General features: G+C 43.2%; 1 protein-coding gene across 2 annotated transcripts; it reads right to left on the reverse strand.

Moving 5' to 3' along the window:
- Positions 1 to 20395: 20395 nt before the first annotated feature.
- Positions 20396 to 38780, reverse strand: LOC141131393 (uncharacterized). Of its 2 annotated transcripts, XM_073618735.1 has the most exons (3): positions 38699 to 38780; positions 27338 to 27480; positions 20396 to 21790 (listed from the first exon to the last, which is right to left on the reverse strand). In XM_073618735.1, exons 1-3 carry the CDS (start codon positions 38727 to 38729, stop codon positions 21362 to 21364), a joined length of 603 nt encoding a protein of 200 aa, XP_073474836.1. In that variant the 5' UTR covers positions 38730 to 38780; the 3' UTR covers positions 20396 to 21361. The 2 variants fall into 2 exon arrangements, with proteins under 2 accessions (XP_073474836.1, XP_073474746.1); XM_073618645.1 differs by lacking the exon at positions 38699 to 38780 and having other exon boundaries at positions 27338 to 27541.
- Between the last annotated feature and the right edge of the window lie 33309 nt (positions 38781 to 72089).

Consider the following 72089-nt stretch of genomic DNA (forward strand, 5'->3'; position numbering starts at 1 on the left):
TCACTTACTACTGCCCCCTGAACTCTGAGTCACTTACTACTGACCCTTGAACTCTGAGTCATTTACTACTGACCTCTGAACCCTGCATCACTTACTATTGACCCCTGAACTCTTCATCACCTTTTGCTGACCCCTGAACTCTGCATCACATACTTCTGACCCCTGAACTCCTCATCACTTACTAATGACCCTTGAACTTCGTATTACAAAGTACTGACCCCTGAACTCTGAATCACTTACTACTGACCCCTGAACTCTGCGCTGACTTACTACTGACCCCTGAACTCTGCATTACTTGCTACTGACCTTTGTGTCACTTATTACTGACCCCTGAACTCTCCGTCACTACTGACCTTTGAACTCTGCATCACTTACTACGGCCCCTGCATCACTATTGACCTCTGCATCACTTACTACAGAGTTCAGGGGTCAAAAGTAAGTGTTGCAAAGTTCAGAGGTCAGTAGTGACACAGAGTACAAAGTGCAGAAGTAAGTGGCCCTCTGTCTCACAGTGCAAACAGCCTTCTTCTGCATTGCTTGCTTCTGTTCTCCTTTTCCCCTTCTGTGTGCTCTCCTTCTAGACTCTTCACAATACTTAGAGTACTGCAGCTTGAGTTCTTGTCCCTGTAGCGGTACCCCAGTAGGGGCTGCTGAGTGTTGTGGCCCACCTGTCACCCTGTCCAGCCCGGCGTTCACCTCTCAGACACTCTAAGACAGAAAACAGTCCATGTGCTCGTTATTATGTTTTATTGAGGGATTTGAACTTGGATGGGGTATAGGAAGTATCGGATGTCCATTGGAATTTTGCAGATCTTGCTGGGACAACTATATACACATGGATATATACACTCCATTTCTCCTCCTGCACATCACTTCCTCTCTAATGTTCCAGGTACAACTAGCACAAAATAGTTAGGCCTGACACTGGCTCAGCCAGGCCTTAGAAAGTGCCTTTTGCAAGCAGGAACCGCGGGCCCCTATAGTGTAGCAGATAGAAAGTTCTGGTGTTAGCTGTCCTACATTTGGTTATTAAGCCCAGTAACCCATCTTCAGGCCCTGCCAGCCTTCCTAGCTGCAGCTGATCACCTCCACTGCCCATGACACCACAGTCCACTGGCTCTGCACTCATCCCAGAACGCATGCTCCTAGTCCTCCCAGGCATGCCTCCCCAGTCCTCCTGACTGTGCATGTCACTCACAGGCCCTCTCCTGGCTGCGACCAGTTGTTCCTCTCTCTGGAGACTTGCCTGGCAATGCTCTCTCATGCTGTCCTCTCCTGCTCCTCCTGTGCCTCCTATCCAGGACACCTCCACGATTTTTGACTGGCCCCGCCCGCACCTGAGCCCAGGCCCAAGGTCACCCCCCCAGACTGGGGGGCTCCCTCAAAGGCCCCAACAGCCTAGCATTCCATCTCCAAGCTCTGAACAACTCCAACTCCTCCCCAGCTTGGATGACCCTGGGTATTTAAGGAGGCCTGGCCCCTGCTAATCCAAGTTTGGGATTGGTCAGGGCTCCTTAGAACACCCCAGGCAGCTCCACCTCTCTCTCCTCCTCTCTTTCTAGAACCTTCTAGAAAGAAGAGGGAGGTCTCAGTGATGCTGCCTGTGAGTCATCAGCTGCTACTCTGAGCCACTCTCAGCCCAGAACAAATCAAACTGACTAAATTTACCTAACCTACAAAAAAAATCCTAATCTAGCACTTATCTACCTAGAAGGTGCTACATCCCTTCTTTCTATTGCCTGTTCCAGTAGATGGGGCTAAATTACAGCAAATCCTAGCCCCTGACTACTGGACTTAGAAATAAGAGGGGGTGAAAGGCCGTGTGGGGAGAAGGAAAGGGCTATGATTGGTTGTAATTCACATCCAGTCATAGCCCCGCCCCCCTACTCCCCACACTTATAGGCCCCATCCTGTCCCCGCATAAACAAACTGTGTGTGAGGGACCTGCTGGCCATAGCACAGCCGAAACTCCTAGGCAAAGGCCAATGTGCATGCGCAGGTGCAGTCCTGCAGGTGTCGGGCAAAGGCACACGAATATTCGCACGAAGAGGTAAACGCATGCCCGTGTTAGCCATTAACACTGGCGCCAAATGGCCTATATAAGTACACTAGTACTTTGCTGCCTGATGTGCAGCTTTACCCGTTTACCTGTTCCTGCGATCTGTGCTTGATTTCTGTGTTTGACCCGGCTTATCCTGGCCATGCTTGCTCTCCACCTGTCCTGACCTCGGCTTGCCTTAGACTGCGTTTATCTCTGCTCATCTGCCTGATATCCTGTTGCCCACCTCTGCCTGCATCTTGATTTTTCTCTGCTTGCCGTTTATGTTTCTACCTGACTGTCTGTTGCTGACCAGGCTTGTCTGACTCTGCATCCAGTCATCCATCTGTCCTGTTCTGCATTGTGCCTGGTGATGCTGATCTTCCATCTGCTGTGTTCTGCCAGCCTTCCTGCATCTGCTACCAGCTTCTGCCTACCAAGCCTGGGGTCTGCTGTTCCTGCTGCAACCCACTGCTTCAGCTATCCAGCGCAACCCTGGTGACGCACCTGCCACGCACCTCGACAACCAATGGAAGATCTTATAGGCACTCTTACCTCACCGCGCTCTCACAGCCACTGCCACAACATAAGTGGTCCTTGAGCCAGGGCTGTAAGAGAGGTCTCCTTTTACATGTCAGGCTCTGCCACAAGGTATGTGACACAGTGTTTCTCCTGCAGCTGCCTGTGACAAGCACCGCTGCAGTGGAGACATTTGTTCCCCACATTTGTTGTGCAATGTGTGAGGGCACCTGGGGCCCATGTGCGTTGCATACATGGATGATATGCCACTGAGTAAGGGATTGTTTAAAGATAGAGTGGAGAGGGGTTAGAACACATGTCAGGTATTATTGCTGTCTGTGCACTGTTAGGGAGATTAACCCTCTCTATTTGTCCTGCTTACCGTCATCATCAAAAGTGAAAGTAAAAAAAAAATCCCAAATGTTGGGTTGACATCAGAACACTAATAGAGGAAATTTTCCAGTGGAGACACTAGTTCTGGTGACCCTGGTTACATCCCTGGATTCCCTCACTTTATATTGATTTCCTCTCACTTCCTGTTGTGGCTATGGGACAGAAAGCGAATATAAATCACCCCAATGAGACACAGATGGCAAAAAAAAAAAAAATGACAGGGTTATGACCCTCCCTTACACTATCCAAAAAAAAAAAAAAAACTTAACAGGGATAATAATTGTCCCTTTCTCTATCCAAAATGGAAAAAGAAAAGTTTTGTCTTTAGTTACACTTTAACCGCTTGCCGACCAGCCGCCACAGTTGTACTGTGGCAACATGGCTCGGCTGTGCGAATCGCTGTCATGTTATGGCACTTCCCGTATTGTCAACTAGGGGCGCGCGCACTGCTCGCCCACGGAGCCGATGCGAGTGCCCGGCGGTCGCGATCACTGCAAAATTGAAGGTCCGTGACAGAGCTCTGTGTGATCAGGCTGCATTTAATTGGCACTGGTAAGGCTGCATTTAAGTGGCACTGGTAAGGCTGCATTTCATTGGTACTGATCAGGCTGCATTTCATTGGCACTGGTAAGGCTTCATTTCATTGGCACTGATCAGGCTGCATTTAATTGGTACTGGTAAGGCTGCATTTAATTGCCACTGGTGAGGCTGAATAACATTGGCACTGGTAAGGCTGCATTTCATTGGCACTGATCAGGCTGCGTTTTATTTTGGCACTGGTAAGGCTGCATTACATTGGCACTGATCAGGCTGCATTTCATTGGCAATGGTAAGACTGCATTTCATTGGCACTGGTAAGGCTGCATTTCATGGGCACTGATCAGGCTGCATTTCACATACTGACTCCTACCGCCATGACCACTTCAAATCACTGAAGTGGTCATGGTGGTTAGAGTGTTCCTTTAATTTCTCTCAGAAGACGTAAACCTCTGTATACGGATTCCACTAGAGCAGTGGTCCCCAACCTTTTTGGCACCGGGGATCGGCTGCATGGAAGAAAATTGTGCCAATGACCAGGGGGGTCTCACGCGGGCGATTTTTCGCGAGCAATGGCTGGTGTTAGGTCTTCAATCATCACGGCACCATGCTTGATATGGTGTCAGGGTGATTGAAGCGCATTATTTCTATTATTACATTGTAGTAATAAATGAAATAGTTCAACTCACCATAATGCAGAATCAGTGGGAGCCCTGAGTGTGTCACTTGCCACTGTCGCCTGCCACCAGATGCAGAATGTCACTTGCCACGCTGCCTGCCACCAGATGCGGAATGTCACTTGCCATGCTGCCTGCCACCAGATGGGGATTGTCACTTAACACGTTGTCTGTCACCAGATGTAGATTGTCACTTGCCACGCTACCTGCCACCAGATAAGGATTGTCACTTGCCATGCTGCCTGCCACAAGATATGGATTGTCACTTGCCACGCTGCCTGCCACAAGGTATGGATTGTCACTTGCCATGCCACCTGCCACGTTGCCTGTCACAGATGCGGAATGTCACTTCCCACATCACCTGCCACGCTGCCTGCCACAAGATGTGGATTGTCACTTGCCACGTTGCCTGTCACCAGATGTGGAATGTCACTTGCCAGGCCACCTGCCAGGTTGCCTGTCACCAGATGTGGAATGTCACTTGCCACGCCACCTGCCACACTGCCTGTCACCAGATGTGAAATGTCACTTGCCACGCTGCCTGCCACCACTTCATTGGTGGCAGCACTGGTCCATTTAGCACAGAGGCAGGCCTCTGTGCAGTGGTGGGTGTCCGAATGAAGGCAGGAGAGCGGTGATGCAGGGTGGGCAGTGAGAGATGATGTCATCTCTCTGCTCTCTGCTGCACCTCCGACACTGAGGCTGACAGGACACCGGCTGTGAGGATGGAAGAGCGGTGATGGGGGGGGGGAGAGGGATGATGTCACCTCTGCTTACCCGGTTGCTTCTTCCATCCACCCAGCTCTCATATGCTAGCCACTCGGCTGTCTCATGCCGCCCGCCTGGCTCTCTTGTGCCGGCCGCCCGGCTTTTTCATGCTGCCCACCCGCCCAGGTGTCTCCTGCCGGCCGCCTGCACCCGTGGCCTGGCTGCAGAAATGGGCCGCCGCCTGGGGGTTGATGACCCCTGCACTAGAGGATTCGATCATCCTCTAGTGTTAAATCGGTGGGGGGGGGGGGTCGGCACGAAGCGCCACCTCCCTGAAATGAGTTTTTGCAGGTTGGGATGTCTGTTTTAGGGATTTATAGAACACTTCATTAAGAGTTACATCAGAGCTGTCAAGGATACAGTCCATGTAAGGAAGTATTTCAGTCTATTTAACCACTTCAGCTCTGGAAGATTTACCCCCTCTTCATGACCAGGTCATTTTTTGCGATACGGCACTACGTTACTTCAACTGACAATTGCACGGTCATGCAACACTCTACCCAAATAAAATGTATGTCCTTTTTTCCCCAAAAATTTAGCTTTCTTTTGGTAGTATTTGATTACCTCTGCATTTTTTATATTTTTTTATATTTTGTACGTTCTGCTATAAAACATATCCAATAATTTTTTTTTAAAATATCTAATTTATTTATCAATTTAGGCCAATATGTATTCTGCTAGTATTTTTGGTAAACAAAAACCCAATAAGCATATACTGATTGTTTTGCGCAAAAGTTATGGCGTCTTCAAACTATAGGATATATTTATGGATTATTTATTTATTTTTTACTAGTAACGGTGGCGATCAGCGACTTATAGCGGGACTGCAATAATGCAGTGAACAAATCGGACACTAACTGACACTTTTGACATTTTTGGGGGGAACCAGTGACATTAATATAGTGATCAGTGCTAAAAATATGCATTGTCACTGTACTAATGACACTGGCTGGGAAGGGGTTAACATCAGGGGCGATCAAAGGTATAACTGTGTGCCTAGCTGGTGTTTTCTTACTGTGGGGGAGGTGCTTTCAATAGGGGAAGGCATGGATCCATGATCCTGATTTGCAGGAACACATAATCGATGCCTTCCCTACTGACAGAATGGTAATCTGCCTTGTTTACACAGGCAGACTGCTGTTCTTCCTGTGTACTGAATGATCAGTTCAGTGCACCATCACGGCGGGCGCGACCCAGAAGTGGGGGATCACGTATATATACGAGATCCTGCGCACAGCGGCTGCCCTGTAATAGTAAAGCTACAATAGGGCGGTCGGAAAGTGGTTAAAATAGTTCCTGGCTAATATGAATAAAACTATTATGCCCCGTACACACGGTTGGATTTTCCGATGGAAAATGTCCGATCGGAGCGTGTTGTCGGACATTCCGACCGTGTGTGGGCTCCATCGGACATTTTCCATCGGATTTTCTGACACACAAAGTTTGAGAGCAGGCTATAAAATTTTCCGACAACAAAATCCGCGTTAATTCCGACCGTGTGTGGCCAGTTCCGACGCACAAAGTGCCACGCACGCTCAGAAGAAATTCCGAGACGGAACAGCTCGGTCTGTAAAATTAGCGTTCGCAATGGATACAGCACTTTCGTCACGCTGCAATGTAGAAAATGGTTTAATACAGCGCACTCTCTTCTTCTTTATAATGTGAGAAGAATGAAGTAGTTTTGCTGCTCATATTCACACAGACTTCTCACAAACTTCTTTCTTTATTCTTTATCGTGATTCCCTCAATATATTTTGATTTGTCACATCTGACAAAATTTATTTTTTGTTGTTTTATTTTATTTTTTTTCTTTTTCAAGGCTGTTTTTTTTTTTTGGGGGGGGGGGGGGGGTTGTATTTTTTTCAAGGCTGATCTTTGTTTTATTTTATTTTTAGTTTGACTCCATATTATTTTTGTGTGTGTTTTGTGTGTCAAGTTACCACAACACCATTATTATCTTGTATTATTTAATTCCAAGAAGGTTGCTTGGTGTTGGTGTCCCTTGTTAATATCACATTGTATTTTTGAAATGTACCTGCCTCCTCACAAACAAACTGTCCTTTTTGAAGGAAAACACACATAGGTGAGTATAATTGAAACAAAAAATACTTTATTTAGGGCTCAGAACCAAACAAAGAGGGAGGCAACGCTGGAGAAACATCATAAATTGGCGAAGCCTTGGACCCCCAGGGCAGACATCAAATCTTTTCCTGCAAAATTGGTGGCCTGAGGAGTCCATATCTAAGGGAGTGCAGTCTGGTCCAGAAGTCCCAGAGATCCAGAAAGCAGCAGATGACATCTGTGTCCCCAGGCTGTGGTACTACAAGAGGCTGCATCTTTTGCCAGACCAGACTGGACCCAGGGTCATCACTCTCTGGTCTTCTTTCCACGCTTCCTTCCTAGCTGTGGCTCTGGTGTTGGAGATGTGGCAGGAGGAAGTGTAGGACCTGGAGGAGGAGGAGGAGGAGGAGTAGTAGGACCTGGAGGAGGAGGAGGAGGAGTAGTAGGACCTGGAGGAGGAGGAGGACTATGTGTGAGGTTACAAATGCGGGTAGCACATGTTATTTGGCCCCTCAACCCCTTATTGAGAGCTTCCAAAATTAAGGACTCACACAGGAGTCGTTGGCCCTTCTCCATCTGCAGCATTTTGCAGGCAGTTAGGCCAGCAAAGTCCTCCTCCACACTGTGTGGGCTTCTCAGGGCCTCTGTAGCCTTCCAAAAGAGGCCTATGGCAGCCTCCTCCAGGTAACTCATCTTCCTGCCACTTTGTCTTTGAAGGTGTAGGGGAGGGACCTGGATATCCTGGCTGAGACTTCCCTGTGTATGAAAAAGGGACATGGTTGTAGTTTTTGCATCATCAATCACAATCATAAATTAGTACTCCAAACAAACATCTAGTTAACATCATTGATGGGACAACCAGAAATATTTAGAGGAATGCTATACCTGGCTCAAGCTGGGCTCCTCCACATGTTGCTGTCAGGAAGGCCCAGGTTGGGCTTCAGAAGCCTCAGCTGGGGTGGAAGGAAGCGTGGAAGAAAGAGTGGAGAGTGCTGGCCTGGGTTCAGTCTGACCTGCCAGAAAATGCAGCCTGTCATAGTACCACAGTCTGGGGAGATAGATGTCATCTGCAGCTCCTGATCTCTGGGAATCCTGGACCGTCTTTTGCTCCCTTAGATAAGTGCTCCTCAGGCCACCAATTAGGATCTTCAAATAGGTGATGTCTGCCGTGGGGATCACCGTCTTCACAAATTCCAACAAATTATCCAGCGCTGCCTTCCTCTTTGTTTGGTTCTTAAATTCAGGGTGGTTTATCTGCCACAGACAGGGCAGCTCCCTGAACATATCAATGAAGATTGCCATAAAGTCCTCATCTTTCAAGATATCCATTTTCACTGCAAGACACAACACAAGACAAACCCTAATGTCAGCCTAAAGTCTTCTAAACTTGTGCAAATACAGGCCTCAATCTAGAAGCAGTATAGTCCCAATGTTAAATCTTACCTTCATTATCATGATCAGCGCCTTCGTTACTCCTTCCTCTGCTCACAGATCGTACGTACTACGCACACGTGTTACGCTTTATAGACACTGAAACTCTGCCCGCCCCTGACGTTCTTTCTAGTCTATTCCCTGCCCCTTCTCGTTCGGCGCAGTGGGGAAGAGCACATGGCGGAGTCAGAGCAGGTTTATGATATTTACACCAACGAGGAGGAGGAAAGCCCGGAGCCAGAAACGTCCTGATCCAGAAGGAGACGATATAAGGCATCAAATATGTCCTTTGGGGAGATGTTGGAGATGGTCGACATAATGAAGAAGGCCGACTATGATGGAAAGTATGGACCTTACCCCAACCCCAATGTCAGAAAGGCCAAGATCATGGCGAAAGTGGTCAAGAGTCTGCACCGGAATTTCGGGGTACGACAATCGAAAGATCAGCTCAGGAAGCGGTGGTCGGACCTAAAATTAAGAGAGCATGAGCAGTACAGAAAGATCCGGAGAGTGCTGCAAAAAAGTAAGTAGTTGTGCTGTGTTCCTATTCTTTTTGTGTTTATTATGTTCGTGCTGCTCCATGTGCTTTTCTTAACTGTTATCCAGTTTAAAATGTCAACTTTCATGTTCATGGGCACATTATTCGTTCATATCAAACATTTTTCTTTCGGCCTATAAAACACCATTGCTTGGGCCATATGCATTTGCCCACATTTTTTAGGGCCTACTTGTCTGAAAATAATTTGGTTGTGTAGATGGGTTTGTTACTAGAATGAAATGCAAACTAGATTCTGTGTAAGGAGAGGACACTCAGCAGCTGTTTAGACATCTGGACGCTGGAGCATAGTGTGGGACACAAGAACACCCTTTTTATTAGGGGGTCCACACAGGTGCTCCAGCGTATACTATAGGGGTGTCTCCATCTGTGAAGCTTGTACAAAACAGGTAAATTATTGAAGCTTGACAAAGGACACTAAAAATTCAACATCTTGGAACTCAGCCAAAATAGACAATTGTACCCCACTTCCAAGCAATGTTTCATATTTATAGTTCTTCCCTCAAATATCTGTGTGCTAAGTATACCATTTTTTTTTTACATAGGGGAGAAAAGACTTCGAGGACACCCCTCATCCGAGGAGACCAGAGACCCCCCACCTCTGGAAGAAGGGGAAATCCAACCAAGACAAGAAGAGCAGGAGGAGGAAGACGTGGTGGAAATTGGCACCACAACAGGTGAGTGTCTGCGACCACAGGCTCAGGTAAGAGATGGATGCCGGCATATTTATAATACATGTTTTTTTTTGGTTTCTATCTTTTTACGAGATCGTGATGTTGTGGATCCAGATCCTTTCACCTCGGAAAGTGCACAGATCCTGATCGGGGAGATCATGGGGAGTAATAGGGACTTGGAAAACATCAAGAAAAACATCAATGATGTTCTTCAAAAAAATAAGAACATCATTGATGTTTTGGGGAGAGTTTAAAACCCCTCCAAATCCCTTTGTTTTTTGGTGTGCTACAATTTTAACATTTTTTGTCAAATAGTAGAAAAGCCAAATTTTGAAGATGCACACAGTGTGTCAACATGTGCTATCTGCCATCACAGGAGATCAATGGACGCGTTTTGGGGGTGCAACTCCTTCCTCAATAATAAAGTAGCTGAGAGGAAGGGGTTGCTCCCCAAAAACACGTCCCTTGATCCCCCATGATGGCAGCTAGCACATGTTGATATTCGGCTATTTGTGTGCATCTTCAAAATTTGGCTTTTCTGGGGGTGACTTCACCCCATCTGAACGCAATATCAAACACAGTTTCTAAATACTCATGTCTGATATTGCCTTCAAGCTCCACCAAATGTGAACTTTGTAAGTTCAAGATTTGTGTCTTTCTTGTTGGTTTTAAACTGCCTGTTTTATCTTAAATGGACATTTCTACTTTTTCTAATGTGACCCCAAAAATTGTTATTCAACAAACATGTTGGTTTGTTTTAAAAAACTTTTCTAAATGCACATGTGATTGTGCAGGTATTAAAAAGATTGTTAATCAAGAATGTGTGGCTTATTGTCTCAACGCTCCAACACTTTTGTGGTGCTCTAATTGCTGCTTTCTGTGAAATGGGGGTTATTTCCTAAGGGCAAATCCACTTTGCACTACAAGTGCAGTTTCAACTGCACTTGTAGTGCAAAGTGTCTTTGCCTTTAGTAAATAACACCCAACAGTGCTTTGTAAGGTTACACAATCACGCCATTTTCAGGACTCAACACATTTCTGTCAGGGTCAGCTAAAACAAACACAAGCAGTAAATGTCACCAAAGATTTGCTTTTTTTTTTTATTTGAAAAAGGTTTCACACATTGTCTGGCATATTGATAGCCCCCCTACCCGCAAAGAATTCAAGGTATCTTAGCCGGACATCACTGGCACTCAGGGAGGGCAGGCCAGGATGGCCACTTTCAAGCGCCGTCAGGGTTGTTTCATTTTGAATTCCGGCCTCAGGCCCAACTGAGCCAGCATAGTTGGCAGAATGTTTCCGTAAAAAGTTGTGTAGAACACAGCACGCCAGGATAATATGATTCAGTTTATACTCCGCCATATCTATGGGTGTAAGAAATAGGCGGAACCGGCTGGCCATGATTCCAAACGTGTTCTCCACCACTCTTCTGGCTCTGGTCAGCCGGTAATTAAAAACCCTCTGGTCCAGGGTGAGGGTCCTCATCGGGAATGGCCGCATAAGATGGTCCCCCAGCGCAAAGGCTTCATCCGCAACGAAGACGAATGGGAGTCCTTCCACATTGTCTTCTGGAGGTGGCAAGTCCAAGCTGCCATTCTGGAGACGCCTGTAGAACTCCGTCTGGGCGATGACTCCACCATCGGACATCCGGCCATTCTTCCCCACGTCCACATACAGAAATTCATAAGTAGCCGACACCACCGCCAACATCACAATACTATTGAACCCCTTATAATTATAATAGTACGACCCCGAGTTGGGTGGTGGGATGATGTGGACATGTTTCCCATCAATTGCCCCTCCGCAGTTAGGAATGTCCCACCGCTGGGCAAAGTGGGAGGCCACAGTCTGCCATTCCTGTGGCGTGCAAGGAAACTGGAGTAAAACCAAAAAAAATTTGTCTTTTTGCACATAAACATGGAAAGCAGATTAGACACAAACATTCTTGGCCAACATCAAGATAACATTTATTTATGGGTATTTTCAAAGACCAAAGTATAAGGTACACCAATCATATTCCCCCACCCCCCCTCTCATGGGCCATTTCTAACATTATAGGGGGGGACTCTTGGACAGGTAACCCTCTCCACTTCATTGAGAGATGAATGCCTAAATAATGGGTATTACTTTGAACAGCCCCTCCTTAGTTACACTATTGGCAGCCCACTAGACAGGTAAGAAGTGTCATAATACAAAGATATAAATACACACTGTACACATTTGAGCACATTTGGACATTCTGCTATTACCTATCAAGATAATAATAGGATACAAAAACTTTAAACATTACCATTTGAAAGTATACAGGCAGGCCCTTGCACTACATGCTTTGGGGAATTCATCCATACATCTGACCACAAAAGAGATGGGTATAGTGTGTATGGGTTTGGCAAAGTCAGCAGATAGATGATTGAGGATAGATAGAGAATTGGTATCAGCTGACTTAGCAGTTGGGGTAAGGGAGGGTTCCAAATGATTTGAGGACCCCCCAAAAAAAGCCTCTGGCACTCTGCCTGAATTTAAAGCACAAATCACATTTCAAAACATTTTAGGGGTGTTCGGGGTAAAGCACTACTACGGAGCTGATAAAATACATTGTTAAGTGACTACATGAGGTGAATATAGCGTCAGGAGAGCATGCTGGGGAGGTAAGTGAAGACAAATATGTATGAAGGACAACAAAAATAATTACAAAAATATCAAGCATGCATGAGGACAAAGGGGACATTCACAGCATATTACAATCATGGTAATTAGGGAATGAGGAAAGAAAAATAATATATTATCAAACATTAAATACAAGAAAATTAAAGGATAAAAATCTTACCTTCTGCAGGACCTGTATGATGGCAGAACAGGTCTCTGGGATAATGATACCCAGAGCCTGGGGGGAGATGCCTGTCAAGAACTTCAAGTCCTGCAGGCTTCTCCCCGTCGCCAAGTACCGCATGGTGGCGACGAGCCTCTGCTCCGGAGTGATGGCTTGCCTCATGCAGGTATCCTGCCTGCTGATATAGGGGGTCAGCAAAGCCAACAAATGGTGAAATACGGGGTCCGTCATGCGGAGAAAGTTCCTGAAATTATCAGGATTATTCTCACGGATCTCACGGAGCAAAGGCATGTGACAGAACTGGTCACGCTGGAGCAACCAATTCTTGGTCCATGAACTCCTCCCTCATGGACTGGACTTGTGTCAAGGTCAGGACCCCAACACCAAGCCCCCGCACAGCACGAACTCTACGAGGAGTACGTATACGCAACATGGCTAGAAAACGGTCGGCTGCTCAGAACAAAGTAAAAGAATGCACTGAAGAACAGCAAGGCCTGTGAAGAGCGACCTGAAAAACAGTAACGAACGAACAAGAACACAATGACAAGTCAATGGTACTCGCTGCACGCACTGAAGAGCAGATACAAACCCACAAGCACAAACTGAACAGCAGAAAATGATCTGAAAACCACGAGTCTGAAAAAGCGCTAATCGTCTCTCACCAAACTTTTACTAACACGAGATTAGCAAAAGGAGCCCAAAGGGTGCCGCGCTTGGTTCTGAACTGGCCTTTTCTAGTCTCGTCGTACGTGGTGTACGTCACCGCGTTCTTGGCGATTGGAAATTCCGACAACTTTGTGCGACCGTATGTATGCAAAACAAGTTTGAGCCAACATCCGTCGGAAAAAATCCATGGATTTTGTTGTCAGAATGTCCGATCAATGTCCGATCGTGTGTACGGGGCATTACTGTTAAAGAAATGTAGGCCCTATCATATAAACATCCCAGTATAAGAGCTTGCTGATTGTATGATGCTGCTGTAAACTTTACCAGACTTCCTTCATACAGTTTCCTTAGATTCCATAAGTAAAACAAAAATATTCTATACGTTGTTTTTATCCAGGTACAAAGATTCCCTGTACAGATCATAAAACTAAGATGGCATAGTCTTAGGCCGGTCATACACGGTGCAAATTTCTTTCCTGCAACGATGGGTTACAGGAAAGAAATTCTCACAATTCCCCCATCAACACAGGCAGTGCTGACAGGGGGGAATCAGCAGTTGTCTTCTCCTGGGGGAGAGGGGAGAAGAAAGGTCCAGAAAGCAGATCAGAATTCTCTTGTTAACATCAGATGGCAGTTTTCGTTTGTAAAATGAGTCTACGGTTTTAGCACTGAATGATGTTCACATACACCAAATTTTTGGGGCGTGGTTGTGGTCAAATCATCTCCTTTGCAATTCTTCAATAATATGGGCTGTGGCATAAATTATTTATCAGTCAAATCACTGATTAAAGTGGTTGCAAACCTTGTTACACCACTTTTACCTACAGGTAAGCCTATAACAAGGCTTACCTGTAGGTATCTTAAATATCTCCTAAACTTGCACAGTTTAGGATATATTCAGTATATGCGCTGCTGCTGACGTCATCGGTGCATGCGCACTGAAGAAACAGGCTGCTGGGGCCGTTTCTTCAGGAGTCGTGACGTGACCGGCGGCTCCTGCGCGCATGCACAGGAGTGACGTCACCGCAGCTCCGGCCAATCACAGCGCTGGAACTGCGAACCCGGAAGTAACTCCGGTGAAAGATGTCCACGATGTACTTGGAGGGCTGGCGCCGATCCAGGGCATCGTTTTAAGGTAAGTATTTCATAATCAGCTAGTATGCGATGCATACTAGCTGATTATGCCTTTGTCTTGCAAGGTTTGTTGGGTTTTTTTTTGTTTGTTTTCTGAGGTTTACAACCTCTTTAGGTATTGTGTATGGATATTTATTCACGTGAAGCCAGTGACTGCATATTATAATAGGGTTCGCTTTAAATCCAAAGGTAGGGACATGCAATGATCCCCACTAACCAACTGGAAGTGTAGCTAGGAATGGCAACAGTAATTTATGAGAGCTGGATTTTCATTGGCTGTGGCCAGTTATTGTGTATATTATGGATACGTTATAATATACATCCATATGAACTTACTGAAAGTCTACAGAAAGTTCTTCCTTTCCTTTTCTCCTTTCTTTCCGTCCTTATTTTCTTTCCTTCATTCTTTTCTTTCCTCCTTTCTTTCCTTCTTTTTTTCTTCCTTTTTCTTTCTTTCTTTCTTTCTTTCTTTCTTTCTTTCTTTCTTTCTTTCTTTCTTTCTTTCTTTCTTTCTTTCTTTCTTTCTTTCTTTCTTTCTTTCTTTCTTTCTTTCTTTTTCTTTCTTCCTTTTCTTCCCTGCTCTCTGCCCATCTTTTTATCCTTCTCTCTGTCCTTCTTCCTGTCCTGCTTTCCTTTTTTCTTTCCTTCCTTTCTTTCCTTCTTTTCTTCCCTGTTTTTCTTTCCTCCTTTTTTTAATTCTTTCATTCCTATTTTCCCCTTTTTTCTTTTTTCCTTTCCTTTTTCTTTTCCCCTTTTCCTTTTCCTTTTCCCTTTCTTGTCCTTGGGAATCTGCAGGTAGGTATAACAAAGGCATGCTGATTGCTCAGGAGGAGACACAGGCACTGCAGCCTATTTTACTCTAAATTGTGTTGAATTTATCCTATGTATCCTATGGATTTTGGACATGTACCATTGTTGCACTTTCTTTAATGTAAGTTTATTTTTTTTCTTAACTTATTAAATATTTATTTTGAACATAGTGTAGAGTGTAGTGTAGAGTAGTGCAATATGTAGGTGGGGCTTTGTGTGGGGGTGGCTTGAGTGTGGATAGGGACACAGGGGGGCCCATGATCTCCTATTGCATGGGGGCCCCATAAATTGTCAGTCCGCCCCGTCAGTGACTTTTAATTAACTAGCACTTTTGTACATAAGCCGTGCAATGCTCAGAAGTATATAATATAAAGAGTGACACGGTCAGGAGTAGATCATTTGCAGCCTGACATTCAGAATACAGTGGTCAGGAGCATGTCATATACATGGGAAGGGGAAGGGGGTTGAACTCCCATACTCCCTCCTTATCTATGCCCCTGTCTTTTGGTGATACAGTTGTGTGAAAAAGTATTTCCCCTTTCCTGATTTTTTATTTTTATGCATATTTCTCACACTTAAATGATTCAAATCATCAAACAAATTTTAATATTACACAAAGATAACCCAAGTAAATCCAAGATGCAGTTTTTAAAATATTATTTCATTTATTAAGGGAAAAAACTTGTTCACACTTGCCTGGCCCTATGTGAAAAAGTAATTGCCCCCTCCCATGCTGAATTATGAATGAACTGTGATTAACCACAATTTTTTGGAAAGCTAAATTAAATTTCACTTGCCTCACCCAGGCCTGATTACTGCCAGACCTATTGAATCAAGAATTAACATAAATAGAAGCTGTCTGACAAAGTGAAGCATACTAACAGATCACAAAAAGCCACACATCATGCCACAATCTAAAAAAAATCAAGAATAGATTAGAAACAAAGTCATGTACATGTATCGGTATAGGAAGGCTTTCAAAGCCATTTCTAAGGCTTTGCAACTCCAGTGAACCACAGAGAGAACCATTATCCACAAATGGAGATAACTTGGAACAGTGGTGAACCTTCCCAGGAGTGGCCGACTGATGAGACAAAAATGTTACTTTTTGGAAGGTGTGCATCCGTTACATCTGGCATAAAACTAATACAGCATTTCATAACAAGAACATCATACCAACAGTCAGACATGGTGCTGGTAGCGTGATGGTCTGGGGCTGTTTTGCAGCTTCAGGACCTGGACGACTTACCATAATTAATGGTACCATGAATTCTGTTCTCTATCAGAATGTCCTAAAGGAGAATGTCCGGCAAACAGTTTGTGACCCCAAGCTCAAGTGCACTTGGGTTATGCAGCAGGACAATGATCCGAAAAAACACAAGAGCAAGTCCACCTCCAAATGGTTCAAACAAAGCAAAATTTAGGTTTTGGAGTGGCCTAGTCAAAGCCCAGATTTAAATCCAATTGAGATGCTGTATCATGACCTTATACAGGCCGTCATGCTGTAAAACCCTCCAATGTGGCTGAATTAAAACAATTCTGCAAAGAAGAGTGGGCCAAAATTGGTCGACAGCAATATGAAAGACTCATTGCTAGTGATCGCAAACACTTGATTGCAGTTGTTGCCGCCAAGGGTGGCACAACCAGTTATTAGGTTTAGGGGGCAATTACTTTTTCATATAAAGCCAGGCAGGTTTGGACAGTTTTTTTGGCTTAATAAATGAAACCATAATTTAAAAACTGTATTTTGTATTTACTCGGGTTATCTTTGTGTAATAATACAATTTCTTTGATGATCTGAATCATTTAAGTGTGACACATATGCACAAAAAATTAAAAATCTGTAAGGGGCAAATGCTTTTTCACCCAACTGTATATTGTAATGAAGTTTGTAGGGCTCTATGTCTATTGTGGGTATTTTTAGGATTACTGACTTTCTCTTAGCTTTATATTATGAATAATATGTTCTATATTATGAAGAGGTGCTGGAACATGCAAAGTAGAGTAGAAACACCAAAAGCTCCCAAGTGTATAGGAACAAAGCCTGGAAATGGAATTACTACTGTGGGAGTATCCAAGACATTTAAGAAGCCATTGGTTGACTCTCCTCACCAGACTTCACCTATACCTATTATGTTGTTAATGTCTGTACTGAGCCTTAAAATAATTTACCATTGCATTAGTAATAGATATAAACTGACAGTAAACCAAGAAAAAAAATATGCCTCGACTGAGGTTTCAATTCACCCTGCTAAAGTGTTGACTGTTCAATGCCATATGTTCAACTTCTAATATGCCTGTCTACTGTATGTAGTTATGGTATTGTATCTTAGTGAAACAGGCCAAAATTGAGACATCACTTATATATACATAAAGTTACTGTATATGCACTACTTTTAGCTTAACAAATTGAAAACAGAAAAACATGTGACCCATTGCACTTCTTCCGGAAAATATTAACAGTAACCACCGGTTACTTCAAATACATTTTTTCTCTGATTTGTTACACAATAAATGTATATTTTATCAGGGTGCTTTAGTTACAATAAAAAAGTCTGGAAATGTCAACGCACAATAAAATGTTTGCCAACTAACCACCCCTCAACCCAAAATGATTAAGTGTCAATAAAACATAAAAAGCATTGTTTGTTTAATGATTAAACTTTACTTTCATTAGATATTTTATATTATTTAAGTTAAATTAAATACAATAAATAATTTATATGAATATAATAGATTTATCAAATATAAACACACATAATACATAAATAATATCAATTATTCTAAATTTTTAAACTTTGATCTTTGATAAATAGACCTATATGCCTTAAATATATTTTTCTGTTAAAAACAAAATAAAAATAAATAATATATGTATGCACTGTTTTGAAAAGTATTGTTCTACGAAACTGATAAGATTAACCGGTTACCTTATCACATTTGTCAGTTGTGCCAGCAACACATTTAATAAAATACAGCTACAAAAAGACTTATCTTCATGTCAGTGCCAAGGCAAGAGCGTAACTGTAGCTGGCAGACCCCTTAGTGGATTTCTAACATCCCATCCCCTAAATAGCCACTGCGATATCAATGTTTTGTCCATAATTCCCAAGTTCTTTGAATATTATTCATTATGGACAGCGCCTTTATAGGTATGGGGATTTCTATAGTACTTTATGAAGTTCCCCTTTTCTCAGGTAGTATGGGGTGCTTTGGGGATAGTTAAAGCCAAACTCCTGGCACACAGTTAAGTTTGCTCTTGAAACACATATTTGGGAACTGACCCATCAAAGGCTTTGTATTACTGTCCATTCATTCCTGAAATATATACAGCCTATTCAGACAGACCTGATTGTCCTATGTTGCAGCTAAGCAACACAGCTAGGTCATCTCCCTGCCCACAGCCTGTGATTTGATAGTGAAGCAGCAACAACAGACTTCACTCACATATTTTTGGTATCGCTCTGAGGTCCTGTACCTCTCTTCCTCCAGCTATGGGTGCTAGCAACCCACAGGCTCCATTACTTTCCTCTATTGTCTGCATACAAAAGTTGTGAAGTCGCACATCGCTGATTCTTTGCATACAAAAAGAAAAATATTTTTCCAGCAGTAATAGAGACACTTCAGATACGTCCACCACCAGAGGCATTTTACCCCCTACTAAGGGCTTAAGGCATGAATTGACTTGGGTTCAATCAGCCTGCCCATAGATGGATCGAATCTCAGCTGGTCCCTGCTGAACCGGCTGAGATTCGAACCATCTATGGCTGGCTTAAGCCCCAGTAGATGACATGACGCATCAAGACTTATTCTCTCTGGAGAAGAGACGCTTGAGAGGGGATATGATTGCAATTTACAAATACCATACTGGTAACCCCACAATAGGGATACAACTTTTCTGAGGAAGGGAGTTTAATAAGACATGTGGCCACTCATTAAAATTAGAAGAAAAGAGGTTTAACCTTAAACTGCGTAGAGGGTTCTTTACTGTAAGAGCGGCAAGGATGTGGAATTCCCTTCCACAGGTGGTGGTCTCAGCGGGGAGCATCGATAGTTTCAAAAAACTATTAGATAAGCACCTGAACGACCACAACATACAGGGATATACAATGTAATATTGACATAAACTCACACACATAGGTTGGACTTGATGGACTTGTGTTTTTTTTCAACCTCACCTACTATATAATTATGTAAAGAAGTGTGAGGAGTTATTTTCTCTGTTACTGTTGGAAGATTAAAGTTTTTGTACGCAAGGGATCAGCGATGTCCAGCTTCACTACTTTTGTATGCAAGCAGCAACATACTAATGAGGTCATTTCATAATTTTGCAATAAATACATAACTGCCTGAAATTCAGGTTTGACGCCCTATGTCCTTCCTTGATCACATCTTCACAGGAAAATGGTTTACATAGACAATATTTTGTTAAACTGTCATCATCAAAGTGCAGAAATAAACTTCTGGATACCAGAAGTAAATTGTTCTGTTTTTGCTAAGCAGAGTGCTAGTAAAACGGTAAATACAATTGCAAAAACAACAAAGTAGGTCCAAAGAGGTGTTAAAGTGCACAGGATTCATTGTTCTTTTGCTTGGTCGGATGCTGAAGACATGCCCTATTACTGAAATATCATTTTGTTTCTGTCTTTTTCAAATGTATTTAATTTGATTTAATTTGAAACAAATAAGTAACTAAGCTGTGATATTGTAAATAGACTCCATCATTCTGCCCTGTAGCCAAAACCAGGAATCAGACAGATTGAGCTTCTTCCTTCCTGCTATAAACTTTAAATATCTAATATGCTAAAACTATGGTAATAAATACAAATAAAATGCATATTATTTCTACAATTTTAACACAGTTTTGCTCTAATATACTTTCCATGTAACAAAGGCCTATTAAAATAACTGAAATGTAATATATTTCATGGAAATGGTGCTTGTCTGTATGTACTCTCTGACATTGTTAAGAAAATTGAATAATAGGAAAAATGGACTTTGACAGCACGTGTAACAAAAATATAACAACGTTTTAATAGTTCACATAAATTACATATGTATACAGTACACGTTTAATAAAACACAGAAAGATATAAAGAGGACCCATTAGTTAGCCCAAGTAAAGTACCAAGTATACACTTCCTGTGGGGCTATACTATTTGTGTCAGAAAAAGCCCACTCTGAGATGTGGTATTTTTTCTTGGGTGTTCCAAAGGTCCTTGAAGAATTAAAAAGTGCTCTACATGTTTCGCGACTTTTGGAACACCCAAGAGAAAATACTACATCTCAGTGTGGGCTTTTTCTAACACAAATAGTATAGCCCCACAGGAAGTGTGTACTCTGTGCTTCCCTTGGGCTAACCAATGGGTCCTCTTTATATTTTTCTGTGTTTTTTTTAAACGTGTACTGTATACATATGCAATTTATATGAACTATTAAAACTTTGTTCTTGTTATTTTTCTTACACGTGCCGTCAAAGTCCAATTTTCCTATTATTCAATTTTCTCAGCTTGTTTGGATGTGGCATATGTGTACTAGGGGGGGTTTGATTGCCACCCCAGGGCATTGCAATCAATTTAATCTCTGACATTGTTAGACAGTTCCTAAGGAAGAACCAGTGGGTTGGGTAGATATCTCCCAGGCAATCTCTATTGTTTTCTCCCTCTAGATAAGCTGGTGCTGTAGGTTTCTGAACAGTGCCCTCTTCAACAGTCTCCATGTGTGTGAAAGGCTGGATCATGTCTGCTTGCCACCAAATGCCTGTAGATATATTAAAGACCAACTCCAGCCAAACCTTCTTTGTTGCTGTCCATGCCCCATTGAAGACTCCCCATCCTTCTCTCCTCCTGTCTGGACATGAGGGAAAATTTCTCCAAAAGGGATACAAGGAGCAATAAAAAAAAAACTTCCCTAGGTTAAAAAAGTATATTGTAGTTTAAAGTGTTCTGTGCTATTCTCTTTGTGGATTATATTATAGTTGAAATGATCCGCGAAAAAAAAAAAAAAACAAGGCTCCACAAGTGTTTAACCTTTGTGCAACAAAACCATTTGCTACAGTGGTAAACTTGTGCAAAAGTATGGCAAAAAGAGTGCCTTTGAATCTTACACATTCAATTTCCGGTAGTAAGTTAAAAACATCTTATGTCCATTGTTTTCACTGGCTAAAATTCTGAGTCTTCAAGGCCTTTAAAAAGCAGCAATCTTCCAAACAAAAATAAAGATTGTATGGAAGGAACTGAAAAACTTAGTTTGACATTGAATTTAGTGTTAGTAAACCAGAACAGCCCTATTTCTTTTCTTCCTTCTCTGATCATGCTTCTTTAACTCTTTGTTGACATCTCTTAGGAACTCCATGTAGTTATTGGATAGTAAGCAGCAATCAAGCTTTTTTTGATAAAAATCTCTATCGGGTATTGCAAGTCCACTTTCATTTACACCATTTTCTCTTTTTAGATAGTTTTGAACATTTTTTCGCTGTGCTTCAATGCTCGACAGAGCCAATGTGATCATTTCCTTATGTGTATATTCATCTGTATGTTCATTCTTCGGGTCCTTAAAGGCTTTGTGGAAACGATTCAGGTTCCTGTCTATCTCTTTTAGTAGCTTTTCAGTACCATTTAGATTAGAGATACTTGGTTTTGTAAACCATTCCAGGGACTGGTTACACTCTTCCTCAGAAATCCCATGTTCTGTGAACTAAAAACATATAGAAAACGTTAACACTTCAAATATTTTTTTATCCTGAGATAATCTCTACTCAGATGAATCATTACTGATAGCAGCTTTGAGTATAAAAGGGTCATTAGTAAGAACTCAATTTCTTCACAGACACAAATCATTCAAACCTGCTCTGCACAATCACTGTTGGATTCTGAACATTTATAGCCTAATGGCAGCTAAACAACGAGAATGATAGATCTAACTACTGACACTTTGATACATAAACTTTGTACATGTTTGAGGTGCCTTCACTGTTGACAACACAAATAATAGGGGACATATACAGTTCAATTGATCTCCACTGATTAAAAAATAAATAAATACAGTCACTTTGTCTATAGTTGAACATACAGAGATCGAAATTCAGTGTGAGTGGGAACCAAGAGAACGTGTGAAAACATTTTTATTGGTTAGCAGCTGCAGCCAATGAACAATGTATTATGACTGCAGCAAATGCTATTATCAAAATACAATGCTCTAGCAGGGAAGATTCCTCCATCCACCTCGCTTGTGTTTAATAGCTGAATGAAAAACACTGTATGGACAGCTTAAAAGAGTTATTACATTTTTTAAGGACCCATTTAATCAGAAAGCAAACAGTAATAAAAGTGAACTCTTGGAAAAGTACCAAAGTGTTGTTTCATTAACCAATTTCTGGCCTAAGGGTAAAACAAATGTTAATGCCTAAGCACAATTTTGCAACTTTGATATGTGTTAGTAAAACTATACATAATGTCACAACTAATTTGTGTATCTAGGTAGATTTTACCCTGTTTTTAATAGGACAAATTGGGCTTTCTTTTGATGGTAAATGGTAAAGGATATCGTAGCTGTATATTTCTTGATATAACCATAATTTACCGCCAAAGAACAACCCAAAATAAATTCTCCTGCTCCTGACGATCACAGCGATACCACATGTGTATGTTAGTTGTTGTTTGTACCCGTAGTAGGGCTAAGAAATAATAGCACACATTTTTGCATTTTTTTAATTCTGCCTAAAACACTGACACTAACTGACACTGATACTAATTACATTTTTTATTTTTATTTTTAATTCTACCCAAAATTTGGGGTGACCTTTGACCCCGACCTTGACCCTAACAAACCTTGATCTTGTCCTTTCTTTGTTTATTTTTTATTCTTTATTTTTTATTTATTTCTTTATTTATTTTTACACACGCTCCCAGCACAAATACGCATATGTGTGGCCCTCCGGGAAAAGACCGGATATATGCTTACGGTTGGCAAAAAGGGTTAAAGACGCATTGTCATATGTTGATGTGCACTGCCATTGCCATCAATAGGCCTTTTACAGAGTGTTAAAGCATTTATTAACCCCCCAAAAAATCAGATCCTGTTCCCTTAAAGCATGTTTTACAGCACAGCGCTTGTTCTGTGTCATTTGGTCTCCTGTATCACCTGTTATACCTGTCTGATCCTGCCTGGCTATGCCCTTCCCCTGTACTTTGACCATGACATATCAGGACTGCTGAGCCTGACACCATTGTAAGCATACGTGCCTCCGTCAGCTGCAGCCCTGCTCTCTGTCTCCTGTGTCCTCTTCTCCATCCTCTCCCCCCGCCCCTCTCTGACTGTCTGCTCGTGTCAGTGCCCCCCCCCCCCTCCTGCTGCTCTCATACCTAACATCCACTCTATATTGGATCAATAAGTTCCCCTGTGCCTGTGGTATATCATAAATATGCTTATCTGTACTGATAACTTAGTGTCTTCCTGCGATCATGTGACTCCTCAGCTCTGTCTCTGCTCTCTCCTCTCCTCCTCGACTGATGTCATTGGCAGTGCTCGGCCCCACCCACTGGAACTGTCAGCCGGGCAGAGGAGAGAGAAGGCAACTGATCGCAGGAAGACAGTGTGTTACCAGTACAGATAAGCATATTTATGATATAACACAGATACAGGGGAATTATTGTTCTAAAACAGAGGGGATGGGAGCTTTTTATACAAGTGGCTTAACAACCACTTTAATGCATCAAAGAATGGACCTGAATGTCTTTGTGGCAACATATATTAACACATCACACAAATGTGAACTAGCACATTACAAGCAATGGCAAACCTATGCATATACAGTTACATGTTTAAAAGAAACTATATCCATAACAACTTGATACAAAATTATTTTCTTTAGCAAGGAACATACATGCAATTATGCTACCAAAATAAGTGTGTGCTGTAAATTGCTTCTAGCATTGCACCTGTTTCTTATTGCTGGAGGCTGCCATTTTGCTGAAGTCCAGACCCCATGAGCAACAATAAATCTTTAGGCTGTCAGTAGATTGACCTCTAGTGGCTCTGATTTTTGGCATAGCGCCCCAAAATAGAGAATAACTGAGCATGTGCAGAGCAGGGTGAGATAGTGTATTACTGGATTTTAAACAGTATATACATTTGTTTTTTTACATAGCTATAACTGCAAAAGGGGCCAGTCTGAAGTGATCTAGCAGGACCTAATTTTCTAAAGTTGCACTTTTAAAATGCACATTTATGTATGGACCCTTAAACTTTTTTTTTTTATAATTCCCAGTGCATATTTGACTATAGTGGCTCTGAACCAATGCAGAGATTGCATTTCATAGGGCATGTCCATACATCAGGCTTATGTAAATGTTTTGCCCATTGAAGTCAAAGTAATAGTGCGTTTGTAAAGGACGGAACATATATTGGCAGCACAAAATGGATCTTCAAAATAGTGTCCAGATGTTTATGAAAGCATCACAGCAGTAAAAGTGCAACGTTTTGAGATCAGGCTGGAGTCCTTCATTGGGCATGTGATAATTTGTCACATTCCTGATGAAGGAGTCCTGCATGGTGGATTTGGTTTCCTTAATTTCCATATAAAGTGATTTTTCCCACTTTTTTTTTTTTTTTTTCTTTTTTTTTTTTCCCCCCCTTCCCCCACCCCCATCCCCCCTTAAATAAGATGACATACTACAGTTTGCATTTGATATCTATAGTCCCGAACTACAGGACTTGTAACCTGCAACTTATACCGCAGGGCCTGTTGGCCGCATTACCTAACATTGACATTATACGTGTTTATATATTCTACTTTTTTTACTCTTAACTAATCCTTCCCCCCCCCCCCTATAACCCTCCCTTGTTAACCCCCCATAGTACCCGAGCACACCTGATGGACAACAACAGATCTGAGCACCGTGCTCTCCTATCACTAAATTGCACCTAGCATAGCTATGTCTCACCCCTAAAGACACGAACTCTCTCAGCGCGCAAATAGCACTGCTTGCGGACACGGCATTGCTTGGACCCACGGATTCCACAACCTTACAAACTTGTTATAATTGCCGGCCCTGGTATAAAACGTCCTTTCACTCCAGACTGTGGAATTAACAGTTCTAATCCAATCTTCCGAAGTCGGGGGAGTTCTAGATTGCCATAGCTGGGCTATTAATTTCCTAGCCTGGAACAGACATCTGGCTACCGCCACCGCTGTGTACCTGTCTCTCAGCCCTATATCGACTTGACCGAGCACACAGGTCTTAGAATCAAGCACTAAGTTGATTTTGAACGTTATATTTATTTTCCTTAAAATCTCGGACCAGTATCTGACTAGTTTTGGGCACCGCCATATCATGTGGATTAGATCGCCTGTTCTTCTGCATCTGGGGCACTCATCATTAATTCTGCGACCAAACATAAAAAGCTTCCTTGGGGTATAATAAGACCTGTGTAGCAGCATCAGATGGGAAGCCATTTGTGAGGGAGAGACCGACACCTCTGTTCCAAATTCCAGGATCTTTTTCCACTCGGCGTCCGTTATCTCCCCCACATCGGCTGCCCACCTGTCCCTACCCCCAGGAAAGCCTACCTGCATATTTGTTCGCTTTATCAATTGAGTGTATAACTCTGAGATTAGCCCCTTGGAAGTCTCTGATTTAATTATTGAGTGTAGCAGCGAAATCCTACACCATGTGGGGGGTTGCCTATCAAACTGCTTGCTCAAGGCGTGACTAATCTGTAGGTAGGTATAGAATGTACGATTTGGTATCCCGTACTCATACTTCAATTCCTCAAAAGATTTCAAGATATCCCCCTCGTATAACTGTATCAGCCGACTTATCCCGCACCTACCCCACAACCTGTTGCTATCTACAGATAGTAATTCCTGCAAGTTCTTGTTATTCCAGATTGGTGAATATTCTGAAGTTCCTTTATATCCCATTATTCGCTTAGTTGTCTGCCATACTCTAGTGATCATTTTAAGAGTCGGGATCTCTCGTTGTAGTGACTCTGCCTCCAGAGCTTCCACCAATGAGCTGTGTGGGCAACCCTGCAAAGCAATAAGGGCGCTCTTACTTCCCCCTCCATCCGTAGCACATCCGCCCAATTGTTGTAGCTGGGCTGCCAGAAAATAAGTAAAAGGGTGGGGAACTCCCAGTCCCCCCTCGGTGGTAGGACACTGCAGTTTTTGTAGGCCTATCCTAGCCTGCCCTTTTTTCCATATTAATTTCCCAAAAAGAGATTGAATTTTTTGGAACCACTTCTCTCCAATCCAAACTGGGGAGTTGTGGAGCAAATATAGCAGCTGAGGTAGCCAAACCATTTTAATCAGATTAGCCCGACCCGCCACAGACAGGGGGAGTCTGCTCCAAATATCACATTTCTTTTTAAATTTTTGCAGGAGGGGGGCCAGGTTATCCTCAATATACGCACTGGGGTTTCTGGATAGTACAACGCCGAGATACTTCATTTTCTCCGTGACTTTCAATTGGGGCATGCTAGTCGGGATCTGGTTGGCCAATGGATCAACCGGCAGGAGCGACGATTTCTCCCAGTTAATGGTTAACCCTGAGAACTTTCCAAAGTCCTCTACTAGGTGCATGATCTTCTCCAATGAGGAAACCGTGTCCCCAAGGAAAAATAGGACATCATCCGCAAAGAGCGCTATTCGCTCTTCCTCCCCCCTCCTAAGGAATCCCTGCAGTTCAGGTGATGATCTCACCGCTCCCGCTAGTGGCTCCATAGCTAAGACATACAGCAAGGGTGACAGGGGGCACCCCTGTCTCGTTCCTCTTTCGAGGGGAAAGCTTTCCGAATAATCATTGTTTAACTTAAGTCTTGCCCTAGGATTTCTGTAGAGAGTCTTTATCCAGCCAATAAATACGGGGCCAAATCCAAACCTCTCAAGTACCCACCAGAGATATTCCCACTCTAGGCTATCAAAAGCCTTAGCAGTGTCCAAGGACAGTATGGCTCTAGACCCTGCATTCTCGGTCGGCACCTGGACATTCAGGGATAATTATGGAAGGCCACAATGATGTGACTAGATAAGAGACGTATATGAATACCAATCTGAAAGCAGTCTCTGGTTAAAGTTGACTGACGTGGCAAAAAAAAAAAAAAAAAAAAAAAAAAAAAAAGTGATTTTTAAAAGTCATTCTACAAAACAACCTACAACATTGGGTTTTCCACCAAATAAATGATATGTCAAACTCCCTGTCATGCACACAGTAGTTGTTATCTGAATAATATGATACTTACAGATGTGTGAAATAGGGTTTCGGCATCAATTAGCATTTCTTGGTTTTTGTTGATGATCTGTCTCAGAATATATCTTGAATTGTTTGCACTGTTGCAGCAGTTAACTGAGATAATGAGTAGCATAGCGACCCCATAAATGAAACCTAAGGATACAGAAATAAGCAACAAATGGACCTTAGTCATGTTTCACTGCATGCATTTATGTTGAATTATGTTGTTTATATATAATTCTACTAGTGCTCTATTTCCTGGGGTCAGATTGGCTTCCCCCTGCTCAGAAAGAACACCTCAGAACTTAGTATGATGTGGACTTATATAGCATTTTGAACTGAATATCAATTTTATACTGGTTCCGGGTCAGGGTTCCTGAAAGTTTGAGCGATTCAGTATGTGGCCAGTATACTCCTTACAGATGCTGCATTAGTATAAGATACACAAGAGAAGGTATTTTAAAAAACTCACACAACAGAAAACAAAGTGATTTCTATGCTATGCTTATTTCTGTATTGTTTTATGAATGGCATAATAGTTTGAATGCATGGATGCATTCTAAATTGTAAACAACAATTTTAAACCACTAGCAACATTTTAAAGTGTCATTAAACAATGAAAAACTCTCATTACATGCTATGCAACAGAGTGTGCAAACTCGCAAAGCAACCAAAGCATTCTTCTTGTGTAACGTGAAATATATCTGATTAAGCCTGTCTTTAGCTGACCCTCCCATGTTTTCTGTGTCCCCATTGCAGGCTGAGATTGTGTAGACCAGCTGGTGTCCTCTACTGAGCATGCTCATATTTATGTTCCCATCTAAGCTCTTCATTTCCTCCTTTTTTCCTATCTGCACACATGACTTTCGAGTCACACATGTGGGTGAATACACAGTGGTAAATTACGCTCCCCTTCCTCCTCCTCCATGTCCTCCTATTGATAAGCACTATGGTCACAGGATGTAGTATGCTGATTGATTACATTCACTAAGAGACTTACAAAAAAGCTTTTAATATAAAACAGTATTAAATATATTACATGTAATTGCTAATACCTGTAAAGTATAAAAAAAAGCTTTGGATGCACATGCCATCTGAATGAAATTAAAGCTAGTGTCAAACATCTTTGACTCCGTCTACATCATAATTCACAAAAAATACACATTTGATGTTCCATAAAGATTTATAGGGAGCCTTAAAACAGTTTTTTGTTATTTGTCATTTAATTTGAATCGATCTTCTAAAACTGTTTATTTAGTCATATGACTGGAACAGCACCAATCAGGGCTGGCCAGACACAGACTCATACGTCAGCAGAGTAATAGAAGCCCCTCCAAAGGATCTTTCAGTGCAAGGAACATGCCAGGTCAGCAACAAGGAGAGCATACAGGATAAATCCGGATACAGGACACAGCTGAAGATCAGTCAGCAAAGAATAGGAGACTGGGCTCCCTTTAAATAGCCCGTCTGGCACCAAGAAGGATTGTGCCCGCACATACGCATTCGCGATCGCGGAGTCCCGCGCACATGCGCGCGCCTGTTATCCATTCTTGTTGCATTAACTATGCGCATGCGCACATCTATGTGCCAGACGTCTCACAGGGATTCCCTGACATTGCCCCCCTTTAGGGGCAGCCCCTGGATGCCCACTGGAGACCGTTTTTCAGGATGAAGTTGGAGATAAGCTTGTATCAACCAAGGAGCATGGACATTAGAGGCTGGTTCCCAGGAGTTATCCTCAGGACCAAAGCCCTTCCATTTAATAAGAAACTGGGTCTGACCTCCCTTCCTTCTACAGTTCAAAATAGCTTCTACCTTACCTTGTTACCTTCGATCAATAATGGAGCAGGAGTTTCAGAGCCTCAATTCGGAAAGGGATTAGAAACTGTTGGCTTGAGCAGAGAAACGAGCAGATGAATCTTCATATTACTCAATAAAGATAATTCAAATTCCACAGAGTTGATCCTTTTCTTAATTGAAAAAGGACCCAGGTATCTTGAGCCAAGCTTTTTTGAGGGACACTTCAATCTTAAATTTGTAATGGACAACTAGACCCTATCTCCTGGTTTCAAATTTAAATTCCCTCTCCTCTTCTTATGACATTTTTTTTTATTACCTGCCTATGTCTTCAAGATGGTCTGTCACAAGAGAGTTGGTTGTTAAGATTGAGAAAGTTAAATTTCTCATGTACAGCTGGTACAGCAGATTCCGTGGGTACATCAGGCAGGAAGTAAGGGTGATATCTGTAATTGGCATAAAAGGGTGACTGCATGATGGCAGTATGAACTGAGTTATTGTATGCAAACTCTGCCAAAGGAAGGAGGAGCACCAAATCGTCTTGTAAAAAGGATGAAAATCATCTCAAATATTGTTCGAGAGTTTGGTTTGTCCTCTCGGTCTGTCCATTTGTCTGTGGATGGTAAGCAGAAGATAGACGAAATTCAGCGTTCAATGCTTCTTCACAAGACCTTCCAAAATTTGGAGGTGAACTGGGCCCCACGATCTGAAATAATACTGGCTGGGATGCCACGTAGCCTTACCATCTCCTTGATAAATGCAGAAGCAGTTTCAGTGGCAGAGAGGGTTCCTTTCAAAGGTATGAAATGTGCCATCTTTGAAAAATGGTCAACTATGACAAAGATAGTGGTGAATCTTTCAGATGGGGGAAGTTCCACAATAAGTCCATGGAAATCATATTCCATGGCTTTTCAGGTACTGGAAGATATTTCAACAGGCCCCAGGATTTGGCACAATCAGACTCGTTTCTGAGACATACAGAGCAGGATCTGACATAATTTTTACAGTCCTTTAATAAATCTGGCCACCAAACGGAACGGGAAACCAGATCTGAGTGACCGGAAAGAGGATGGTCATGGCACGTCTTATAAATGGGAACCCTAAATTGTTCGGGAATAATAATTTGTTCCTTGTGGAAGTAGAGTTCATCTCTTCGTTGAAGATTGTAAATCCAGAGGAGGAGGGGGATTAGCGACCGCCTCTTTGATTTGTGACATCACATCTACTTGTAGAATCAGGAAGTTCTTAGCTGGTAAAATAGTGTCAGGTTCAGAAGGTGCGACTGATTCAGGAAACATGCGTGAGAGCGTATCAGGTTTACAATTCATGGATCCAGGGCAAAAGGTTAAATGGAATTCAAAATGGGAAAAGAAAAGTGTCCATCTGGCTTGTCGAGGTCTTAGTTGTCTAGCAGTTCTTAAGTACTCCAAATTCTTATGTCTGTGAAAATGTCAGGGCTGGGCTCAGCCCTTCCTTCTCTGAGCTGGCCGCTCAGCTGTCGGCTAATTGCCAGCCCATCTCTCTCCACAGTTACTCAGCAGTTGATCATATCCTGCTTGTCAGTCCTGCCTACTTAAGCCGTCCAGTCCAGAGGAGCTCTGCCTTTGCCTTGGTCAACATTTCAAGAAACATCTCCTGCGTTCCTGTTTAAAGACTGGCTTTCCAGCAGGGCCTGAGAGTATGATCTTTCTTTTCAACAAAGAAGATGCCAGCTCCTACAGGTGATGTGGAAGGTTGAATTAATCCCTTCTCCAAGCTTTCATCAATATAGTTATGGAGGGTTTCTAATTCAAGTTCAGAAAAAGGGTAGGTTTGGCTCCCTTTAAATAGACCGTCTGGCACCAGAAGGGATTGTGTCCCTGCGTACATGCACACTCGCGATCGTGGATATCCCGCACACATGCACACACATGCACACACATGCATGTTAGCCATTCTTCGAGACAAACCATGCGCATGCGCACATCTATGTGCCAGACATCTCACAGGGATTCCCTGACAACAGTGCTGTAGGAATAAGGTACTTAGAAGATTAAAATTAAAAAAAAATACAGTGACATTCTAGATATGATTTATGTGAATGAATTATGGCAATTAACACTTCTCTGATTAGTATCACTTTAAGCAAAACAATCACCTTAATTTGATCTAGTTCTCTAAGGATAAGCACTCCCTCATTTCAACCCTGACAGACCCATTCTAAAGCAAAAAAAAATAAAAGGTACCTATCAGTAAAACAGATATTGTAGATCATGGCCATCTTCACTTTAAACACAGCAACAGAATCTAGTAAATTACTTTTACCATAATTGAGGGATAAATTAGTGTGGCATTGTACTATGGGTGAATACAGAACTTAGACATAGATACAGTATAACCCCTTCCCACCGAGCGTACGCAGATGTGCGGCCTCAGCTTTCGGGAGTTATACCAGGATGATACCCGCAGCTGCAGGCATCATCCCGATATCATTTTGAAGAGCGGGCGATCGGCTTTCCAGGGATAACAACCGATGCGGCTAAAAGCCGCTCGGCTGTTATCCCGGAAGAGAGGGAAGGGACGCAGGAGTGTGGCTGTAGGTGGAGACATCTTTCCTATTCCCTGCACTATTCTGTGGTGGTTTGAATTGATTTTTCACCGTGATCAAGTTTACACATGTTGCATGGACTATTTTGTTGCCTTTTTTTTGTTTTTTGAGTATACTACTTGCATGGACTTTTATTTGTTTTTTCGTTTTGTAGTTTTTTTCCATTGGATAATCCACATCACATGGACTCACTTTTTTTATTTTTTATTTTTAGATAATTTTTCGTTTTTTGGGGTTTTTTTAACCCATCTTGTATACACTTCATTTGTATAGATAATCAATTTTGTCTATTCTCATGTATATGTTTATACTCACAGGATGTTAGTATTGGGGTTTGTTTGCCTCCACACTTCGGAATTGTTTATACCTTTTTACTGGTGTTTAACGCATTGGCTCATTTGTTGCTGTTTTTTCCATATTTAATTTTGGTGCAGCTCCATTTTTACTATTTCTGTCTGGCGCCGTATAACGTCACGAGTTGCAGCTTTGGTCCTTTTTGAAATACCTCCATAAAGAGTACCTGTCACCACCAATTACTGTCACAAGGGATGTTTACATTCCTTGTGACAGCAATAAGTGATCAAAAATTAGTTTTTTTTAAACACAATTTAATAATATAAAAATAAATAAAATAAATAAGAAAAAAAATTTTTTTTAAAGCGCCCCCGTCCCCGCGAGCTCGCGCAACAAAGAAAACACATACGGAAGTCGCGCCCGCATATGTAAACAGTGTTCAAATCACACATGTGAGGTATGACCGCGATTGTCAGAGCGAGAGCAATAGTTCTAGCACTAGACCTCCTCTGTAACTCTAACCTGGTAACCGTAAAAAAAATGTAAAGCGTTGCCTATGGAAATTCTTAGGTACCGTAGTTTGTCGCCATTCCACGAGTGCGTGCAATTCTAAAGCATGACATGTTTGGTATCTATTTACTCGGCGTAACGTCATCTATCACATTATACAAAAAAATGGGCTAACTTTACTGTTTCATTTTTTTAAAATTCATGAAATTGTCCCTTTTCCCAAAAAGTTGCGTTTAAAAAAACCGCTGCACAAATACCGTGTGACATAAAATATTGCAACAATCGCCATTTTATTCTATAGATTCTCTGCTAAAAAAAAAAAAAAAATATATATATATATATATATATATATATATATATATATATATAATGTTTGGGGGCTCTAAGTAATTTTCTAGCAAAAAATACAAATTTTAACTTGTAAACACCAAATGTCAGAAATAGGCTTAGTCATGAAAGGGATAAACTAGTGCACCCAGGGAGATCCAAAACCTCAGTGATTTATGTTCGATAACCAGTCACTGAGTTGTGTAATCACATTTTCAGGAAACCCTAGAAAAGTGGTCTGATTACAATTGGTAAAACGGTCTCTTTTGTTTTATATTGCATGTTATTTCCACAGGGCTTTCCTATCTTTCAAGTCCCTGCGAAAGCTACATCTCATCTTTATCCAGTAAATACCAGAAAATATTTCAGCATCAATAGTTTGGTATTTAAAGTCCATTAATTTGTGATTTCATCTTTCTATAATATTAAGATATTAATTGATGTGGCTTGCGTCATTATTCATGTCACCAGAGTTTAGCTGTAGAATTGGATAGGTGGAGTGGGCCAAGTGCATAACTATATCCATAGCAGACCATGCAAATGCTACAGGGTGCAGAAGCATGGCTGGCTCAACACAGTCCAGCTTTAGAATAATTTATATTGATAGCAGTAGTAATAAGCACATACATTCTGATCAAATGAATGCATGCATAGTGTAAGAACTTTTAAATAATTTCATCACTAATCCAATTACTTTGTAGGTGGCAATTAGACAGAAAGGTATGCCCCTAAATCTGACTGATTAGGGGTCAGTGAACAAATGCCCCTTACATTGGTAGCAAATAGAAAGAATGCCCATTTCATTTGTGGTCAATGGGAGGAATGCCCCCTTACATTGGTAATCATAATGCTACCCTTACAGGCAGCTAAAATGATCCTTAGTGTCATTGTTATTATTATTATACAGGATTTATACAGCACCAAAAGTTTGCACAGCACTTTAAAACAAGAGGGCAGACAGTATCTTTACAATACAGGGGAAGTGGAGGGCCCTGCTTCTTAGAGCTTACAATCTAGAAGGTCATGCAGCTAGCTTTGTCAAGGTGCACCGGCCCAGTACTATGCAGCCACCATCAAATAGAAGGTCGTTTAGCCACAGCTCTAGGAACTCCTAGCAATCTCTGGAGAAACCCTGGTTGAGAATGGCTGCCCTTAATGCTTTTACTGCTAGTCAAATAGAAACATCATCCAAGAGATAGAATAAGGAAGGCAACGATTTAACCACATTATACAGCCAAGTCTGTGAAAAATAAAAACAGAACTTCATATGTAGCCGTGGATAAACCACAATGTATCTCAAAGGGTTTTTCAGAGGAAAGAAAGAAAACTCTTTTAGACAAACCACCAAGGAAGTTTGGCTAAAAAAAAAGGAAGTGTAGGTAAGCAACAGCTAAATAAAACCTCAGAAAGGCTTTTAGTGTCACTTGCCTTAAAATAATCTAGTTATCTTGCTATCAGAAAAGTCCCTGCTGTTGGCTATGTTTTCCTTTAATGGGATGTATAGCTCTAGTTTCATAGCTTTTTAAGTTCTTGACTCACAAATAAGTAATGTGTCATCCGGTTGCATCAAATTGAGTGGTCATACGTCACTTTGTGTGATCATGTGTTATGATAAAAAGGTTGTGAAAGTGTAACCAAGCAAAGGAAATTACCAAAATTGGCAGTGCATGTCACATTTATCCATGTAACAATATACCATCTGTACTTTATATCTCTTTTATATACAGTATCTCACAAAAGTGAGTACACCCTTCACATTTTAGTAAATATTTTATTCTATCTTTTCATGTGACAACACTGAAGAAATGACACTTTACTACAATGTAAAGTAGTGAGAGTACAGCTTGTATAACAGTGTAAGTTTGCTGTCCCCTCAAAATAACTCAACACACAGCCATTAATGTCTAAACTGCTGGCAACAAAAGTGAGTACACCCCTAAGTGAAAATGTCGACATTGGGCCCAATTAGCCATTTTCCCTCATTGGTGTCATGTGGCTCGTTAGTGGTACAAGGTCTCAGGTGTGAATGGGGAGCAGGTGTGTTAAGTTTGGTGTTATCGCTCTCACTCTCAACTCTCTCATACCCGTCAGTTGAAGTTCAACATGGCACCCCATGGCAAAGAACTCTCTGAAGTTCTGTAAAAAGAATTGTTGATCTACATAAAGATGGCCTAGTCTATAAGAAGATTTCCAAGACCCTGTAACTGAGCTGCAGCACGGTGGCCAAGACCATACAGCGGCTTAACAGAACAGGCTCCACTCAGAACAGGCCTCGCCATGGTCGACCAAAGAAGTTGCACTGCATCAAATTGGTCTGCATGGCTGTTGTTCCAGAAGGAAGCCTCTTCTAAAGATGATGCACAAGAAAGCCCGCAGCTTGCTGAAGACAAGCAGACTAAGGACATGGATTACTGGAACCATGTCCTGTGGTCTGATGAGACCAAGATAAACTTATTTGGTTCAGATGGTGTCAAGCGTGTGTGGCGGCAACCAGATGAGGAGTACAAAGACAAGTGTGTCTTGCCTACAGTCAAGCATGGTGGTGAGAGTGTCATGGTCTGGGGCTGCATGAGTGCTGTCGGTATTGGGTAGCTACAATTCATTGAGGGAACCATGAATGGCAACATGTACTGTGACATACTAAAGCAGAGCATGATCCCCTCCAAGGGGCCGCAGGGCTGTATTTCAACATGATAACGACCCCAAACACACCTCCAAGATAACCACTGCCTTGCTAAAGAAGCTGGGGGTAAAGGTGATGGACTGGTCAAGCATGTCTCCAGACCTAAACCCTGCTGAGCATCTTTGGGGCATCTTCAAACACAAGGTGGAGGAGTGCAAGGTCTCTAACATCCACCAGCTGTGTGATGTCGTTGTGGAGGAGTGAAAGAGGACTCCAGTGGCAACCTGTGATGCTCTGGTGAACTCCATGCCCAAGAGGGTTAAGGCAGTGCTGAAAAATAATGGTGGCCACAAAAAATATTGACACTTTGGGCCCAATTTGGATATTTTCACTTAGGGGTGTACTCACTTTTGTTGCCAGAGGTTTAGACATTAATGGCTGTGTGTTGAGTTATTTTGAGGGGACAGCAAATTTACACTGTTATACAAGCTGTACACTCACTACTTTACATTGTAGTAAAATAAGTAATTTGTTCAGTGTTGCCACATGAAAAGATATAATAAAATATTTACAAAAATGTGAGGGGTGTACTCACTTATGTGAGATACTGTATATACCTACATTATGTCACGCTAACTGAATGTCAAGAATATGCCGAGTTTTTACAGTGCCAGTAGTTAATCTTCTTTCATTCTAAAATGTCTTTTTTCTGTTGGCTACTACCCTGCTAGCTGTAGGTTAGGTTACATTTGGAATAGGTATGGGCTGGTAAGCCTTATATGAATCTTGATTGAGGTCAAGCTGATGTTCCGGTTTGGCCTTCTTCAGGTTAGAGATTGTCATTTTATTTGCATTGTGTGGCACTGTAACATACATTACTTTGGATGTACACCTGTGAATTTAAATTTTATTTTGATGGTGTTGCAACTGCGTGTCATGATTCTTTCCTATGTACTCCCACTATACAAGGTCTTATGAGATCATAATTTCTTTCTCATGGACTACATGCAAAAGTATCAATCAACTTACAGTATATCTTAATGCCTAACAAACGCTTTAATGCACACTTTTGTATGAAATCATGGGTATCACTAAATTCAGAATATTCTGCAAAAATAAAGTAGATCTACTGACTTTAATTTACTAAAGTATGGTTTATCATAAGCAATTACCATTTGTTTAGCGTTTTTACCCTTTTAAATCTTGGTTGCATAGCAGCACTGATGATCTACTGCAACCTTTTGCAGCCATTTCCTGTCTACATGCAATTGTTGCATGTCACTTCTCAGGGTTGGTTTCCTGACAGTAACAGCATTGGACCATATCTGTGAAATGTCCTGCATAATAGTAGTTACCTATGAGAAAGTCTGTGACAAGGTGACAGGGAAAGTGTTACACTATAATAGGAACTGCTTGAACAAAGATCTTCCTGGCAGGATCACCAGGTATGACTTAAATAAAAGCGAAAGATTAGAAATATTGAAATTGACTTTTGAAATTACTTTAACTTGAAAACTAACATGAGATTTTTAGTGATTGGTTTTACATATACTGTAAGTTACATGTTATGAGGAATTACAACAGTCTGAAAGCCTCTGGGTAACCCATCTATGTAACTGAACAGTCTGTATCTGTAACTGTGATGCTGTCATGTGATGATTACTGTCTGTAATGCTGCAGCCTTTTTTTTTTTTCAATATAGCACCAGCAAAAGCAGATTTGAGATAGTGTTATGCCGCGTACACACGGTTGGAATTTCGGCCCGCAAAAGACCAATGAGAGTTTTTCGTCGGAAAATGCGACCGTGTGTATGCTCCATCGGACTTTTGCTGGCCGAATTCTAGCCAGCAAAAGATTGAGAGCATGTTCTCAATTTTTCGGTCAGGAAAAGTTCCTATCCGAAAATGCGATCGTCTGATTACACTGTGCAAAATTCTTACGCATGCTCGGAAACAATTCGAAGCATGCTTGGAAGCATTGAACTTAATTTTCTCGGCTTGTCGTAGTGTTGTACGTCACCGCGTTCTTGACGGTCGAAAGTTCAGCAAACTTTTGTGTGACCGTGTGTATGCAAGGCAAGCTTGAGCGGAATTCTGTCAGAAAAGCCGTCAGATCTTTTTCCGACGATCGTGTGTACGCGGCATTACAGGTACTGTCTCTGCAGGTTTGACTGCAGGTAGAAGTATAGTAACAGTGAGTGCTTATTTCTACAGTAGGCCAAAATCACAAAGACCAGAAAATAACAACATGGTGTATATACCAAATGATATATTGCAGCATATTTTCTGCCCACTCAAAAATGGTTTTAATTCTGAAAATGCTACTAAATCTAAAATATGTATGGTTTATTAAGCAAGCTGTTTCATAGCTCAGAGTCTTGGGACTGACGGAAAACACCTTGTGACTCAGTAAAATCAGCCGTGCAACTTGATTTAAATAGTTCTTTAAAATTCCGAGAAGCATTATATCTTTTCTTTTTTTACAAGCCAAAAAGTTATCCTTCAACATGCTACATTGTTGCCAACCCCTAAAGTTATTGTAAAGGCTAAACATTTTTTGACCTTAATGCATTCTCTGCATTAAGGCAAAAAACCTCTTAGGTGCAGCTCCCTCCTAAATACTTACCTGAGCCCGATCTTGGTCTAACACTGTGCCCGAGAGCAGCGATGCCGCTCTCTCTCGCTTCTCACTGGACTCACTGCAGTGAGAGCAACAGAAGCCATTGGTGAGAGTGACGACAGAGCCAGGGGCAGGGCCAGGTCACACTGTGTTTGTCAATAGACTTACACAGTGCGGCTCAGGAGCCTGAACAAGTAACCCCCCAGCAAACAGCTTTCTAGGGCTAACTTGAAGACTGGAGGAGCCAGGAGTGCCAGCAGGGGACCCCAAAAGAGGAGGATGGGGGCTGCTCTATGCAAAACCATTGCACAGAGCAGGTAAGTATAACATGTTTGTTGTTTAAAGAAAAAATGATCCTTTATAATCACTTTTGGACAGTTATATATAATTGTTTTAAATTTTAAAATAATTAGGAATGAGCTAATAAAACTAGAGCAGGCATATATAATGCAGTACCACTACATTTCTATCACATTGCAATCTCAATCTTGTGCATAACATACTGTAAACAATATGGTGATAGTTACAGTATAGCTGGGTATTTAATATTTAACATAACAGACAATTAAATTATAAATATGTAGGATACTGAGTTAGAGCAAAAAAGAACATACCTGATATTTTAGACCTAAATTCTTCAACCATTCTAAGTGTGGTAGGACCGTCCGCTTACTCTGGTGTGTGGTTATAAGTGTTTCAAAAAGAAGAAGTTGTCTTTTATGTTGTATTCAGTTGCTTCCTATATGCTCATGGAAAATACACATTACCAATATGCCGCATAAAAGCTTCCACAAAACAGCTTCCACCCCAGTATATCATAGTTCCTAGAGGTTACTCTCATTTCACAAATTTTTGTACAGTACCACAAAATACTGTAATATCCCACTTTGACTTTATTTTCATTCTGACTTTAGAAATACATTTATGTGTCACCTTTTCATGGTGTTCAAAAATAACACAAATTTTTCTAAAACCACTTTAATAATCTCTGCACCAGAGGTAGGCAACCCTGGAGAGGTGGAGATCTACCTGAACAACTGAAAGGGATCAAAAATTACCAGGGTGCAACAGAGTGCAGAGTTCAGTAGTATATAAGGCACAGTGCAGGGATCAGGGGGTAACGTAGAGTTCAGAGGTCATTAGAATGTAGCACAGAGTTCAAAGGTCAGTAGTATGTAAGGCACAGTGCAGCGCTCATTAGTATATTATGCACACTGCAAGGTTAGAAATAAGTAAAGCAAAGTGATCATTAGGGCAGTCACCATATGACAGGGAGTTTTTCCCCTTTCTTTCTCTTCCCCTCTCTTCTGTTTGACTCAGCATCTGTAGCTATTGGGACCAAGAGAGCTCACACTGTGGGAGGTTTCCAGCAATTTCTGTGTGTGCTCCCATGTCTCCCAGTGATGACAGGATTGGGTGAGCTTTAAAATGATTGTAAAGCATTTTTAAAAAAAAAATTAAAGCAATAAACAGGCTTATACATACCTGCCCTGTGCAATGGTTTTGCACAGAGTGGCCCCAAACCTCCCCTTTAGGGTCCCAGGCTGCCACTCTTGGCCCCTCCTCCTTGGCTCCTCCTCACAGTCAAGCTGTGTACATCTATAGACATACACAGTGCAGCTTGGCCCTGCCCCCCTGCTCCCTCCTCACAGGATTTAATTGACAGCAGCAGGAGCCAATGACTTACACTGCTGCCTCTGTCCTGTGAATGCAGGGGGAGAGATGAGAGTGGCTACAGACGGGCACAGCGCTGGATCGAGTGAGGACTCGGTAAGTATTAGGGGGTGGAAATTGGGGGGGGGATGCTGTGACATTTTTTACCTTAATGCAGGGAATGAAATAAAGTGATTTTAAAGGCAGAAGATTTTAAATCTTAATGCATTCTGTGCATTAAGATAAAAAAAACCTTCAGCTTGCAGTGTCCATTGGCTCCTGCAGCTGTCAATCAAAGTCAGCTAGCCAATCAGGAGAGAGAGGGAACAGGACCGAACCGCGGCTCTGTGTCTGAATGAACACACAGAGCTGAGGCTTAGGTTCGGGTGCCCCTATAGCAAGCTACTTGCTGTGGGGGCACTCAGCAGGAGGGAGAGGCCAAGAGAGCCAGCGAGGAACCTGAGAAGAGGAGGATCTGGGCTGCTCTGTGCAAAACCACTGCACAGAGCAGGTTAGTATAACATGTTTGTTATTTAAAAAAAAAAAAAAATGTGGCTGACTTAACAGGTTTAAACACTCTCTATATATGTAACCTAATAATAATTGTAGTGCTGCTCTAAGCAAGGAAGGAGAATATGTATAGTTCCGTTGGTACTTAGAAAAGGGGAGACGGCTGAAAATATCACCATCCAGTAGTGTATAGCATACCTAGAAAAATCACCGCACTCCCAATCCAGTCTGTATGGTTAACATGTTTGAGATTGCCTCAGCCTTGCACCACTCCACAAGCCACGCCCTCTGACATGTTTCGCCCCACCCATACTTCTATGACTAAACCCCCGGTGGGAGGGGCAAAACACATCACAGGGCGTGGCTTGTGGAGTGGTGCAAGGCTGAGGCCATCTCGCACATGTTAATTACACAGACTGGATTGGAAGTATAGCAATTTTTATAGCTTTCTATATATGTATGTCTACTCCAACCCCTGAAAAAGATTTTTATTGAAATGCTTCTGGTCACCCCACATGGCATTATCTGTCTACTGCAGCAGGAACTGAATTGTTATGGGAAAGTGAGAATGGGAGTAAGATAGGTGAGAGCTATGTCTAGATGAGTATTATAATACACATATTCAGCCTTTGATCGATTTAACTTGCAAGGATTTTAGTGATTTTGTAATAAAACATATGTTTTATATACTATGTATCATGTTTTGTGCCTTAAAAGTCTAAAACACAATTGTTCTTGGATTTCAAATGAATCCTGTCACTTAAGTCCCTCGGCCCCACAGTGGGACCTTGTGAAAGCCGAGGATCCCCAATCTTACAAGAAGACACTACAGACCTGCACAGGAGTGCATTACCCATGGGATTTGAAATCCTCAGTTTTTCAGTATCCCCCAATCCTGGGTGTAAGGTAAGTAATTTGTATGGTTTTCTTTAATTGTTTTCTTTATTACTTTAATCCGGCATATTGTAATCTGGGGTGGGGTGGGTCACATAAGAAGACATTTTATGTTAGTGTAAGGTCTAATGTACAGTGAGCTTGTGGATGGTTGGTGACAATCAAGTAGTTATTTTTTTCATTCTTCTCTTTTTAAATCATAAATCCTGCTTTCTTCAGTCCAGTCACATGCTGTCAAGAATCCCATTCTTCTTCTTCTGGCGGATGGTTGGTCCTGAATGTTACAGAGTACAGCGCCACATGAGGACATGGTTGCTGTTTCTTGCAACATTCATCATTATAGCCTAGCCTATAGCCATTATATTCATCATTATAGGAAGTGTGATGAGTCCAAGGCTCTAAGGGAGTAGGCTGGGTGTCATTAAGCCTGGAAGAGGACTAGCTCTAGATCACAAAGTGACGGGTCTTCGTTGACCATCGTCCACAATAAGGTAAGTATTGCAGGGGGAGCTGCCTTTTTTTTAATTAAATTCTTTATTTATTTATTTAAGACAAAGTTCTTTGACATACAACAGGACACGTCATTTTCTTAAACATGCACATCTCAGTCGAATTATTCCATTTATTCCGAGTTAGAAGACATGACATGACTTGAGAACAATATCGTTGACAGAACAAGAACGGCTTTGTCTATACAATTACCTATATGAATATGAAAAAACCAGGAGGCCTCAGGGGACTTCCTGAACATTTGCCAAGCTAACCAAAGTATAAAAGTCTGATCGTTCAATTGCAAACTTAATGTATCATGTGATCACTATGCTTATAACAGCCGTAATTGCGGCTGAAGTATCACAGCGTAATTTGGAGAAAAGAAGGAAAAACAGAGAAAGAGACGGAGGGGGAGATGGAAAAAAAAAAGGGGGGGGGAGGTGGGTTGATCGGGGTCTCAATATCGAGCTCATTACAGTAGTTGCTTAGTTCCCTGATGTCACAGACTCAGCCACCTCCTGTAGGTACGCGTTTGTGCCCATGAAATATCTCCATGGCCTCCATTTGTACTGCATTAGTTCCTCTGTATTATGGAGGGTGGCGGTCAATAGCTCCATGCGGAGTATGCACTGAACTTTAGAATACCACAGGACCCTGGTTGGCGGCTGAGATTGCCGCCAAAGCACGGGGAAGCATGCCCTTGCTGCATTGAGGAGCTGTATTGTCAGGGTCTTTTTGTACTTCCGAATGGGTCTCTCTGTCAGGTGTAAAAGACACGCAGCCGGGTTGTCTTTCAGGTCTACAGCAGTTAAGTTTTTATTGGTAGTTGTCACCTCCTCCCAGAACAACCCTAATAACGGACAGATCCAGAAAATGTGCATAATAGTGCCAATGTCCGAATTGCACCTCCAGCACCTATCTGAAATGGCTCCATCCATCTTATGGAGTATGAAGGGGACTCTATACCATTGGGACACAATTTTGTATCCAGTTTCTTGGTATTGATTTGCGATGGAGGACTTGTGTACCAAAGTCAAAATTTTATCTGCTTGCTGTGGTGAAAACTGGATCCCTAAATCCTTTTCCCATTGAGAAACAAATGACGGGACTGGCTCTTCAGTCTGGGTAGTCAAGTAACTGTATATCAGAGAAAGTGTATGTCGTGAAGGTTCCCCTGTGTTACATAGCGATTCAAAGGGAGTAAGGTCCCTTGGGGCATATGGTGCCTTCTGTAGAGACTGCAAGAAATGTCAAAATTGGTAGGTGCTGAAACTATCTAACGGTGGGTCTGTGAGACTAGAAATGGTTGATGGTGAGGAGAGCACCCCTTTGGGCCAAACATCCATTAGGCGATATCTCCCTGATAGGGTTAGTTGTCTAATCTTTCTGCTAGTGAGACCCGGTATGAAATTGGGGTTGCCTATCACCGGTGTCATAGGAGAGGGCAGCGGTGAGAGGCCCGTACTGTGGTGGTTCCTACCAGGGGATGGTTCCTCATGTCTTCAGGCAAAGGGGAAGTTAGCCATGGAGAGGTCAACAGAGGAATAGAAGCATCTTCAATCTTCAACCCCACCCATTGTTTGAATTCTTTATTACAGTGCCAGTCCACTATCCTCGAAAGGTGTACTGCTTTGTAATATTTGAGGAGGTCAGGGAGGCCAATGTCCCCCTTCTCTTTGGGTCTAGACAATGTTTGCATTTTCATCCTAGGTGACTTATGCAACCAAATGAAATCTCTGATTATTGTCCGGAGCTGTTTGAAGTATGTCGAAGGCACTCAGATTGGTATGGTTTGGAGGATATATAAAATCCTTGGTAAGACCGTCATCTTCAAGGCGTTGCATCACCCGAACCAAGTCAAGGTCAGAGTGTGCCAGTTACAGAGGTCGGTTTTCAGTCTCTGGAGCAAGGGTAGATAATTAGTGGCGTACAAATGCGCCAAGTCCGGTGTGATGTCGATACCCAGATATCTTACCGATTTACACGCCCAATGGAACGCAAAGGACGTGCGCATACTGTGAGCCTCCGAATCCGGGATCGTAATGTTAAGCACAGCGGACTTGGCACAGTTGACCTTCAAATTTGACAATTCTCCATATCTCCTTAAGGCTGCTAGAATATTGGGAAGCGAGACACGCGGGTTAGATACGAAGAAGATCAAGTCGTCGGCGTAAGCCGCTATTTTGTGGTGTCCCGAGGGTTTCTGCACCCCTGTGATATTTGGGTCTTCCCTTATGTAGCACAAAAACGGCTCTAGGGTCAATATAAAGATAAGGGGAGACAGGGAGCAACCCTGTCTCACCCTGTTCGCTATCATGAAAAACTCCGAGCGTCATTCATTCATCCGAACCGCCGCCGTCGGTTTGGAGTAGAGGGATGAGATCCAACTGAGCATATTGGGGCCAAGACCGATGTGGTCCAGGGTGGCCCGCATAAAATGCCAGGCCACCCTGTCAAAGGCCTTTTCTGGCGGCAGGTCTGCACCAGGGATGACCGGTGAAAGGATAGGGGGAATCCGGTCGGTCTGGGGGTTGCTGTGTCCTCTGTGGCATGTTCGTTATCCCCTTGCCTGTTTTCTTTTGTGAAGCAGCACCGGCGGTGTTGAAGTGCGGCGGCGCCATCTTGGGATCCGGGGCCGGGATCGGAGTTGCCGAATTCCATAAGAAATACACGGAGATGTCCGTACCCCTGTGTACCGTAGGTGTCCCTGGGTCTCTGGCTGCCACGGACATGAACAAATAGCGAGGTCCGCCCACTGGGAGAGGCTCTCCACCCTGACACAGCATGGAGCTCCCGAGAAAGCAGCCTCACAGCGCCATTACCAAGCCACGTCCCCCCTTTTTTCAATTAAACCTTTGCAGGGTTTTTATTATTTTGAAATGTTTTCATAAGCTGAAGTTAGGCTTTAAGAAACAGTAAATGAACTGATAAACAAGCCCTCACTGACATCTATTGCTGCGGGCATTGTGGAGCAATTTACCTCAATGTTCACAACTGAGGCATTGAAGCCTTTCAACACCTTCTCTCGGGCAGGTCAGTATATGTTTATTTAAATGATTGCCATAAAGATTGGTGAACTGGATAAATAAACTAACCAAAAACAAATAAGCTATTGAAAACTGCATGATGCAAACCATAAAATGTGTATAACCCTTATTTTGGACATTTGCAAGAAGTGACTTATGATGAGTTGAGATAAATAAGGCTAATGCCTTCACAATCAGACCTATAAAGAAAAAAATAAGGATGTAATTTATTATGTTTAATCATTTTTTTTTTCTTCACGGAGTAAAGAACAGTTATGTGCTAGGACCAGTGTTCAGAATAAGAGGGAATGTCTAAGAATGCTAGTTGTGACATGTAGAAGCCCAATAGCAACATTGCTCTATGAAAAGAAGCACTGTAACTTTAATTGATTGTTATAGAGGGGTCTACCCAAGCATAGCATAATAGTAATGACTAATAAGCAAGGAGTGAGGATCAGCATCCGTAGTGCTCTGCATCATCTGACACATGATATCACAGGCAGAGATACTTTTAGCACCTTATTTGTTGTAGCAGGGTATAGTTACCATAAGAACAAAAGTCTTGCACCACTGATTAAACTATAGAAACCCACCAAATTTAACATGATTAGTGTAATCAAATGAAAGCTGATTTTTTTTTAATTATTGGATTTTAGGATTACAACCCTTCATGTGTTTTTATTTATTATAAAAAAAGAGTTATATTGTGATATTTACCATCTTGCCCATCCTTTTTGAGACTTGTACTGTAAATATGTTCAAGAGCATACACATTTAAAAAAAAAACACATTTTATTTTCCTTTCATATTCCAGAGGTAGTTCTGGCAACCAGACAAAACTAAGAGCATAACCCTTTTTGAACCTTCTTTGGGGGATGCTGTTTGCTACTCTCTCACTTTCTCTGTCAAACTGCATTTGAACAAGAGTAAACAAATAAACACGTGAAACTGATTTCTCAATGAGTAGCAGATGCTTTACACATTGACATTTTTGGTGTAGTTAAATGATCCAGAAACTGCACGTAAAAAAAAAATCTGCATGTAAAAAAATAATAAGAATTGAATCACAGTGCATGGGTAGTGTAGTCAGAAATGCAGGGACACTTGTAGTGCAGCTCTTGGCTCCCAGCACTCCCAGATGGAGCATTGATCTGTAAACGGTCCCTTCATTGTAGTAAAGTTCAGCGGTATCATGCAGCATTTCTCTGATAGCTTCCTATAGCATGACTTCAGCCTCCAACCACCCCATTAGAACAACCTCTGACCGTTTCCTCAAGTAAGTTTCAATATATGACAGTTTTCTGGAGCATTCCATGTAATAAATATTATATGTGGCCCTTTGAATACATTAGCGGCCACATTTGAGGCCACCTTTACTTTGCAAATTGTCAACCACTGGGATAAAAAATGTTTTGTAGTTCAGCTGATGGACATTTTGATTTGATTGATCTTGGGTGGTAGTTTTCTGCAGATAATCTTTGAATATTTCAGAAAGATGAAAAACGGAAATCCTAAGCACAATTGTCCCTGTTTCCCAATCTATTTGTGGCCGCACCCCTTTTTTTTTTTTTTTTGACTATTGTGGTTTACAGTTAACGACAGAGGAAATCAGTCCATGTGATCATGACATAATTGGTCTAAGATAATGTTTTTAAAGAAATGGTGATCTTGTTAAAGTAAATATATCTACTATCAAAAAGATTACCATGTGATGGAATGGTAGCTGCATTGCAGAAGAAAAAGACACAGACTTAGTAAAAAACACTTTCACGAAAGAAGCACTGAGGTTGCCATCGTTGGCTTTTTATTCTGAAAATGCTCGTTACCTGGCTGTCATGCAGGCTCTCGTAGTTTTAGACGTTTTTCCAGGGCAAAGACACCTGACTTTCCTTATCTGCATTCAAGTTCCATGTCAATGACTGAAAATATTAAAGCCAGTGGATAAAAAATGACAACCAACCAGGTTTCAGCAGCTCCAAGAAGTTTAAAATGCTGCTTAACCCTGGGTGGGCTTTAATTTCATGAATTGCTAAGGTGGAGGAATAGTGCATATGTCGCATTGTGTTCAGAAATTTCACTTACACTATATCCTGTAGTGATGCTGCACAGTTCTGAATATTGCTAGGTGTTTATAGCCTTTTGTAAACAATTGGAATGCATTCATATTCAGACAGATTCCAAACAGCTCAAAGCAACAACTAAAATCTGTGAAATACTAATGCAATCAAAGAAACATCCAAACATCCAAGCGGTGCTAAAGTTAGCAGGTCCACCTAGTTTTCCTTAAAGCAGAACTCCAGGTCTACTATAAGGCCTCTTTCACATGGACGATCCGTATGTCCGTTTTTCATCCTTCCGTTTTCGGATGAAAAACGGACATACATTCATCCCTATGGAGCGTCGGATGTCAGCGGTGACATGTCCGCTGACATCCGACCCCGCTCCGATCCGAAAAGTGTAACGGAGGAAAAACCTACTTTTCCATCCGTTTTCGGATCGGATCGGGTGACGACGGACACTACGGTCCGTCGTCATCCGATCCCCCCATAGGGGAGAGCGGCGCTCTGACAGGTCCGTCGCTGCACAGTGTGCAGCGATGCACCTGTCATCTTCCTGCTCAGCGGGGATCAGCGGAGCGATCCCCGCTGAGCCAGCGGATTTTCACGGGGCGGATCATCACTGATCCGCCCCGTGAGAAAGAGGCCTAAGTCATGTAATGAAAACGTCATTAGTATGTTGATGAGCAGGAAAAGAAGGAATCCAGGGAATGCAAAATATAAGCAGAATAAACTTCAGTTTTAAAGGATATGTTCACCTTTTACACCCATGTTTAGGGTGTAACATGAATGTATTATGTTACACCCATGTTTAGGGTGTAACATACAGTGGGGATGGAAAGTATTCAGACCCTCTTAAATTTTTCACTCTTTGTTATATTGCAGCCATTTTGCTAAAATCATTTAAGTTCATTTTTTTCCTCATTATTGTACACACAGCATATTGACAGAACAACACAGAATTGTTGAAATTTTTGCAGATTTATTAAAAAAGAAAAACTGAAATATCACATGGTCCTAAGTATTCAGACCCTTTGCTCAGTATTTAGTAGAAGCACCCTTTTAATCTAATACAGCCATGAGTCTTTTTGGGAAAGATGCAACAAGTTTTTCACACCTGGATTTGGGGATCCTCTGCCATTCCTCCTTACAGATCCTCTCCAGTTCTGTCAGGTTGGATGGTAAACGTTGGTGGACAGCCATTTTTAGGTCTCTCCAGAGATGCTCAATTGGGTTTAAGTCAGGGCTCTGGCTGGGCCATTCAAGAACAGTCATGGAGTTGTTGTGAAGCCACTCCTTCGTTATTTTAGCCATGTGCTTAGGGTCATTGTCTTTTTGGAAGGTAGTCTGAGGTCCTGAGCACTTTGGAGAAGGTTTTCGTCCAGGATATCCCTGTACTTGGCCGCATTCATCTTTCCCTTGATTGCAACCAGTCGTCCTGTCCCTGCAGCTGAAAAACACCCCACAGCATTATGCTGCCACCACCATGCTTCACTGTTGGGACTGTATTGAACAGGTGATGAGCAGTGCCTGGTTTTCTCCACACATACCGCTTAGAATTAAGGCCAAAAAGTTCTATCTTGGTCTCATCAGACCAGAGAATCTTATTTCTCACCATCTTGGAGTCCTTCGGGTGTTTTTTAGCAAACTCCATGCGGGCTTTCATTGTCTTGCACTGAGGAGAGGCTTCTGTCGGGCCTCTCTGCCATAAAGTCCCGACTGGTGGAGGACTGCAGTGATGGTTGACTTTCTACAACTTTCTCCCATCTCCCGACTGCATCTCTGGAGCTCAGCCACAGTGATCTTTGGGTTCTTCTTTACCACTCTCATCAAGGCTCTTCTTCCCCGATAGCTCAGTTTGGCCGGACGGCCAGCTCTAGGAAGGGTTCTGGTCGTCCCAAACGTCTTCCATTTAAGGATTATGGAGGCCACTGTGCTCTTAGGAACCTTAAGTGCAGCAGAATTTTTTTGTAACCTTGGCCAGATCTGTGCCTTGCCACAATTATGTCTCTGAGCTCTTCAGGCAGTTCCTTTGACCTCATGATTCTCATTTGCTCTGACATGCACTGTGAGCTGTAAGGTCTTATATAGACAGGTATGTGGCTTTCCTAATCAAGTCCAATCAGTATAATCAAACACAGCTGGACTCAAATGAAGATGTTGAACCATCTCAAGGATGATCAGAAGAAATGGACAGCACCTGTTAAATATATGAGTGTCACAGCAAAGGGTCTGAATACTTAGGACCATGTGATATTTCAGTTTTTCTTTTTTAATAAATCTGCAAAAATGTCAACAATTCTGTGTTTTTCTGTCAATATGGGGTGCTGTGTGTACATTAATGAGGAAAAAAAATGAACTTAAATGATTTTAGCAAATGGCTGCAATATAACAAAGAGTGAAAAATTTAAGGGGGTCTGAATACTTTCCGTCCTTACTGTATATGTATATGTTAATGTACAGCACCTGCCCACCCCCGGATCCCCCCCCCCTCCCCATGCTGATCAGCACCCTGGTAGCTTAAATACAGTTTCTGCATCTGAGTAACTGTCTGTCTGTACTGGAGGTACAGGCAGACAGCTCTTAGCAGCCTTTGCAGGAGCCTGACATTGCACCCAAAATGCACAGATCATGGGTGCAATGCTCTTTGTAAAAAAAATAATAAATACACTTATTATGCAATGCTTGTTGGCAGGTGTAGTTCCTCCTCCACCCGGCAGGTGGCACCTTGCCACCTCAGGGGATGGAGTGTAGTTCTAAGTGGAATGATGTTCCCCTGCAGCCTCCGTAGGTGTCACAAGGTAGAGCAGCCATCTGAATGGATGCTGCCACTCCTGAATGACCTTCTGTGGCCATATGGGCTGGGGCAGTGATAATAAAATAGCAGTGCCCCACTGTATTTGATGTGCATTTATGAGTAGTTAGTGTAGGAAGAGGAACCTCAGCTGGTAGGAACAGAGAAATAGAGTCAGGGAAAGGTTCCACGAGGAATGAGATAGTAAGGGACACTTGCTTCAGACCTATTTGAGCTGCCATCTTTGTCAATGACCTGCCAATCCACCCCCCTTCCAGCAGATGTTGCCCTGGTGAGATCAACTCAGTCTGTGTTGTAACCTACTGTACCTGGGAATATACTGCTGTAGATCTGCACTAGATTACAGGCACCCGGTATCAGCCAGTCTAGCTTTACTGCTCAGCCACTCCTGTCTTTTAAGGACTGTGATAGTGTTCATCTCGGATCCACAATGCGGGTTCCTGAGAGAGTTACTGAACTTTTTATAGAGAGTTACTGAACCTGTTACTAAGTGCTACTGTGTCTGTTACCACAAGTGATACTGGACCTGTGTAAGGCAATACCACTATTACTCACATTTGTGCTCTGTAAGTGGAAGTGCTACAGTTGTGCTCATAAGTTTACATGCCCTGGCAGAATTTATGATTTCTTGGCAATTTTTCAGAGAATATGAATGATAACACAAAAACATTTCATTCACGGTTAGTGTTTGGCTGAAGCCATTTATTATCAATCAACTGTGTTTACTCTTTTTAAATCATAATGACAACAGAAACTACCCAAATGATCCTGATCAAAAGCTTACATACCCTGGTGATTTTGGCCTGATAACATGCACACAAGTTGACACAAAGGGGTTTGAATGGCTATTAAAGGTAACCATCCTCACCTGTGATCTGTTTGCTTGTAATTAGTGTGTGTGTGTGTGTATACAAGGTCAATGAGTTTCTGGACTCCTGACAGACCCTTGCATCTTTTATCCAGTGCTGCACTGACGTTTCTGGATTCTGAGTCATAGCTAGCAAAAAGAATTATCAAAGGATCTGCGGTAAAAGGTAGTTGAACTGTATAAAACCGGAAAGGAATATAAAAAGATATCCAAGGAATTGAGAATGCCAATCAGAAGTGTTCAAACTCTAATCAAGAAGTTGAAAATAAGGGATTCTGTTGAAACCAAACCACGGTCAGGTAGACCAACTAAAATTTCAGCCACAACTGCCAGGAAAATTGTTCGGGATGCAGAGAAAAACCCACAATTAACCTCAGGTGGAATACAGGACTCTCTGAAAACATGTGGTGTGGCTGTTTCAAGATGCACAATAAGGAGGCACTTGAAGAAAGATGGGCTGCATGGTCGAGTCACCAGAAGAAAGCCATTACTACGCAAATGCCACAAAGTATCCCGCTTACAATGCGCCAAACAGCACAGAGACAAGCCTCAAACTTGTTGCCACAAAGTCATTTGGAGTGATGAGACCAAAATTTTGCTTTTTGGCCACAACCATAAACGCTACATTTGGAGAGGAGTCAACAAGGCCTATGATGAAAGGTACAGAGGTGGATCGCTGATGTTTTGGGAATGTGTGAGCTACAAAGGCACAGGAAATTTGGTCAAAATTGATGGCAAGATGAATGCAGTATGTTATCAAAAAATACTGGAGGAACATTCATCAACCAGGAAGCTGCGCATGGGATGTACTTGGACATTCCAACATGACAATGATCCAAAACACAAGGCCAAGTCAACCTGTCATTGGCTACAGCAGAATAAAGTGAAGGTTCTGGAGTGGCCATCTCAGTCTCCTGACCTCAATATCATTAAGCCACTTTGGGGAGATCTCAAATGTGAAGTTCATGCAAGACTGCCCAAGAATTTACAGGAACTGGAGGCTTTTTGCCAAGAGGAATGGGCAGCTTTACCACCTGAGAAGATAAAGAGTCTCATCCACAAATACCACAAAAGACTTCAAGCTGTCATTGATGGGGGGAATAGACGATATTAAGAACTGGGGTATGCAAACTTTTGATCAGGGTCATTTGGGTAGTTTCTGTTGTGATTATGATTTAAAAAGAGTAAACACAGTTGAGTGATAATAAATGGCTTCAGCCAAAAACTAACCATGAGTGAAAGAAAAGTTTTTCTGTTATCATTCATATTCTCTGAAAAATGGCCAAGAAATCATAAATTCTGCCAGGGTATGTAAACTTATGAGCAAAACTGTATATTGGGATTTGCACTCAACTAAATACAATAATATAAAACAGTCTTGGACTCGAAAGAGCGCCTTCACACTGCCCCGCTGCACTTTGGCTGCTGTGCAGTATACCTGTGGTTTTTGTGCGGGTTAGCTGAGCTTTGCCATAGCCTTCTATTATGTCCGACAGCCTTGATGCATTTTCTGAAAGCGCACCAAAAGTTCTGCATGGCAGGATTGAGTCAGAAGATGAATGCCACTCATTCAGACAGGTGGATTGTGTGTTACATTTTCACATTCAACTTGGGTGCTGGACTGCTTCAAAAGTAGTTGATATCCAGCTGCTTCTGAGTGGTATTAGTTATTTTGCCACTTCATTCAAGATATGTTTTAGATATAAATAACTTCCTTTTCTCTAGTAATGAAATTGCATCATAATATAAACCCACAATTCATGCAGCTCTGTAGAGAAGAAGGAAGAAGCATTTAAAAGGAAATGTAAGAATATATTAAGCTTTAACTTTTGGGAAGATTCCAGCAAAAATAAATGAACATACCTATACCAAACGGTTATTTAAATATGTTTAGGATCCTGTAGTAATTCAGGTAATTATTAAAAACCATGTTCCAGCATGCCCCAGCATATCAAACCCAAAGCTAAAATACAAATGAGAAGACTGGCGACAAGTTGTTAAAAAGAGTAGAAGCAAGTAGATATACCTTGCTATCTTGGTAAATAGTTATAATAACTGTACGCTGATTTAACCTATGCAGATGTTGCCATGTGTTAATTAGAGTGCCAGCAGATATTGTAAGATATGCTCCTGAACACCCTTGACAGTTTTCTTACATGATGCCATCAGTCAAAGTGATAGAGAAACATACGGGTGATTTGAAACCTACAACCTGATAGGGACATTTAACAGGGCTTGGGTGGTTGCGCTCAGTCTGCATGGGTGGTTGCACTCAGTCTGCATTGACAATGGCCCTTGATTTGGCTGTTTTGGGAAGGGCAGTGTCAATAAGACATGTACTGAGGTATTATACACTATGAATATTAAAACAACCAGGTGCACATGCATATAGATTGTTTGATCAACCATATAAACAGTGAGTGGGGGAGGCGCTTTGACTGCACCAAAGCCTTAAATATTCACTTATACCTTTTTGAATAAAGTAAGTCAACTTTTGTTTTTCATAGACATATGTCATTCCTTTACTGTGAACTAAAAGGTTAACTCCTGAAGTAGCTGATACGTTAGTTTTGGAGCAGCAAAGTTGCACTGAATTACCTGCTATCTTCTTGTACCTTAGAAGATTCCAGCAATGAGCCTAGTTAGTTTCTCCTCCGGCCTCCTGAAGGCCATATACAAGTGTCCCTGCCTTGCAGAGGGGCATCACAACAATTTTTTTAAGTCTACATGGAACTGAATTCTTTGGTAGAGCGTGACACCATTGTTTGGTTTTGTAATGGTTGCTGCCATTAGGCAGAACTGTTATTTTCAGTGAGGAAGTGTTACTGCTAGAGTACTTGAGACGTATAAGAAGAGAACATAACTTTTTTTCTGTGAATTTCTCTTATATGGTTAAAACAGAGTGAACCATTTATTCCATAAACTGCAGATTATCTGTATATACAGTTCATTATTAATTACAATATACGTACATATTTGTACCCGTAGTCTAGCTACACATCCAGTTTCCTTAACCATGTAGAGCAATGCTACCTGGATATGAATCATTGACATTGCTTAGTTTTTTTAAACCTATATCTAGTATCTGTTGGTATACAATTTTGGTATGGAGATCATCTTATTAAACAGGCTGTTAAACTTTGTCCAGCTGCCAATTTCCCACGATTAGCAGCATGCGTACAATCATTCATGTTTAAGGAAGTACCAGGAGATTAGGGTGGTTGAGAACAGATGATCATGCCTGTGTTCTGATAAAATTTCATCATTTTATCAGAACACCTGCACATCCAATTTCCCTTTGATGTCTATGGCTACCTTCAGATAAAGATATGGCACAATCATGTTAGGTGTTTCAAACGGACGTGGGAGAGATGGAGGACTTATATTTAGCAGAGTGACAGAAGAGAACCTATCGAGTGGATGTTAACTTGGCATAATTATATATATATATGTGTGTGTGTGCGTGCGTGTGTGTGTGTGTGTATTTCAGTACATTAAAAATGGTCATATAGAGCAAGGGATGTGGTCACTTTTCCTGTAAGGTGCCACCATCGTTAACGCTTAAGAAATACATGATATGCCATAATATGTAGCCACAGTAAAAACCAAAGCCAAAACTTTTATTAAATTTCAGTAAATTTCATCCATTTCAGGTAACTTGTAACGAGTAGTGTCACAAAATGAAATTACAGTTTTACAAATCAAGCATACAGGTATGTGTATTTTCCCCACAACTATTCTTAAAATAAATATCCTGCATGATTAGTCATTTAGCTTCAAAGTAAAGTATAAGCAGTAATGTATAAAATACAGTTTGAGTGACCTACATTGTAAGAGAGGTTTTCCTTATGATGCTGTCCAGGGCCGCCTTTAATATTAATTAGACCCTGGGCAAACATTTTCTTGCACCCCACCACCATGCAATTTTGTTCACCACCTGCTCTGAGACATACAAAGAATAGCAGTTTACTGAATCAGATCAGGCAGGGATTGCGATTGGTTGCCAGAGGTTACAGTGTATCATTACCGCTCACTGACTGGCTGTTAGAGGTTACAGCACATGACTATAGGATTCGTCAATTACGGTCTTACACTTATCTTAAACACTATAATAATAACCACACAAACGCTGCGTGACATGGGTTGTAAATGGCCACAACAGCCCTTTATTAACAAATTATATATCAATCAAACAAAACAATAACACCAGGAGGGGGTCTTTGGGGTCCCATTTTTGATCCATAACCACTGTGTCTTCAGCTGTGCCCCAGCCGGCTCGAAGACATTGCGACTTTCCAACTTCTTTCCCATGGGACCTAAGTCCTGGGAGAACCACCAACAAGCAACCACGGTGGGATCCCCATACCCTGTATGGGTCCCCCAAATTTCAACATTCTGTTCAAATTCTTAACCCCCCAAAGACCCCCTGACCCGCCAGCTGTTGTGACAGATGTAAAAGAAATATATGTATGATTAAATTATATATATATATATAATTTTTTTTTTTTTTTTTTTTAAATTTATTATTTATTTATTTATTTATTTTTTACAATTTTTTTTTTTTTTATATACACCCCAACTAGATGTAGGGCGGGAGGGAGGGAACTTCTTCACCAAGAATTCTTCCCAAATGATTACCCAGCAGCCCGTGCGACCACCCAAGCCCCTTTTTCCGGCTCCACCCTGAACACCTGACCTGCTGCACCAATAAGGTAAGCCACCCCTTAACCAAAACTACCACAGTGAACACTTTAACCCTTTCAGACCTATTCCTCCCATAGTCATGCCGACCCTCCGTCCAATTTTCTCCTCCGGGTCACACTTGACTATAGGATTCGTCAATTACGGTCTTACACTTATCTTAAACACTATAATAATAACCACACAAACGCTGCGTGACATGGGTTGTAAATGGCCACAACAGCCCTTTATTAACAAATTATATATCAATCAAACAAAACAATAACACCAGGAGGGGGTCTTTGGGGTCCCATTTTTGATCCATAACCACTGTGTCTTCAGCTGTGCCCCAGCCGGCTCGAAGACATTGCGACTTTCCAACTTCTTTCCCATGGGACCTAAGTCCTGGGCGAACCACCAACAAGCAACCACGGTGGGATCCCCATACCCTGTATGGGTCCCCCAAATTTCAACATTCTGTTCAAATTCTTAACCCCCCAAAGACCCCCTGACCCGCCATGCGAGCTTGAGTGAAAACCTCACTTAAGCGAGTCCCTCCACACCTGCAGGGCCCTCTGAACCCCCTCTTGCAATCCCAGAAACCAAAAATCTGTGCCAACTGCATTCAAATGTACACCATCATCCCTCCAATAGCGAACAGACAAGTCCTCCAGCTCCCGATGACGAACCACCACTCCCCCAATACGAGACACAAAACGACCTATCTCCCTGTTGGCTTTTATCCTGGCCTTATTTAAACGCGCAACAGAACGCGCATGACGCCAATTGTGTCGGGCCACTATGTCCGACCACACTATAATAACCCCAGGGAAATCACGCAGCAACCTTAAAATGTCGAACTTTACGTCCCGGACCATATCCCTGGCAGCCCGTACCCCCATGTCATTCCCTCCCACCGAAAGTACCAAAACATCAGGAGGCCTATCCACTCTGGAATAATAGTGAAATTCCGGGAGAACCCGGCCCCACATCATGCCTCTGACTCCCAGCCATTTGCAGACTGCTTCACTCCGGGGAACGCCAAGCTGTCTCCCTTCGGGTCGCGCATCCGCTCTGATAGCCCCCCAGAAGACATAAGAGTCACCCAGAATCCACACCAGGCCTTGCGGAAAACCTGTAACAAACAATCAGAGGAAAACCTAGGACCAAACAACACTGACAGGAGAAATTAACATCATGAAACAGCATTACAACATGTGCGGACGGACATAAATTTTGAAGCGGTCAGATTCCCACCTCCCTATCCGCTTCACTATCTCTGGACTCAGTCCCCAACGAGATGCCTCCGTAGCTGCCCCCACCCTGAAAGAATGAGTATTGTATTGGGAGGCTGGCATGCCAACTGTCAGCAAACATCGCTTAAAAACCGCCACAAACTGAAAACGTGACAAGGATGAGCCATCCTCATGCTGCAGAAATGTCCCTTGTACACCCTTCCGAAACTGCGCGAAGCGCTGTACCGCAAGCACCGGACACACCGTCTCCGGGAGTACCTTAAACAACGTCACATAAACCCCTCTGCCCAGCTGATCAGTTTTTGATCTGCTGATGCGGAGCTGAATACTATCCTCAGCAATTTGCACCTCCGAAAACAACAAACCCCCATCACCGCGTTTGTTTTTACTAACCAACTCCCCAATTCTCAAGGCCCCAAAGAAGGCCAAAGAAAAAGCTGCCGTAAACAGGTGAACCTCGTAAGGTGAGGAACAGACCCTGTGCAAGATTCCCACCAGGTCCTGTAGCAGCTCAAAAGACACCGGGCGCCTGGTATCTCTTACCACGCGTCCGCGCCGGAAACCTTTCATAGCCTGACGTACCAGAAATTCCTTTGAAACATCACGCAGACCTCGTAGCTTATAAAGAAAAGCCATCGCCGCCAATCTCCGGTTCATTTTCGATACCGATTCACCCCTGGAAAACTGCATCCCAATCATATACAACAACAATGACAGCCTGTCCTGATCCGAAAAACAACCCCCTACTGAACTTACCAGGCCGTCCCATTCACGCCAAAACGAAGCGTAGGCCGCCCAAGTTCCCACACTCACCGAGCGCTGCACCAAAACTCCAGCTAATCCAATGCCAGTCTCCACAGATGCGCAGGACAAGGAACCGACCTCTGCTCCGCCGCCGGCGCCAGCTTCCGGAACCTGTCCCACTGAAAACGAGACAAGGCATCAGCAATGGAATTCTCAACTCCCGGAACATGCACAGCTTTTACAAAATTATTCAAGCTCAAACAACGAAGAACTAAAAAACGCAATAAGCGCACCACTGGCGGAGATGACGCAGACAAACTAGACACAACTGCCACCACCCCCATGTTATCGCAGTGAAAGCAAACCCGTCGATTCTGAAATCGCGACCCCCAGATGTCCACTGCCACCACAATCGGGAAAAGCTCCAACAACACCAGGTTACTCAAGAAGCCTGCGACGCGCCATTCATCCGGCCACGCCTCCGCGCACCATGCCCCTTGACAATACGCCCCGAAACCCAAACTGCCAGCCGCATCCGTATACAAGTCAAAATCAAAAGCCGACACCACCGGAGCCATCCATAAGGACCTGCCGTTATACGAGGCCAGAAACTCCTCCCACACCCGTAAATCCGCTTTGTGCTCGGCGGAAAGCCGAATAAAATGATGCGGCAAACGCACCCCCGCAGTAGCGGCACTCAGGCGGCGACAAAAAATGCGCCCCATCGGCATGATGCGGCATGCGAAGTTAAGTTTTCCCAGTAAAGACTGCAAATGTTTCAGCCTAATTTTTTTGGCCCGCAGGGCCGCCCCCACTATCATTCGCAAGTCCTCCAACTTTGCAAGCGGCAAACGACACTCCATAGCCTGCGTATCAATGATGATACCCAAAAATTGAATCACTGTGGAGGGACCTTCCGTCTTTTCTGGCGCAAGAGGAATCCCGAAACGACGCGCCACACCTTCTAAAGTCCGCAACAGGACCGAACAAACCGTGGATCCCGGGGGACCAATACAAAGGAAGTCGTCAAGGTAGTGCAGAACCGAGCGCACTTGTGACTCCTCCCGAACCACCCATTCAACGAAGGTACTAAACGTCTCGAAATAAGAACAAGAAATGGAACAACCCATGGGAAGACAACGATCGACAAAAAACTGTCCATCCCAAGCAACGGCTGGCTATCCGGATGAACCGGCAATAGACGAAAAGCGGACTCAATGTCCGTCTTCGCCAACAGCGCCCCTTGCCCATACTGCTGAACCCAACGGACGGCCGCATCGAACGATGTATAAGACACCGAAGTTAAATCAGGCTCAATCGCATCATTCACCGAAGATCCTTTCGGATAAGACAAATGATGTATCAGCCGAAATTTATGTGGTTCCTTCTTAGGAACCACCCCCAAAGGGGACACTTGCAACGCGGGTATAGGTGGGCAATCAAAGGGGCCAGACATTCTGCCCAGCTCCACTTCCTTAGCCAATTTTTCCGTCACTACCTGAGGAAACTGATATGTTGATTTCAAATTCTTGGGCACAAACGTCCCGGACAAAGGTAAGGAACAAGGAATACGAAAACCGTTGGCGAAGCCCTCGGCCAGGAAAACCGCCGCCTCCCTTCGGGGATACCTATTTAGGTACGGCCGCATCGCGGACAAGTTTACCGGCGTCCTCCCTTTTTGAAGTGGACTCACCGGATTGCAACTTCCCTTTTTTGAAACATTTGGCATAACCGTGTGAGCCCCCGCATCCGGAGCACTCATGACGGAAACGACAGGCCGCGCCAAAACGGCACGCTCCTTCGTTGAACTGCCAGCAATAGTTTTTTCGTTGTGAGGCCGACTGTCCAGCGCCTGAACCGCCGGCCCCCCCTGGAAAGGGCTGGCCTGAAGCCCGGGCCTGCACCATGAGCTTCATCCAAAGCCCAATATCCTTGTGGTCCCAGCGTATCTGAGGCCTCACAGCTTTCTGCTGACGAAACTGTTCGTCATAGCGAAGCCATGCCAATCCCCCATACACTCTATACGCTTCCCCGATAGCGTCTAAATAGCAGAAAAGCGAAGAACAATTCTCCGGTTCCTTTTCACCAATGACGCTGGCCAGTATCGCAAAGGCTTGCAGCCAATTGGAAAACGTCCTAGGGATAAGCCGCCAACGACGCCGCTCCTCCTCCTCCTTCTTACTCTCATCCGCCTTACCTTTATCTATATTAAACTTCTCTAATGGCAAAAGGGAGAATATCTCCACGTATTCCCCACGCCAAATCTTCTCCCTAACTTCGGGCTTCAGATGCACCCCCAACGGACCTTCGAAGCAAACATAGACCTCGCCCTGTGCCTTATCTCCCAACCGAACCCCATCATCCCCCGACTCCTTGGCCTTGCGCGACTCCAAACCACTGACCCTCACCGTCTGTGAAGCCGCCTCGACCACCGCCGAAGATAAGGGAACCTCTACACCCACCGCCGCGTCCATATGTCCAACCCGCTGAGGCACCATGTCTACTGCTGGCGGCACCACTGAATTACGCATGATGGAGGCATCACGGCCCGAACCATCCGACGTGGCCACGGCAGGGACCCACGCCCCCGTCGGCCCCGCCACGGGTCCAGAATGCCCGGGCGGAGCGCAACGGTTCAATAATTCCCGAAAACCCGCGAAAAATTCTGCCAAACCCAACACACCCTGTTCCCTTCCTGCCTGACCCGAGTGGACCCTGCCCTGAGACCCCCCCGTCTCACCCGCTACAGACCCAACATCCTGATCAACATAAGAAGCAGAAAGAAAATTGGACTCACCAGGCTGCCTGCGTCCCGAATCCCGAGCAGCCGCAACTCCGGATCCCAGCTGGCTCCGCACAGTAGGGCGCATGGCTGATGCTTGCCCATCGCCGTCATCGCTGGATACCTCGCCGGATTCTGCTGACGACTCCCGCCTAGAATGCGCCGCGGGCGGCCGTCCCCACGATGCTGCCGGCCCCGGCGTGCCATCATCTTCTTCCATCTCCACGGGAAAGCTGCGGGGTCCCTGCGCACCCCCAACTGTGGAAGGGGGTCGCTTGCCCTTTAATTGTGCCTGGCCACTCCCCCGTGCAGTTGTCACTCTTTCATTCTGTGAAGCAGGCTGTAATGACGCTGGAGGAGCAGCAGAGGGCGCTGACTGCCGTCTGCTGCTGTTAGCTGTAGACTTCCCACGCTGAGCCTTCCTCCCAGCCACAGGGGAGGAAGCCGAACCAGCTGATGCTGCTGCCGAGGATCGAAGGTAACGGACCTCCTGGCTAACGGGCTCATCCATCCACTCAGCTGTAGAAGGGACAGGGCTCCTGCCCCTCCCTGCATCCGACCTAGTCCCTCGCCGAGCTGGCCTCCTGCTAGGCACATCAGCAGGAGAGCCGGCCGCCATGTCCTGAACCACAGTAGAAGGGGGGGAGGAGGGGGAGAGAGAGCGCAGTGTCCCCTCCTCCCGCAGGTCCCGCCGATGTCGGGGATTCCTCCCAGGCCCTCCGCTGGAGCCAGAAGCGGATGGCACAGCGGGGGACACTGAAGGGTTCCTGACGGAGCTCCCATGCGGCCGCCGGACCCGGGGGCTATGTGAAGGGCTCAAGCGCTCAGGAGGGCGCACCCTCCTAGCGCGCTTAGAGGAAGGGGGGGAACCAGGAGAGGACGGATCAACCCCCGAGCCCCCTAACATGCCTAGCAGCTGTTGTTGGAGCCACTGCGGACCCCTTGCAGAGGCTGCGGCCCTGACCTGGTCCCATAAGGCCTCCAGATCGCTCATCTTACTTGAATTCTCTCCGCAGGGGAACGGCAGAACTTCTTCACCAAGAATTCTTCCCAAATGATTACCCAGCAGCCCGTGCGACCACCCAAGCCCCTTTTTCCGGCTCCACCCTGAACACCTGACCTGCTGCACCAATAAGGTAAGCCACCCCTTAACCAAAACTACCACAGTGAACACTTTAACCCTTTCAGACCTATTCCTCCCATAGTCATGCCGACCCTCCGTCCAATTTTCTCCTCCGGGTCACACTTGACTTCTGCTTAATTGGTTGCTAGAGATTACCGTACATCAATACTGCCCACTGTATTGCTAGAGGTTACTACATATCCTTACCGCTCAATTGGTTGCAAAAGGTTAGTGCATATCATTACTGCTCGCTGATTGGTTGCTAAAGGTTACAGCACATCATCTCCTCACTGACTGCACACCATGGACTGGGGAGGTGAGGGGATCCATCAATAGACAGAAAACTCCTAGTGATCCTAGGACTCCTGGTATCAGTGGAAATGCTGGGGGAGGAGGGCTGATCAGTGGCAATGCTGGGAGGTTGATGGGATCAGTTGCAGTGGTGAGGAGATGGGATTAGTTAGGGGGCAGTTTGCTGTGACAAATTCTGAATCATGTGGAGCAAAGCTGGAAATCTTTGGCAAGTATATAGTGGTGGATTCTACACTGACCACCAATGTAATAGGGAATTTGCATGACCATCGACGCTAGGGGGGATTTACACTGACCACCAATGTGAGGGGGGATTTGCACTGACCACCATGTAACGGGGTATTTTACACCACCCATCAATATAAAGAGGGATTTCTACACTGACACCATGTAATAGCAGCATTTACACCAACCACCAGTGTAAGAGGGAAAATACAATGTATCCATGTAAGGGGGAATTTACACTGACAACCATTGTCAAGAAGATTTGTACTGACCACCAATGTAAGGCGACATTCTACACCGACCACAAATGTAAAGGAAGGGGGATTTACACTGACCACCAATGTAAAAGGGGATTTACGCTGACCACTGATGCACTAACCAAAAATGTAAAGGAAAATGTACACTGATCACCAATGTAATGAAGAATTTACACTGACAACCAATGCAATGGGGGCTTCTACATGGACCACCAATTTAAGGAATGATTTTAAACTGATCACAAATGCAAGTTTTATTTTTTTACCGATTACCAAAATAAAGAGGAGTTTCTACACTGGCCCCCAATGTAATGGGGATTTACACTGATCACTAATGTAAGAAGAGATTTACACTGACCACCAATGTAAGGAGGGGGACCTTCACACTGGCCACTAATGTGAATGAAAGGATTGTACACCAAGCACCAATGTATTGATAAGATTTACACGGACCACCAATGTAACTGAGACATTTAGCCTGCATTCACATTTCTGTGTGCTGGGAACGCATACAAAATCATTTTCCTGACACCACAGAGACGTGCTGCAGCAGTGCCATTAATTGTTCGTGCATCTGCTGAGTTGTGCGTATTCACATGCACCAAAATTTATGGTGCTGTGGCACCATGTTATTTTGAAAAAGGATTCCACCTCCAATTTGCTTACCTTTGCAGAACCAGCTGATGTTAGGCTTTATGACCACAGACCTTTACCTCCCTAGTGGGCAGCATTCAGCAGAAGTGATAGTGGATATGACCTCAGGGGGGCATGATATACATATGAATGCCACCTCTATTTACATATCAATGTCAATATCAATGGCTATTTACATAATAATGCCGCCTCTATTTACATATCACTGCCGTTTCTTTACATGTAAACACAGGGTCTGCAGATGAGTCATCTGTACACGGCAATAGGGCAGAGCTGGGCAGCATTAGTAACAAGACTTCACACTGAGATATCGGGACAAAGCACTGGACTAAAATTTCAAGGGACAAGGGAATTTAAACTGGGATAGTTGGCAAGTAAGCTGTCAGTCAGCTGCTTTGGGCCCAAAAACAATGATGGAGCCCAAGGCTGCTGCCCCTTTTGCCCTGCCTTAAAGATGGCCCTGATGCTGTCCCTGCCATGCTGCAAAAATGTTTGCTGTCAGTGATTGGTAAATTTATAAAAAACAAATTTATTATTTGTATGGGTTGGAATAGTCAACGATGCTCAACCTGTGGCCCTCCAGCTGTTGCGGAACTACAAGTCCCATGCTTCTGCCTTTGGGAGTCATGCTTGTTTAATTGACAGCCTTGGGATGCCTCATGGGACTTGTAGTTCCTCAACAGCTGGAGGGCCACAGATTGAGCACCCATGGAGTAGGCAAATATATAAAAAAACTTGGTCTTAAATAAAAGTAAATCATGGTAATTACGTTAAAGTTCTCCACCCTCACTTCCACACTTGCCAATTGATCTAATGAGTGTCGTACATATGATTAGGGGAGTGCAGATCAATATGTTTGTAATAATGTGCTTTCCTTTCAAACCCAAAAACAAAAATGTAGCTTACCGGGTTCTTAGATATGACTGCATTCAGTTTTTTTTTCAGTTTTTCTCTCTATATTTTTAGCCAGTGATCCTGAAAATAAAACACTTCCTGTTTCTTAATGGCTACGCTCACTTCCCCACTGTATCTAGGGAGGGATCTATAGTTGTCACACTGAAATTCAAACATGTTTGTCTTTATGTCCGTTACATGGCTGATACATGGGATTTATAGCTTACAAAAGGTAGATGTTTATGCTGCCTTTTCAGCTCACAGGAAAAGACAATGCACTCCAAAGTACAGTATCCCAATCACAGATACATGTATTAAACAGAGAGGTGATAAGGGCGCTCTGGTGGAGGTGGGTAGCTGGTCAGAGGGATGATAGTGATGAGATGGCACTTCTGGCAGCACTTTGGTTAGAGGAGAAGCAACTCTGAAGATATAAAAAGGAAAAGAAAGGCGCCTCTAAGTGCAGTATGTCAAATTTAATAGAGTGCACAAAGGGTTAAAAGCACTTACAAGATTGTTGAGTGTTAAAAGACATGATAAAATCAGGAGTCCTCATCTGTGGCATGTGTCCATCCTCAGCACGGTGGTAGAGAGCAGTGTAGAGCCATCCAGCAGCTGTAGAGCGTTCTCATGAGTGTTGGAAAGAGGAGGCAGCAGGGAAGCCTGTATTCACTGCGGGACACACAAGGCTGATGGTGTCAGCCCCCTTCTCTACACTGGCACCATCAGCCTTGTGTGTCTGTGTGCTCTCATACTTCAGAGTTGGAATTAAGTAAACCCTGTGTGTTTCTAATGACAACAACCAACTGGCAGGATGGGTGTTTGAGTGATGTAAGCCCTCAGATGGGCAGGACAACAGCAGGTAACTAGACACAGTGCCAGATTGAGAGGAAAATGTGCAATTATTTACTCACGTGTTTACTCGTTTTGGACCCTTGCACACGGGCATCATTAGTGTAAATGAGAATATTAAAATACTGACAATGAAGAAGAATTTTACTTGTCTATACTCGTCTATACGCTTACTCGCCTTTACTTGCATATACTCAGCTATACTCAACATTAATCAGGTCTTTACACACAGTTTATGGCCCCTTGCACACGGGCATCACAAGTTCCTGAGTAAACATCAGTAAATTATGATCCCCGTGTGCAAGAGGCCTTAAGGTATTTGTATATCGCTATATCTCCTCTCAAGCATCTCTTCTCTAGATAGAATATGTTTAATGTTTGTAGTCGTTTGTATGGCACCTTCTTTCCTGTCAATGATTATTAAGGAAGAACCCACTGTGTTCTCAGCAACCAGTTCTGCTCCCCCTCTTCCTGGCCTGTCAGGCTGCATGCTCGGATTAGGGCCTGGCATAAATTTGTAGGGATCCCCACACCATTCCCAGTAATTTAATTTACATTTTATTTCTTTGTAAACGTCACTTTTACTGTGTTACTTTGTATATATCCTAGTGATTTGCCACTTCATAGGCATTATTAGGGAATTCCCCAAGCTGTTGTTTTTAAAAGACTAGTGCATGTTTAATGGGTTATGGGGCAAGAGGTCCTTGTCCACTTGAACATGCCCCCACCCCCATGTTGAGGGCATATGGCTTGGTATTGTTCAGGAGGGGAAGGGGACGTAGGGCTGCTTCCCCTCTTCCTGACTTGCCAAGCTGCGTGCTTGGATTAGAGCCTGGTATAGGTTTCCCCACACATTTTTGTTTGTTTTTTGCGTGCTAGATAAAAGGGTCATGCTCGATCAAAGGGTCAAAGGGTTTTTAATGACCAAAGTGACTGAATTTACTTTTAACATTTTTTTTCATAGGGTTTCCTTTTAAACTCTGTACCAGATCTCCAGGAACTGGTGTGGATTTTGGGGGGCCCAAGAAATTTGCCCCCAAAAATGTTTTTGTTTTCTTTGTGTTAGACCTCACCTAAAAGCCATACCAGATCTGAAGGGTCTGGTATATATTTTGGGGTGGACCCGACACTTTTTTTTCCACAGCAGAAGTGACAGATATATATAAAAAAAAAAGAGGATAAAGGAAGCTTCCTGGTTAAATTACAGGTAATTTAAATGACATAATTTTCCTTTGTAAACGTCACCTTTACTGTGTTGCACCACTTCACAGACAGGTTTAGGGAATTCCCCAAGCAGTTGTTTTTAAAGGAAAAGTGCATGTATATTGTTTCTTTTTAAGCAAATTTAAGATCACTGCTCCCCACAAAATGTTATTTCTAAAAAATTTTTTGTATTGGTTCATGCCCCCAGGGTAGTGCCCAGCCCCCATGTCCTTTTTTGTCAATCCCTTGCCCATTAGTCTTGAAAGAAGGATATATAATTTTACAGATTCAGCTCCTATTGACTTGATTTGGCATCTGAATTTTTGATGTGTTCGCTGACTGTTCTCCATTGTGGCTCGTAACTGATTATGTGCAGAAGATTGTCTGCTGTCATCCTCACTTTGCCACTCCTTCACTGTGGTCTTCCATCCTGGCACAGTGCTGCAGGCTGTGTCACTTTCACTGTTCCACTCTTCTACTGTACCTCTTTGTCCCCTGGCTCTGTGCTGCAGGCTGTCATCCACACTGTTTCACTCCAGCACCGTGGCTCCTTCTACCAATGTCTCTATGCTGCAGACTGTGCCCCTCATCTTCACCCTAACCTAGTTGTATATCTCAGTCTGCTTTCTACCATCTTCATTCTTCTCCCTCACTGTTTCTTTTTCTCCCCCAGGCACTTTGCTGCAAGCTCTGCCACTGTCACCTGCACTGTACCTGCACCTGCACTGTACCACTCTTTTGCAATGGTACCCAGTCCTGGTAGCTTTGTACTTCAGGTTATGAGGTGGTATCATCTGCACTGTTTCACTCCAGCACTGTGGCGTCTTCCCCTAAAGGAAGCTGCACACTTTCATCTGTGCTGTTTAACTATTTTTTTGTTTTGTTGCACCCTATTCAAATATTGTTCTGTGCTCCAGTGTATTTTTTTCTATAGCAATCAGTTTTCATTTATCATTTTTGCTGATCTGAACTAAAAATGAAAACAAGAATACTGATGCTGGTAACAGTTTTTTTTTCTCACAGCATTCTTTTCATACATTATCTCTTCTGTTTATGTATAGATGTATATAGATAGTGCTTGCAACATTTGCTGATAACCACATAGCTGTTTACATACTGTGCAGTTTTTGTTCATACCCATCAGCTCAACTCCAAATGGGTGAAAGTTAGAAAAGGATGTTTCATCTTCAAACCTCTCAAAATGAAGAATTATGTTCATGCATAATATTGTGTTAAACATTTGAGTTCAAAGGCTGCACAAGGGTTAGGGAGGGAGGGAGAGGGGGGAATTTTGGTACACGTTGTACTGTACTGTATGAGCTGTTAAAATGTTAATAAACAAAAATTTTCAAAAAAAAAACATTTGAGTTCAAAATATTTGTTTCACAGAGTATATATGTTTATAGACCCTAAAGCTGGCCTTACACATATAGTTTTGTTCATTAGGGATGGGCCAAACGGACCCCTGTTAGGTTCGCACCAGAACTTTTGAACACCCTGAAAGTTTGGACCTGAATAACGAACCTCCATTAAAGTCAATGGGACCCGAACGTCAAAAATCAAAAGTGCCCATTTTGAAGGCTTATATGCAAGTGATTGGGCATACAATGGTTATAAGGGTCCGGGTCCTGCCCCGGGGGACATGTATCAATAAAAAAAAAAGTTTGTGAAAAATGTTTTTTTTAAAAAAATGAGTAGTCATTTTTTGATTTTTAAAGTGAAAGCATACAAAAGAAAAAAATCCTTACAATATTGTGCCTGGGGGGTCCCCTTATTCTACCTGTAAAGTGGCAGATCTGTACCATGTCTAGAATCTGCTGCAGCAATAATTGCATTTATAAAGCCAAAAAAAAAAAATTTTCCCTGCAAGTTGCCTTTATTTTGCTCAGCAACAGCTGGGGAGCCAGTGTGCATGATGAGACCACAATCTAGTGCACTGGGAACAAGATTAGAGATTTTTTGAAAACATTCTGGTGTCACTTTGACTTTGGATAGAAGTAACGGTGTGTAAAAATTGGTCTTTGAGTGTCGGTGGCGCCGTATCCCTATAGAGATACTCCTGATGAAAGCAAGAATATTGGCCTTGCTGTAAAAAATTGCAATGATATGCACCTGTCAAACAGGTGCTGAAAAATTGGTCTGTGGGTGATAATTGTGCCCATGAAACCTATACCAAAAACATTCTTCCGTATGAAATGATTGAACACCCTCAAAGCTAGGTAGCCTCAAAGTCCTTCAGAGATTCCACATCTCAAAAAGACTTAATCAGTGACATCGGCATCAGGGTCTTCATAACTGGTCATTCAGGACTGGTTCATTTTTATAAAAGTCAAACAGTCCACGGAGTCTGTGGACAGACGCGCTCTATGATCAGTAACAAAACCTCCTGCAGCACTGAATGCCCATTCTGAAAGGACGCTGGATAGCACGGGCAAACTCACTAAACAGAGGAAATGATACCCTGCCTGATGACTGACCACCACGTCCACCTTTGCCTGTGGACACATTTGTTGCTGGCCCCCTTACAGTGCCAAGGGAACGTCTGCCTCTCCTTGTTGTCCTCCCAGACATTATTGGGAGGGAGGGGGCGGTGCTTATAAGCAAATGTAAAGAAGAAGTTGAAATCTGTACGTAGATGCACTACTAGATGCGTAGATGCACTACGTAGATCTCACCTCAGTGCACGTAGATGCATTGAGGTAAGATTGTGGAAGTACAAATTATTACATAAAGTGGATGGGTGTTTACCAAAATACTGTCTACACAAGCTGAAATTTTAATGTGTGATTGTCATCTAACATTAAAGATAATTTACTGTCATGCGGCAGCAGTGGATTTATATTTTTACCATAAGTTCAGGATATAATTAATGTTATAAATCATAAATTATTGTCACACTTACATATCTTCTGGGACCACATCCTTCTAAGTGGGGTTTGACTGACCCTCTGCAACTGCTTATTCTATATTCTGGTCCCACATGCCTTCCATAAAGCATTTCCTGGTGGTTAGATTGACCCTCTGCGACGACCTTCTTCTGTTTTCTGCACCTTACAGAAAATATTCTTACGTGGTAAATGCCGAAATTCCCCAATTCATTTTAACGTCTGCATGTCGGTTACAGCAGTGCTCTAGTGTAATCTACACTTCTTTATATACTAGTTGTTTATCAATGAAATGACTGCAAGTGATGTAACATTAGCACACCATTGACAAAATTAGACAGAATATCACATGCATAGTGAAATGTTATGACTAGTTATTGGAACTGGTAGATGTGGGATTCATTTTGTAACAACTGACTCATTCAAAAACTGTATAAAGTTACATCAATCGAATGAAATAGGGGAAATAATAAAACCTCAATGTTCAGCCATGAAAAAATATTATCCTTATTATATTGTATTGAAGATTAGGGATGGGCAAACACCCGAATTATCAGGGAGCTCGACCGTTTGTTCGGCCCGCCGAATTACCACAATGCACTATGCCGCCGCACAGTGCATTGAAAGCTCTGATTGGGCAAAGCTTTTATTGCTTCAGCCAATCAGGGCACAGAGCACTGTCAGAGCCATGATTGGATGCTGTCATGATGACTCTATCCAATCATGGCTCATTGCTCTTAGTCTCGCCTCACACTATAAAATATTCTTTCAATAGCGGCCATTTGTAGTGTGATAACGGCGTAGAGAGAGATAGAACAGGGCTCTGTTCAGTGCTACTAGAGAGTTAGTGTGCTATAATGATTTTATTGTCAGTGTAGAATATCAGTTTAGTGTGAATCTAGTGATAGTTCAGTCAGTATAGTGACCATTCATTTTTACTTTAGTGTCAATTTAATATTTCTGTGCATTAGTGCACGTTTAACACAGTATATTTCTGTGCATTACTGCACGTTTAATGCAGTATATTGTAGTGCGTCAGTGCAGTTTAACGCACCAAACACCACTTTCCATTCATTAAAGTGCATCCACATACATATTTCCACATCTTTATTACATTTTGTTAATAACCCCCCCCCCCTCCCCCCATCATGTCTAGGAGGCTAACAGGCAAAGGTGGTTTTCCTCAGGTAGGGCATAATTTCCTCTGTTTAATAATGTTGCCCGTGCTATCCAGCCATAGCATGCAGAGGAGGTGGTGAACTGGCTTACTAAACCATCCTCATCCTCCTCACCCTTTGTCACCCAAGCAGAGACTAGTGCGCAGTTCACTGCAGCTGCCAGAGTGGCTAAATCTGCCTCCTTGTCCATAGCTATTCCTGCCATGGCCCTAGCCAGGAGACTGGTACACAGTTTGGCAATCATGTTCCCCCAGCCGCAGCTTATTGCCAAGTTGTCTCCAGTGGTAATAAGAATGGAAGAGATGATGATGAGGTCACTGACGCGACTTCAGTGCCGGATAGAGCAGAGGGGGAAAGTGAGGGTGAGCCACAACCTCAATGAGGCAGCCATCATGTAAGAGTAGAGAGGAGCCACCCTATTCCATCACATTGTGGAGCTGTTATCTCCTGGCCCACTTCCCATAGCTCAGCTGTCTGGGCCTTTTTTAGCACATGTGCAGCCGATCGCACTGTTGCAATTTGCAAAATTTGTCTCAAGCACATCAAGCGTTACAAAAACACCAGCCATTTGGGTACCAGATTCTTGACAAGGCATTTAACCTCCCACCACTCAGCCCATTGGCAAGAGCACCTGAATGCCAACCAAAAGGGACACAATTCTGTTCCTCCTCATTACTCACCTCAGTCTACCCCCGCTATACCTCATGACCTCTAAGTAGCCTCCACTGACAGGCATGATAGTATAGTGCAGGGTGTCCCAGGTCCTTGCAGCACATCTGCCAGTAGCACACCACCAACTGTAGACTATAGCTGGAAAATTTCTCTGCCCCATCTGCTGCAACAGAAAAAAAAATACAGTCACTGCCACCCACGTGCCCAGCGTCTAAATGCAAGCTTGTTAAAGCTGCTGGCTTTACAACTTCTGCCTTTCCATCTGGTGAATTCTGCCCCTTCAATTATTAGCAGAAAGTGCTGTACCACAATGGCAGGTTTCCAGTCACTATTTATTTTCATGTAATGCCATTCCAGCTCTGTACTATCACGTGGAAGGCAATGTTGTGGCATCGTTGGGCAAGGCGGTCAGCCGCAAAGTCCACATTACTGCTGAAACGTGGTCCAGCAAGCATGGTCAGGGACAATATATTTCTTTCATAGCACCACTGGGTAACTTTGCTTGCAACTCGAAGGATGCAGGACAGGTCTCAGTGCTGCAGCTTGTTGTCCCACCACATCTCCATACAGCTAGTGGTGATGATGCAAAATTTGTCAGCTCTACCCCCTCCTCCTCAGCTCTACACCCTAAGCATTCAAGGGGCTATTCAATGAGTCAGGCTAAAAGGTGCCATGCAGTGCTTCAGTTGGTGTGTCTAGGGGACAGGAACCACACCGGAGCAGAGATTCTTGAAGCTCTGCAGAGGCAGGTATGTGATTTTGCGCTTAAGGGCTGCCCTGCCACAGTATATGTACGCGGGGCGGTCCTTAAAGCGGAGCGGCACCGAAAAATTTTTTTTTAAAAGTCAGCAGCTACAAATACTGCAGCTGCTGACTTTTAAAACATGGACACTTACCTGTCCAGGGCGCCCGCGATGTCGGCACCCGAGGCCGAAGCGTCTCTCCGTCCTCGGGTGCTGCCGCCTCCATCTTCGGTAAGGGAATCAGGAAGTGAAGCCGTGCGGCTTCACTTCCCGGTTCCCTACTGCGCATGCGCGAGTCGCGCAGCGCAATACGAATAGTCCCTGCTGCCTCTGGGACCCGTGTGTTTCCCAGCAGGCAGCGGGGGGGGGAACAGGATGTGGCGTAAATACCCGCAGATTCTGCGGCTATCTACGCCGGAAGTGGGTACAGATACCTGTAATATACAGGTATCTGTACCCCCCTCCCCCCTGAAAGGTGCCAACTGTGTCACCGGAGGGGGGGGGGAATCTAATGAGTGGAAGTTCCACTTTTGGGTGGAACTCCACTTTAAGCAGTTAAATATTACATAGAACTGGATCACAGCTCTTCTGACCCCTGTTTGAGAACTCCATACAGTGGTGTATTTAGGTTTTGTGCTCCCCTGGGCCTGACTAAACTTGTGCACCCCCTAATTTAAATATGACCCGATCCTTCCTGTCAAGGCCACACCCCTTTCTGTTTAAGACCCATCCGGTCATATGTAAACCACACCCCTTTCTCTTTAGGCTCCACCTCTTCCTCTATGTACATTAAAAGTGGGTACCAATTGCCTACTTGTAAGCTCCTTGAAGGCAGGGACCGATGTTAATGTACAATGCAGGCCTCAAAATTTCAAGTCATGAGCCACTAGCCAGGCCTTAAGAGTTACTCACCACCTCTTGCCCCACCCAACCCTTACCTTGACCTGCCCCTAAACACGCTCTCGTAAATTATCTCATGAGACTACACTGTAAGGCCCTTTTCACATGGGGTCGATTCGTTTTGACACTCTGTTTATCCCCGATGAGCAGGCAGATGACAGGTCCATCTCCGCTCACTGTGCTGAGACGGACCTGTCAGAGCAATCAGATGTCACCTGGTGCGGTAAAACATGGTGTCACCCCCCCTCAGTCCCTAGGATCAGTAATGCATAATGGCTGACAGGCCCTCTTACCAGACCCAGCGAAACAGCAGCAGTGATCCCTCCGAAT

Source organism: Aquarana catesbeiana, linkage group LG01 (genome assembly GCF_042186555.1).
Source record: "Aquarana catesbeiana isolate 2022-GZ linkage group LG01, ASM4218655v1, whole genome shotgun sequence".
NCBI lineage: Eukaryota > Metazoa > Chordata > Amphibia > Anura > Ranidae > Aquarana > Aquarana catesbeiana.

Coding starts and splice junctions, on each gene's coding strand:
- LOC141131393 (XM_073618645.1), bottom strand. CDS start 27,520: ATGACTAAGGTCCATTTGTTGCTTATTTCTGTATCCTTAGGTTTCATT. Junction 21,791..27,337: donor AAACCCTATTTCACACATCT/GTAAGTATCATA, acceptor ATATGTTTTTAG/TTCACAGAACATGGGATTTC.